Source organism: Malus sylvestris, chromosome 1 (genome assembly GCF_916048215.2).
Source record: "Malus sylvestris chromosome 1, drMalSylv7.2, whole genome shotgun sequence".
NCBI classification, from domain to species: Eukaryota; Viridiplantae; Streptophyta; class Magnoliopsida; order Rosales; family Rosaceae; genus Malus; species Malus sylvestris.
Genome location: NC_062260.1, coordinates 12,084,871 through 12,156,959, shown reverse-complemented (window position 1 = coordinate 12,156,959; position 72,089 = coordinate 12,084,871). Strand labels below are relative to the sequence as shown.

The 72,089-nt window shown below is 38.8% G+C and overlaps 5 protein-coding genes and 1 long non-coding RNA gene across 8 annotated transcripts in view; 3 read left to right on the top strand and 3 right to left on the bottom strand.

Moving 5' to 3' along the window:
• LOC126626240 (phosphoenolpyruvate carboxykinase (ATP) 1-like) overlaps window positions 1-5,012 on the bottom strand; it is a 5,830-nt gene extending 818 nt beyond the window's left edge. The window contains exons 1-11 of the mRNA XM_050295490.1: window positions 4,890-5,012; window positions 4,261-4,570; window positions 3,167-3,351; window positions 2,611-2,764; window positions 2,426-2,510; window positions 1,502-1,602; window positions 950-1,248; window positions 625-798; window positions 430-495; window positions 121-299; window positions 1-40 (exon numbers count right to left, since the gene is read on the bottom strand). The exon at window positions 1-40 is cut by the window's left edge and continues 130 nt beyond it. Coding sequence (XP_050151447.1) covers window positions 1-40; window positions 121-299; window positions 430-495; window positions 625-798; window positions 950-1,248; window positions 1,502-1,602; window positions 2,426-2,510; window positions 2,611-2,764; window positions 3,167-3,351; window positions 4,261-4,562 — 1,585 coding nt within the window. The 5' untranslated portion in view covers window positions 4,563-4,570; window positions 4,890-5,012. The remainder of the gene's footprint in view (window positions 41-120; window positions 300-429; window positions 496-624; window positions 799-949; window positions 1,249-1,501; window positions 1,603-2,425; window positions 2,511-2,610; window positions 2,765-3,166; window positions 3,352-4,260; window positions 4,571-4,889) is intronic.
• A 13,379-nt stretch (window positions 5,013-18,391) lies between these two features.
• Window positions 18,392-20,987, top strand: LOC126626356 (uncharacterized). The gene is made up of 3 exons (XR_007624666.1): window positions 18,392-18,582; window positions 20,067-20,194; window positions 20,664-20,987. It is a non-coding gene; the product is annotated as an uncharacterized LOC126626356 (long non-coding RNA).
• Window positions 20,988-30,666: 9,679 nt separating this feature from the next.
• LOC126626315 (protein RMD5 homolog) lies at window positions 30,667-34,191 on the top strand. Its single transcript, XM_050295607.1, has 2 exons — window positions 30,667-30,809; window positions 32,497-34,191. Exon 2 carries the CDS (start codon window positions 32,561-32,563, stop codon window positions 33,719-33,721), a length of 1,161 nt encoding a protein of 386 aa, XP_050151564.1. The 5' UTR covers window positions 30,667-30,809; window positions 32,497-32,560; the 3' UTR covers window positions 33,722-34,191.
• A 1,028-nt stretch (window positions 34,192-35,219) lies between these two features.
• Window positions 35,220-43,135, top strand: LOC126626301 (protein RMD5 homolog). 3 transcript variants are annotated; one of them, XM_050295596.1, is made up of 3 exons: window positions 35,233-35,365; window positions 40,685-40,784; window positions 41,444-43,135. In XM_050295596.1, exon 3 carries the CDS (start codon window positions 41,508-41,510, stop codon window positions 42,666-42,668), a length of 1,161 nt encoding a protein of 386 aa, XP_050151553.1. In that variant the 5' UTR covers window positions 35,233-35,365; window positions 40,685-40,784; window positions 41,444-41,507; the 3' UTR covers window positions 42,669-43,135. The 3 variants fall into 3 exon arrangements, with proteins under 3 accessions (XP_050151534.1, XP_050151553.1, XP_050151544.1); XM_050295587.1 differs by having other exon boundaries at window positions 40,685-40,903; XM_050295577.1 differs by lacking the exon at window positions 40,685-40,784 and having other exon boundaries at window positions 35,220-35,365.
• Window positions 43,136-46,031: 2,896 nt separating this feature from the next.
• On the bottom strand, window positions 46,032-48,876 carry LOC126602133 (probable E3 ubiquitin-protein ligase EDA40). The gene is made up of 2 exons (XM_050269266.1): window positions 48,019-48,876; window positions 46,032-47,894 (listed from the first exon to the last, which is right to left on the bottom strand). The coding sequence occupies exons 1-2, from the start codon at window positions 48,436-48,438 to the stop codon at window positions 46,128-46,130; spliced, it is 2,187 nt and encodes a 728-aa protein (XP_050125223.1). The 5' UTR covers window positions 48,439-48,876; the 3' UTR covers window positions 46,032-46,127.
• Window positions 48,877-55,747: 6,871 nt separating this feature from the next.
• On the bottom strand, window positions 55,748-56,410 carry LOC126610654 (uncharacterized; the record flags this gene model as incomplete). Its single annotated transcript, XM_050278787.1, has 1 exon — window positions 55,748-56,410. A coding segment is annotated over one exon (663 nt), but the record flags the coding sequence as incomplete, so codon positions are not given.
• Between the last annotated feature and the right edge of the window lie 15,679 nt (window positions 56,411-72,089).

Sequence of the window (72,089 nt, the reverse complement as noted above, 5' to 3'; positions counted from 1 at the left end):
TTGCTGTTGGCTCCTTGATACCATCTTCAGTTCCAGCAACCTATAAATTTATCAACAATTAGTTAATATAGTAACCGAAATTTATGTGTTCACGAGTACAAATAGAGAAGTTGAATTTACCAGAGCAGTGTAGCCACTGATGAAGTGGTACATGGTCTGAGCAAGGTTTAACTTGCTCACAGGAGGGAGCACACCAAATGCATCGCATGCCAAAAGTATGACATTCTTTGGATGTGGACCAACGCATGGTATCTTTGCATTGGGAATGTATTCGATGGGATAAGCTGCACGAGTGTTCTCTGCAACCAGAAGAAAAACAGCTCAATATATTATATGGTCCATCAGAATTATGTATAAGCATAATCAATCACCGTATGAGATTCAAACTCAAATTGTGTGAATTTTAGGATGAAAACAATTGATATTTACCTGTAACAGATTTGTCAGAATAGTCCACCTCTCGTGTATACTCATCAAACACGATGTTTTCCAACACTGCCAATAAAGAAAAAATCGATAAATTCAAGTCGAATTCAAAAGACCAAACAAATTAAACACTATTACTTCTTCATCATCTTGATTCTATCATATCCACATATCCAAGAAATCAAGGTGATATATTACCAGCGCCAAACTTGATGGCGTTCCAAATATCAGGTTCTTTCTCCCTTGACAGGTCAATGCACTTGGCGTAGCAACCACCTTCGATATTTGACACACCGTTCTCAGTCCAGCAGTGTTCATCATCTCCAATCAAGTACCTATTGTGATCCGTAGACAGAGTCGTCTTTCCAGTACCTAAATAGTAAAATGAAAAGAAAAGGCAAATAGCATCCATAAGAAACAATTAAACTGTCATAGCTAACATAGAGCGAGAGAGAGTAAGTGGGCACATATCATATGGCTGCGAGAGCAAGACGACAACCGTGATCTAATGATGATACTATACCTGACAATCCAAAGAAAAGGGCAACATCTCCATCTTTCCCCATATTGCAGCCAGAATGCAGGGATAGGATTTGTCGCTTAGGCATGAGATAATGCATGACACTGAAAAGACCTTTCTTCATTTCCCCAGCGTACATGGTGCCGAGGATGACCATTTCCCTCCTAGCAAGATTAAGGTCTATGCTAGTAGAGGATGTCATGTAGTGGGTGTAACGATTACATGGGAACTGGCCGGCATTGTATATAGTGAAGTCCGGAGTACCAAAATTCTCCAGCTCTTCAGGAGTGGGTCGGATACACCTGCGACCCATCGAGTTATAGAATTGTACGCACACTAAGCTAATATCACACATGTTTTCACCTACCTAGACGGAAACCTACGTGCTTAGGGACGATACATAGGTAATACTCGGAAAAGATTACATGTCAAAACTCATACGCAACGTTAAGAGGACTTATCTGGCAGGCTTACCCAAAGGAGGAAGGAACGTATACAGAAATATACACTGCAGAGGAAGCAAATTGTTCATAAAAACTCCTAAGCTTTACTTACATGTTGTGCATAAACAATGAGTGATAAGCCCTGGCAGACACGACCCGAACTTTGATTCTGTTTTCTGGATCCCAATTCAAAAATTGATCATTTACAAAGACCTGTAAATATCAAAATGTCAATCACCCTTACTCCCCGCCACTCGCTTCTTAATCAACAAGGTACGAAAAAGAATATAGCTATACACAAATTATCTATCCGTACTCAACAACTAATTTCTTCCCCCAAACATTTTTCCCATCTTATAAACAAAGACATTTTTTCAGCTACTTTCTTAGTTCATTAAGCTATTTTACATATTTGTAAACATCATAACAGTATGGACTGTAGGGAACAGTCTGACTGGTATTAAATTATCAATGCATCATAACGTGTTGTAATATATCTATGCGGTGTTTCAGTGCCAAACAATAATTTCTCAACAAAGTGAACAGTTGACTGGTATTAATGCATGTTCTTTATGAATAATTCCTTCTTTCCCAGTGAAGTAGTGACGAGGTCGAGTACAACACAGCAAGCATATGATAAAATACAGAGCACCGCTCAAACATGTATGAGTAAATTATGCGGATAATTGTAACCGATAATATCGATAACATTGCTACTCCCAATGAAATCTTGGCCAAGTTGTGGAAAAGGACAAGGGAGATGCCACCACCCACGCATCACTATCTCCTAAAAGCAATATATTCCAAGGATACGAACATGCATGCATTTTTCCACCACCAATCTTTTTCCTCAACATGTAAATATTCTAAACCAGGCAACTCTTTTTACCTGTTTTATAAAATACAAGTAAATCTAGTTTCTAATATAATGACGTGGTATTGAATAAACACGAGTCAAATTTTGAAACTTATTACCTATAAATTCGTCGTTTCTTAGCAGGAAAAAAAAGAAAAAAAAAAGAGAAAAAGTAAAGACCTTGTCCAAAGAATTCAAGTAATCCACAGCTCTTTCTCTGTTGACCATGAACGTATGCTCGTCCATTTCAATGTTAGGTGAGCCGCTACAGATGAAAATAACCACCGCGTCTATGTATAATTACACACAGTAACAAAAGGTAAAAGTGAAAAATGCGGGCGGCAGTAATTATAATTAGTTATTACCTTCCCCACCAAAGGTCGTCCCGGGTGGTGTCATCCTTGACGACGCGTTTGTCTCTTGGAGAGCGACCAGTCTTGGCTCCAGAAAGAGTTGCTAGCGCGCCGGTTGACGTAACGAACGACCCTTTCTCATACTTTATTGCCTGCTCATATAACTCTGCACCGCATACCACCCAAAACCAAACATCAATAAAAAAACCCCTAATGTTCAGGGTCCTACCTCAATCAGTTTAGCATATAAATTGAGAGTAACGATTTTCACAGTCTCAATTTAGAGTTTGGCACTCTCATTTACAGAGTAATCACTTCGAAATCTCATAGGTTAAATTAGATGTCAAAATCGTGACCCTAACCCTAGACAAACTTTGCATGCATCTGTTTCCGTTATTTGATAAAGAGAAATGTGTTCTTATGCTAGACTGTATAGCAACGTAAGTATCGACAACATATTCTATATAAATAGATGTCTGACACGACGTAAGTCTAGCAAAACAACGTTATCCTATCCTATCCATTGATGCAAATTGTGAAGGATGGTCATATATAGTGGTGGTATTACCAGCTGGAGAAAGGTTGTAGAGGACATGTGTGAACTTCAAGGCGCTGTCACTGACGCTAATGGTGGGCGTGAAGTGGTGGTGGTGCGACACGTGCGACGAAACCTTGGGGGTATCGGACTGCTTGGCCGGGTCTCCTCGAACAACCTTTGGTCCCGTCTCTCTCGTCAGCGATGCCAAAGATGCACTACCACCCACAGATTCAGCACAAACAGATCAAAAACCACAAGGCGAGGAAATCAAGCCAAGGTATGCGAATTTTCAAGGTCGTGACATCAAGTCCATTTTCCCGGAATATGACTTTCCGGGAAAATTCGAGGTCTGTTTGTTTGTCAAAATTAAACCAAGCAGGAAATTACGGGCCTGTCCCACTATTTGGAGATTATTTTTTCTTTGAAAAACACCATAAAAACCCAATTTCATTTGATCTTGAGGGAGGGCCCACATAATCCTGGGTCGTACTGCGGGTCCATCTATGGAATTTATGAGAAAAACTTCATTTGAAAACAACAAAAATTCATCTCAACAAAATGAACAAAAATGTACTTTTTAAATTTAGAGAAACTATTCACTTGTTAAATGTTAAAAAATAATAAATTTAACCTTGAGAAAGGAAAAAAAAAAAGAGAAGGTTGTTTTGAAAAATCAGGGAGTTAGGCATAGATTGTTAATAATAAAATATTTAACGTTTGTTAAAGTAGACTGTTATTGAAGATGAATGGATAAAATGAATAGTTAAAACATTTATTTTGATACTGTCACTTGCTAATTTAATAAAAATTTAAAGTTTCTCTCATAGATGTTACAACTAGAGCGCAACAATAATGATATATCAAGGCAATCAAGTAATATTATATATAAAAAAAATCAATATACACAATAATTTGTAATAAAATTTAATTTCAGATACCGTTATTATAGCATCTCAAGTGCATGTAAATTCCAATTAAATCACAATACGGCGTGCTATGAAATTTTTGGGGTGTGGTTCTAAAATATTTTCCACAAAATAACTTGAAATAAGATAAAAGTTCTAAAAATTTATTTGGACTTGAAAGGGTGACGAGGGTGCATGGGTGTGGCGACAAGTGCATACCTGATGGACTGGAGCTGCTGCTTTTGTCGCTCCTCCTCAGAGAGGGTGACGGCAAAGGCACCACCCTGAGTGCCCTTGATTGGGGTGGTGGGTGCCGACTTCTTCTTCTGCAGCGAGTGGAGCTCGTCGATCGTCTGCGCCTTCACAGGTGGCGTACTGTCGTCGTGACACACTCCATTGTCCTTCTTCTGCGTCTGGATCTTCGCCAGCCCGTTCCTCGCCGTTCCGTTACCGTTTGCCGCCGTTGCCACCGTTCCGTTTCCGCTCGCAAAGCTGAACTCTCCGTTCCCATTCGACGCCATCTTCTTCCCTGCCACAAAATAATCATCATAATTCAGTTTCATGTCAGATTTACGTGTAATAAAATTGTAGTTAGTATAGAGCCTTAATTAGATTTTGCGTTCATCTGTTTTATCACGCGATAAGAAAAGTAACAAATGACAATTAGAACGGTTTTTTATTCTCTTTTACGTGTCTACTTCTTTTTTCATATCACATATTTATGTGATCAGAAATAGATACATAAAACTAATAACGCCACGCCATGATACAAAAACTTTTTCTGAGTTAATCTCATGATTAGAGAAAAATACAAACGCGAAAATAACAAAATTATAGGGGGAAGTTACCAGAAATTGAGAGGTGGAGGAAAAAAAATGAAGAGGAGACTAATGGAAAATGAAAAATAATGAGGGAGTGAGAGAGAGCATCAAAGTTGAGGGTAATGAGTAATTGGTGAGAAGCAAATGGTGAGGCAAAAAAGGGGTGAGGGGGTGTCTTTATATAGGGTTGAGGGAGAACTCTGGTTACAATCTAACCATGGTTAAATCCTATCTCTCCGAGTACTTAGCTCACCTAAAAGGTTAGGATAAAGACCAGCAGCAATTCCATGCTGCCATCACCATTCTGTTTCTAACCAATTGTTAAGAGGCAGTTTCCTCATTTGTCCTTTTTTGATTAATTGGTTGGAAACATATGTTTTTGTGGAGTTTTCTCATTTTAAGCGCTAATATGTAGCGTATTCTATCTTGCCGCAAGAATAATGTTTGGTGATGTGGAACCAGTCGCTGGTTGGTTCAATTTCATCCGTCGATTCCTTTTCAGTCGCTCCTATTAGTTGTTGGTCAGCAGCTTTATCCTCACGAGTGGACTGAGTAGCACTCTGACATGAGTAAAATTAGGCAACTGAAGTACACTTGGTCTTTAATCATATCCATAATCCAACTAGTAATTTGCTAAAAAGAAAAAAGAAAAAAATGGTAAAAAATATGGTCGGTAACTGAGAGAGAAAAATGGATATGGTTTTGACTCCTTAAATTTAGATATGGTTTTGTCTCCGTAATTGTAACTGCTTAAACTTCGATAATCTGTGGATAAGATTAAATAAAACTTAATATGTTTCCACCATAATTTGCAGACAGAAAATTGCTCTTTAATTGACAAAAACAAGAGAGTGGAAAAACAGAAAGGGATATGGAGGATAGCAGTATATGTCACACTGGTACTAATTGAGACAGAACATGATCACTGATATAGTGCTCCGTTCTAAAGACAATGAAATATATTGAATTGTAACGTTTCAAAACGCTGAATTTGTGTATATAAACTGTTCTCATAATAGAAAGATTTTTTTATTATGATCGGTACACGGGATAGTACATACAAATGATGAGATATGTGTTAAAAAGTTAATAACTTAAAAAATAAAATTTCTCATCATTTATATACAAACACGTAATGTACTATCCGTGTTCTGATAACAATTAAAATTTTCTCCCCATAATAATTCTCCCACACAGTCCAATGCCATTTGCCATTCATGGCGCATCAATAACGAAGAATCATGGACACAGTTGATTTTGACACAAGATGAGATAAGGATTAAAATTACTCCATTCAAATATATTACTAAATATTCTTGCTTTTATTACTGGCATGTGCTAGCTTTAAACTTTTTGTGGATAATATGCAAGGTGCATGGATTTACCTTTACTCAACTATGCAATGTAAGTGCAATTAATAAAGTATTTTCCTTTCCAAAAAGAAATTAATAATCTGACTTGGCAAGTGATCGATTGCTCTGTGATTAGGATATTATTTTATAACTCATTGTATTTTGAGTTTAAATTTTTTTATTGTTAAAAAAATAAATCAATTAAAGAGAAATTCTCTAATAGAATTTTCTCATTCTCTCTCAAACCATTTTCATGTACAACAATTATATATTTATCACCCGCATGCTGATAGGTAATCACAAGTTCTCTCATATATAGGATGAGTAATATTGGGCTTGCTGTCTTTCAAAAATTGGTAACAAATTGTTATATTAATTATTGGCCGCTAGGGCTGTTTAATTATCACGTCGACTGTTGTTTTTTTATGTGACACTCCTTGGATTTATTTTGTGCTTGCATGGATTCTACATTGGGAGAATGACACATATGACATTTATGCAGAGAATTGTGGCCAATAGCGGAGCCAGAAAATTTTTCTTGGGTGGGCTAACTAAAATTATTAGCATATAATCTTATGAAATTTTTTTTTTTGCCTACATAAAATTATATAGTAATCTACATAAAAGTAAGAACATGAAGTACTAATCCAAACAAGTTTATAAATTACTTTCCAACTAATTTTTACACAAATAAAACATGCATACAAAAAAGCAATAGAAAGAGAACAAATATTATCACTTTTGTTGATAACAAGTACCCAAAAGAAAAAAAGGTTAGGGGATACCAATTCAAGTCGTGCCGTAGATATATGAAATGAAATTGAAATCTTTTGTTATTATTAGAATCGATATTGTTGTTGAGCCCTTTTTATTAGTTACAAATACAAAAAACCATGAAACATGGACTATTCCCATAATCTTTAACCCTAATAGACAAATTCAAGGACTAAAAAAAGTTAACCTAACAATTGAATCAAGAAATAGGTTAAATGAAGACATGAAGAGCATACCTAGTGTTGAATTTCATTAGAAAATAATTTGATGGTGATTCATAGTTTTTCTTTTCTTAGGGTAGAGGGTTTAATTTTTTTGTTTTGAACGAATAGGTAAAAAGCATGGGGAATATGAGAAACCTAATTATGTATTAATTTACCATTTTTACTTTTAGCCTAAAAATAATAAAATAATATAAGGTAATAAAAGTATTATTTATAAATTAAGAAACACATTAACTAATAATTTTGGCAGGATTTAGGTGGACTATTATATATACAATAAGCAACAACAAACTCATATATAAACTATTATACCAGCAGTTTGTTAAAATCCTCCCTAGGCTACAGCCCACTGTAGCCGTGGGTGTAGCTCCGCCAGTGATTGTGGCATCCAATGCCAATGATATAGGATCATGGGTAAGTCTTTATCCACATGGCATTAGATCATTGACACTGAAACCACGATGGTGGTGTAATAATGCTATGGAAGTTGCTCTCCTACATTGCACCTTGGTAACAAGTGTACTCTCGAATGCCATACGAACAATAATCAAATCACAATATAAGAAGGATTACAAGCATAAATCCTTGTAGAACTAAAATATGGAATTCACCAGTTGTTTGAAAGAAATCCCAAAAAAGTTTTTTTATTAAAGATTGAATTGATGATTACAATGGGAAACAACCACAACTTAAAAAGTTGTATACAACACATTGGGACAACTCAAAAGCCTTAAGAAATTAAAACGAAAATAATAGACATTAAGCGGAAGACAATTGAAAAGTCTAAAATTTATTACAAACTTAATTTTGTGGTTCTGGAAGTCTAAGCGATTGTTTTTTTTTGCTTAAACAAGACGGGCTCATGGTAAATCATGAGTCCTGATTTGCTCACGATTTTCTTCAGAATCAACATATTATATGTCCAATTCTGACATTAGAATATTTCTTGCTGCATTTTCTGTAGCTATATTGATTGAATCTAATATTTTTAAACTTTAATTATTCTTTTTTAGAATTTGAACTATTTTATTTTCTTCATCTTTCTTCGTTAGAATTGATATGTATCTTGTCCTAAATCAAATAAATCAAAACTTTTTGTCAAAAAAAACCTAACCCCCTATGAAGCGATGAAAAAAAATACCCAAGCGTGGCTAGTCCAACATTCATATAAGCAAGAAACAGCTTTACTAGTTGTCAGGTCAAGTTGTAGTAGTAAATTAACTTGATAGTTTGACGACTAAGAATCAGATATTACAGCGAAACATTATGTAACTCTAAAAAATGTTGTTGTCAATTATTAAGAATCAGAGACCAAAGTGTTATGGTCCCAAACCAAGGTCCAAATTAAGTGTAGTTACCCTATATAATTAAGAGAAATTTAACGAAATGTTCTTGGTACTGTTTACTTTAAAAAAAATTATATTTTTACATTAAAAAGTTAATTCTGATACTATTTATTTTATCATTTATTTTATTCTTATAGTTAAAATTTAAAACTTTCAAGTATTTTTCATTAATTTTTCTTATAATTAATCGAGAAAGAAACGTCCTACTTTTCCAAAAGAAAGACAAGGTGTCGTTGTCAGCAGCTTATCGCTCGATCTGTTTAAAAAAGCAGGCACAGCAAATGAAGCACCACGTCATATCGTCGGTTGTCCTGTACTGAAAATTATCCGAGGTTTAAATTAGCATACAATCCCACCTGTCCTAGATACACCGACTCCGATTATATTATATCCCCATTTCTTTTACACCTGTCATTTTTTATTTGTTTTGAAAAATTTTATACTTTTTGTAGCTTAATTAATTGTAAACTCCGGCATGTGGTCCGCGAGCCATCATAATCCATGCATATGCATGCAGACTGCTTATAAGCAGTGCTCAGGAGTACGTAATAAGTGCGGGAGAAGGACCGGTAGTATTATTAAGGGGACTTTTAAGGGGTTAGGTTAGCAGAACTAGCCTTTGCTGCGGTTGAAACTCTTGGGTTTTTGGCAGAGGATCAGCATCAACTTGCTTGGACAATTGAATGAATACGTAATATTTGATTCGTTGTAGATAATAAATTCGATTATTAGATAATTCAAGGTTTGCCACAATCAGCAGTGTGATGATTTGTTTAACTGAAAGTAGGAGGTCATGGTGGAGAGAAAATCTGTACTAAACTGGTATATTGCATTTGTGTGTATAGCACTCACCACGTATTATATACATACAAGAGGATATATCCTCGACTGTGAGGCATCTATGGTAGATATTTCAATATTTACAGTAAGAGTTTAAATCTCATTCTCTTCACCATAATAATTTAGGAAAAGAAAAGAATGGACACATCAACTTTTGCATTATGTGATTAGCTAATATTGTGAGACCATATAACAATTTTTAACGCGTTAACTTCAGTGTAGGATTTTCAATTGAATTCTTGATACATTGATTATTGTCTTAGACTTACTCAAATATTACATATGAACAACCCACCCACCTTCGATTCCCCTTCCATTTTCACTCAATATATATCAGGAAAAATTATATCAGAATTGATTTGATGAATGGGGTTTCATGTTTATCTAGCTAGCTAGGCGTCTGTTTTTATTGAATGGTAAACTGGCAATGCGCCGCAACGACCAACGGTCAGGGACCAATTCTGACGATTCTGCAGTTGTCAAACCGATGCTCTTTTTCTAGTCCTAGGCTTTATTTAAGCACATGAGCACAAGTCCGTGGTTGGTCAGGCCTTAGATTTCTAGATCTTGTCTTCCAAATCCAAAATATTATGCTTTTGAAGAATAAAACTTTTTCAGATAATATATTATGCCACTTAGTACTAATATTACGTTTAACAGTATTTTTCTTCACTCATGAATGAGGCGTGCTGAGTTCAAATCTTATGAATTACTACTCTAAATGCAATTACTGCCCTCTAACAGTGGGAGCAATAGTGTCTTTTGACCCTAACAACGTTTAGTTGAAGAGTATATATTTACCTTCAACCCTATGTTAGAGTATGAACTTTGAACCCTCTCCTTTGTATTTCTTTTGCGTGTTACAAGAAGGGATGAGGTGTTCAATACTTATTCGTATAATAATAAGCCCTTTCATATAAATAAGAATTTTCCCATGAGTCTCAACTCTAATGACAAAAGATGAAATGAAAAACTGAAGGTATGAAAATAGGCGTTCATTTTACTTTGTAAACAAATAGATTACAAAAGCCACCATCCAAATTTCACTGTGTATAATCCATCAATACATGTATATAGAGGATTTTTTTTTTCTTTGAAAGCAGCGGCAATATTCATTAGAATAGAAATAGAAGATTGCAACATACAAAACAAGCTGGACACCAGCAAATTAAGGGTTACAATCAGAAAACAAAACATCAAGGAGGTTGTCTGGGGGTTCCTCAAAATAGGAGCGAACGCAGGAGGAGGAAATGGCATGGTGAGCGAGAGTAGCTTTTGTTAGCTTGGAGACGCGTGTGGGTAGTAGTAGCTCCCGTGATCCCGAGCAGCAGAGCGTTACAGTCCTCCATATATCATACAGGATCTTTAAGGAAAGAGATTTTTATTTTTATTTTTCAAAAATGAGGATAAGTTGTGGGATCCACACCATATCGAACTTCAACAATTTGAATCGTCTATGTGGAGCAAAAAATAATCAAGAAAACTATGGAGGCGACATGTGGACTTTTGGGTAAAAATGACAAAATTTCCCCCGAGGCACACCAGGATTCCCACGCACATGCAACAGACAATAACTGCTCAAATCAAAGAAGAGGCAAAGGTGATCAAAATGATATTTATTCAAATCCCTATCATCACTCTTCGTCAAATCCTCACTCAAAATGTAACTCTCAATTTTCCTATTCAATTTAGGATTAATTGACATAATATATTGCAATTATACTCATATTTCCATCATATATGGGCAGTCCCTATTCTCCAAATAGGGTCAGCCACTCCCCTATATATAGCTCTATTCTCCCACTAAAATGCTAAGCCATTCTCTACCCAAAAAATCTCGAACACATTCTCTTTCAAATTCTAACTTTGGCATAAGAGATTCTTTGGCCAAAGCACCCCCATTCATCATGGGCACGTGAGGCTTTTGGCCTTAATATTAGTTGTTATTATTGTGCAGGTGCATTTTCGTCAAATGAGAAGAAGGCAGAAATTTGCATCCACAAATTGGTGCTTTCATTGAGAGTTTGATTCACATGCTCGAAGAAGACTCTCGAATTCAAAGTTTTTAATTTCTCATTAATTTATAGATTTTTCATATGTTCTTATTCCTATAATTTTTTTTATAAAGTTCTTTGAATAAACGTACAATGACTAGAAATTTAGAAACCACAACGAACAGAACTTCCTACGTTCAAGGATTTGGACCACGACAATCCACAAGGCTCAACGCAACGACGAGTGGAGCGGCACCACCCCCACGAGGCACCACTGTGGCAGCCACCATGGCAACGACCCTTAGTGAAGCCCAAGCCCACGGTGAAGGCGTTACCTTGCAGTCGTAAGCCCAGGCCCGCGCCACCTTGCGACTGCGAGCCCAGACTCGCGCCACAAGGGAGCCTAGCATGGCCCAACTTGAGTAGGCCAAGAACCAAGCAACTGTGGCAGGAGAAGCGGTCCAACACTCGTGGGCCCAAGGCCAACGCGCTACCTAACCGAGCCCAGGCCCAGCACCCACGCGCACCGCTGACATGGGCTAGACCACATGCCAACCTGCTCCGGCCTACTCACATGGCCTTCTAAGTAATCTAAGACTAGCTCAACCATCCCGATTTCAGGTTTCTGGACCGATAATTGAACCAGGGGATTTTCTCTCAATTTCTCCGTAGATTTAACACATCCTAACTCAAATCTCATGCCCGAAGTCCATTACACTTCCACTACTCAAGGAGACGTATATCGTCCAAGCTCTTCTAACCCAAATGGCAAACAACACTTGTCCTGACAAGTCATAAAATTGACAAACGCCCTTGCGCAGCAGATGACCTTGGTGAATCAACTATTGCAACATACCGAGATGCAGCATGCCCCAGACGAGATGTCCCGAAGTAGGACAAGGGTAGACGACGAACCTCTTCAGCAACATCCCGGTAAGCAGCCATTCGACCAGCCACAGACCAAGCATTAGGGCAGTGTACACTCTCGATTGGGTCCTTGAGATAGTGTATACTCTCGTCTTAGCCTGCGAAGAAGCGTGCACTCTCAGTTAATCCCACGGACGAGCATACATTCATGGTTGGGGCCATACTTCGATAATCAACATGAGCAACCTTCCAGGCGAAATATTCATTAATGACTTGGCCCTTAAATAACATCATGTACCTTACATCGGAGTCGGTAGCATGATGGACAGAGAGAAACAGTCACTTAATTTGGCTTAAGTTCAACTGCCAGCCTACGAAGAACTTGCTTGCCTGCTAGAAATGTACCATATGCATTGCAGTCGTGGCATAGACGAGCTGAAATGTGGAAGAATAACCTAGACTAGTAGGTCACGACCGGGGGCAACTAAGAGCTCTGCCACCCCCAATAAAGATAAATTTAGAAAGAAGTAGAGAGGCCCCTGACTGAGCGATTGCACGATTTTCAACGCAATGAGGTCACTGACGAGGCACTACAACAAGACATGACCAACATAAGTAGGTTACCCTTCATGGACGAGATCAAGTAGGCAGAGCCTCAATGCAAATTCAGCATGCCACATTTCACATTTTTCAAAAGAGATAAAGACCTGGACAGACACCTAAAGCATTACTGAAGTGCAATGATCCTCTATCGGAACAACGACGCTCTCATGTGTAAGATATTCGCCACCACTCTACAAGGCGAGACGCAAGATTAGTTCCACACCTTGCCGCCACAGTTTATCTAAACTTTCGATAAGCTTTCTTTGGTTTTCACCAAGGAGTATTCACTCTATCGCTCGATCAAGAAGAAGTTTGATCACTTGTTCAACATGAAGAAGAACCTAAATGAGTCGCTTCGCGATTATGTGAAGAGGTTCAAAGTAGAGAAGGCAACGATAGTTGGATGCAACAACTCGATAGCTAGTGTAGCCTTCCAAAAAAGACTCACAACAGACCATCTGCTGTTCGGAGAATTGATCATGAAAGAAGATCTAACTTTAGCATACTCTTTCACTTTGGCAGAGAAACATGCACTTTGGGATGATGCTCGGCTAGCAAACAAGGCACCCGAACAACCTCGAAAAGAATAGGCAGTAGCTCAAAAGAATGAGGACAAGAAGCAGTACAACAACAAAAGCATGCAGAAGGCTAAGCGCATAGACCGATCCCCGACTAAAGGATGCCCGATACCTAAGAACTACTCTAAGTTCTCGATCCCAATCCACCAAATCTTCCACGACATCAAGAGAGAACCTTGGTTCAAGTTGCCGAAGCAATCAAATGGAGATACCTCCAAGTTAGACCATAACAAGTACTACACATTCCATCAAGATCCCGGTCACACAACTGACGACTACTACACTTGGAGGAACTACCTGAAAAAAACTGGTGAATAAAAGCAAGGTTGACATATACTTAGAACAAGCCAGCCGCGCAGCCTAGAAGGAACGTAAACACTGACGAAGAGCCATCAACCAATACAATTTGAATTAATGGCATCTTCGCCGAGTTCGAGCACTTGGGGACCAGCAACAACTCCAAGAAAAGAAAGATTCAGCAGGCTTTACTAGTCACACAAGTCCAAGCAGTTAACACCCAACCTGGCATTAACTTCACCGAGCAAAATACCGAGAGCGTCGATTTCCCACATGACGATGCAATAGTGGTATCTGTCCAACTAGCCCACGCTATAGTCAACAGAATGATGGTTGATAACGGAAGTGTGGTCAACTTACTTCAGCTCTCAATAATTCAGAAAATGGGTCTAGAAAACATAATTATACGCCAAGCGGAGGTATTCACCGGATTTAACGGACACACCTCAACTACCATCGGCAACATCACACTTGACGTGAGAACACTGCCAATTATTTAAAAGTAAATCTTCACGATTGTAAGACACCCATCTCCCTACGATGAGATTGTAGGGCGACCTTGGCTGATAAAGCTGGATGTCGTAACCCTAGTCAAGTATCAAAAGATTCGATTTCGCATCTCGAGATAAGGAGTCGGAGAAATCAAGTCTTACCAGGTCACATCTCGATGATGCACTGTGCAAGTTCTTAAGGAGTAAAGAAAGAAGACCTTTACCCCGTAGAGGTTACCGAGGTCCAAAGGGACGACGAAGCTACCAAATAGTAATTACAGCAAACATATCAAGAATATGGTGTCTAAATCAACGTGCCAATAGACGAGACGGGATGGAATGTCATGCCCCGATCCCGACATACGTCCAAGATCGACACGTGATGTCACTAAATGCCCGTAACGCAACATACCCTGCCTTTATCATATGTACCAAGTATAATTCAAGATCCAGATACATGATAATTTTTTGTACACTTTATGGCTGCATCTAACCTCCTCGTTAGACTGCCTACGTACCCTCATTAAGGATCAAGCCATTCATAGTTCGTCTTCTTCACTATAACTCGATATAAATCACAGTCCGCTTAAGCCGAAAGGCATAACATTTCTTAGTCAATCAGTAGAACTTGACAAACATGAAATTACTAGACTCAAGGTTACATAACAAACCCACCCGAAAATCATGATTTTCCTTCCATCTTTTATATAATTCATTATATAGCAACATGATACCGCAATTCACAACATATATCATATCAAGAACCGACGAAGCACAGTACCATTCTCTAGCCACATTAATTAAGTCATTTGACCAAAATAATAACAACCATAACCATATCTTCTAAATTCATACTTATGAAATCATAATTGAATCATAGAGTCACCCAGACGTCTAACAGCTTTTCTAATTCAATTCACAAGATTCTCGAAACCATGGCTCACAATTATATTAAAACTAAGGCTAGAGTGACATAGTTAAGCCAAGCCTACATTTCTGAAGCTGATATCAAATCCAAGAAACCAACAAGTCAAGTGATACGATTTCGGACCATCACTCAACGGAATCTAAACAAGGATACGATTCCAGACCATCACTCAACGGAATCCAAACAAGGATACGATTCTGGACCATTACTCAACGGAATCACGAAGTAGAAGGAATTCCGGACCATCACTCAATAGAATCCAAATAAGGATACGATTTCGGACCATCACTCAATGGAATCCATATGGATATGGTACCTTCCGAATGTACCAGGTATATCTAAACCTCATCACCTTTATAATCACAACGTAGTCACCTACCATATTCACTTCTCATGGCCACCAACTAATATGTTACACAAGCATATAAGTGCTACAACATACTTCTAATAGGATTCTAGGATCACATTGTCATAAAAGTAATCATACACAACATACTAATCATACAAAACAACCCATATTCCCAATATGCACGTCAATTCCCACATCATAAAACTACAACGATGGCTAAATATAAAAATTAAACATTTTATAGGAAACATAATCATAAACCATCTCATATCCACTCAGTACAATAATTATGAAAACAGGGAAATCACCTATATCACATATATTAAAGTCACTCACATTTTATCATATCATACCATTTATGCAAATCAACCAACTTTCAAATATGCAAGTCAAATCACATATCACAATCATCAACAGTACACGAGCCAAATCATGTTTAATAAACATTGGTCTATGGCTAAATATATAAAATCACATTTCAATAAAAATCATATTTATAAGACCAATTCATATTCACAAATGATACTAATATAAGAAATTAAGATAATAATCATATTTCATATATTCAAGTTGCTATCTAACCAATGTAGGCCCACTAGACTTCACTTAGTCCCCCGTAGCACTAATTTTAGTAATTAGGACGTTTCGAGACATGTTGATCAAAAGTCAACTTTCGATCAAGGTAGGGTCCACAATTCTACACAATTCAATCCGGAAGATCCACACTTTGGATTTTGGATCCGTAACTTTTCAAAGTCCACATTATGCTCAAATAACAACATACTAAAATCTCAACAAGATCCGACGGTCGGATCTCCGGCAATTTCAAAATTCAAGTGGCGGTCGACATTTAATTTTACAAACTTAGAAATCCAATTAGGGAAGATCCGTACATCGGATTCTCAATCCGTAAATTTCTATGATGCAAAAATATTATGTTCTATCATGCAGTAAGGTTTGGTGACTATCCAACGGTCGAATCATCGAATCATATTTTTGACCTAACCACGTATCGTAATGAAATTAGGTTCAAACAATCAAACATATCATAAGGATATCAATTATGAAATCATGGTATATAATTGAACTTAAAAGGACATCATCGGCCCACTGGCCAGGCCGCCGCTACACGCGTCGCAGCGGGTGGCGGTTGGCCGCTCCGACTTGCTGGAAAATTCAATTATTTTTAAAAATTACCAAAAATTACAGAAATGAAGATCTCAAAGATTAGAGCAAACTTTATACCTGTGGCCAAGTCCAATTTAGCCGGGAAATACTTCAATTTCACTCAAACTCGCCGAAACCCTAGAAAAATGTATGTTTTGATTCGGCTTCCAATCGAACTCCGACGCCTCCAACACTGCTTGGGCTTTGTTCTTGGGGTTGAGGGAAGTCTTTTGGTGGTGGTCATGGATGGTGAAACTTGCCGGAGCCACCGAAAAAAGGGATAAAACCGTCGGAACACCCGAGGGTTTGTGCCTTCGAACTGGAAAAATGGGAATGAGTTTGGGAAGTCTAACACTACAAAGATGTAGGGCTCATCAAGGGCTTTCCATGGGCACCAAGATCATCTAAAACGGAGTTCGGATGAAGGAGATATGGCCGGGTCAAATATGGAGGTTCGCGGGTCAAAAATGACTCAACCCGGGTCTTTCTCCTTTCCCCTCCTTGGTCTGTTTTCTAATTGGCTGCTCCTCCTTTCTCCCTCTCCTTCCTGTTGGCCAAGCCTCCCTCCTTTCTCTCCTCAAATTCCTCTTCCTTTCCTTTTCTTTTTCTTTCTCCATTCCCTTTTTTTTCAACCACCCCTCGTGGCTTTTTCTTTAATCTTTTTTTTTTCTTTTGTTTTTTTTCTCCTTAATTAATTAAGGGCAATTTTTTAATTGTAGCTTTTGCACCATGATATCTTTTGAATACACAATCTCAACACTCTACAATTAATACAAATCCCAAAATTTATATAATAACTCCTTAATACACATACGTAGTTTGCAATAGTGAAATTTAGGGACGGGATTTCACATGGAACCCCAAAGAGGACGCTGAGCACATCATTCTTGATCCTCAATAGCTGGAGAAAACTACTAGAATCGGCTAACGTCTAAGCCCGAAAGAAAAAGAGGAACTTACGACTTTCCTTGGGGAAAATCGTGACATCTTTGCATGGTTACCTTCTAACATGCTCGACATTGATCCTAAGATAACTTGCCACAAGCTGCACGTCGACCCCGTTGCCAAACCAGTGATCCAAAAGAGAATGCATTTCACACCTAAACGAGTGGCGATCATCGAATCGGAAATCGACAAGCTATTATAAGTCGGATTTATAGAAGAGGTAGTACACTCAACATGACTTGCCAACATCGTGCTAGTAATGAAGAAAGAGAAGGGCAAATGAAGGGTTTGTGTAAACTACACCGACCTTAACAACACATGCCTGAAAGATCCTTATCCAGTTCCCCGAGTCGATCTACTAGTAGTTTAACTTCCGGGAACCACTACAAGAAAACATGGATTAGGTGATTGAATTTTTTGTGGCGCGTGCAAATTCATCACATTTGGGTAAAATATGTGACGCTTTTTTGAAAATCGTCACATTAAGATTTTCATAGGACACCAAAATATTTTGCTTCACTTATACTTTTAGATTCGTCACAAATAAGTGAGCTGGAAAGTTTACCGCCCAATGAAATGTTAATATGTGACGAAATTTAACATTCATCACATAACAAAAGAGAAGGCCACCTGACCATTCCTCACATATAACATTAAATTAAAAAAATTAAAAAAATTAAAAAAATTAAAAAAATATTGAAAGTAATTATCAAAACCCCTAAATTGTAAAGCCTATTTCATTTTGTTCTCACCCATCCCATCTTTAGCACGCCTTCATTATACTCCATCGCCTTCACTCTGACAATTAGCCACTTGGTGATTGCCAGTGACGGCGACCACAACCTATCCTTCGTCTCCCTCCATCAACCACTCGTCTTACTGTCACTGTCGAAGTGCCCGGGCATTCAATATCTGAAATCCCCAATACAGGGGGCTTTTATGCATTTCGTTCTCCAAAACTTTGGGTATGTTCTCAATCTCTAGATCGTATCCATTTCCCTTTAGCTTTTTGTTTAGTCTCAACTTTATGGTGCTTTTCTTAGATTTGCTCTATCACTTTAAGTTATTTTTGGTAATGAATTTGGTTGAGAATCTTAGTTAGGTTTGTAATTTTTTTTCTTGGTTGATTGGGTTTGAGGATGATTAATCCACTTTCTGAATTTTAATTACTTTGAACTTTGATTTTTGGGAAACTGCAATTTCAAAAATCCAGACATGATTATATCTCCATAATTTCTATGACAGAATGTTCTAAAAAAGATTCACATGTACTGCCTGATTAGATTATTTACCCTGAATCATGAGGTACATCTATAAATGTGGACATTTTGCTTAGACGGAATAGCTTCCACCTCAATGCTTCAACCATGTATGGTGTCCTTAAATCCAAGAAAACTAACTAAACTAAAATAAACTCTCCCAGTCATTTAGCATGGGCGGTGAGATGAGGATCGGAGGAATTTTGGTCAGTTTCTGGTCCACCAATTTTAAAATAGCCACATAGCCCCAAGAAAATAGACAGCAAGTGGTTTCCAGCAAGCTGCCTTTTTCACATCCAAACTTGTTTTCCCACTTTACAAATATTCATTCAAACATTAATTTGCTATACTGAACCCCTCACGCATTTTGTTTGACTAGCCTAAAACTTAAGTCATAAGTTGCTAAATCCCATAAACATATAGCATTTCTAGCAGCTTTAGCTTTACCGCATCAGCACAGATCCCAAACTCTAAAGATGAAACAAACTAGTATTAGAATGTGCCTCTCATCATTTCTAGCCCATCATCATCACAAACGTTTAAACTAACTTGAATAGGGAAAATGGAAAACAGAAACACTTAAAAGATCTATACTATTGACAAAGGATATGAATATAGCCAAGGTCTTGGGAGAATATTCTTCTGAATTTAAAAGAATAAAGTAACCATGAACGTTCAAGCATTCTATCATAAAATTCTACGGGCTGACTACTAAGTGTGTACATACTATCCAACATAATAATACACATCTAAAACTCTAATGGAAACTGAGCACGTAGAGATCTGTCTTATGTTCTTAACATTCAATTGCAACATGATAACCCCTCGTTTTATAGACCAAAAATAAAGAATAATGGGTAGAAAGTAACATTAAGGGAGAGGAGGAAAAACAAATGGTAAGCACTACTAGTCAAAATTTAGTTGGCACAACTGACTCACTTCAAGTAACTTATAACTTTCAAGTGCTTGGTAATGGTGATTTTTTTTTAAAGTAAGTCATATATTATCCCTCTAGTTTGTGTTCGTATTCTTGTTTATGCTAAATGTAATATAAGGTTTTTAAATAATTGAGTTTGCAAATGTGGTATTTTTAATTTTTGAGTTGGCTTCAGTGGAGGCCATTTGGACTAAGTTGGGAATGCTCATTTTCTAGTTTCTGAATTCCTAAACAAGATCATCAATTTGAGCAGCTTTCCTTTTCTACTACATTGTGATGGCATGCTAAATTAGTGAAATCAAATACACAAAAGGAGAATAAAGATATGATAGCACAACTGAAGGGTTGCAAGCCAAGGGCATACCAATAGCATCTCCAAAGGTAGTGATATTAGTTTAGCCTTCATTAGTAGTGATATCAGTTTAGCCTTCATTAGTAGTGGTATCAAATTGATCTTTATAAAAGTTGAATGCTTTAAAATGACAGTGAATAAGTAGTTTACGGTATGAAACTAGATATATTTTTCTTGTTAATTAATGGAATTTTAATCTAGGATGTTTGCAAGCAAAATTCATATAATCGTAAGAAACAAATTAAAGTATTACCACAATGGGGCAAAGCCATTTCATCCAACATGCAAGGAAGGCTCATAAGGTAATGACATTAAAGCACATATAAAACTCATCATGTAATTTAGATAGGCTCGTCTGTTATGTTTCGTTCTTCTTACTGTAACTATTTCTTCAATTCTTATTTTCTTCTCTTTTGTTAATGTTATTCAAATTCTCAATGCACCTGCTATTGTCTAGACAAACATACACCAATGTTTTCTTCTCTTTTATTATGTAAGGTTAAGATGAAGAAAAAGAATGTAAGGATAAGATGAAGAAAAAGAAGGATGGAATTAAAGGAGAAAGTATTCAAGAAGCACTTGAGGTAGTGATGGTGATCTTTCAAATGACAATGATACTTGTGCTGAATTGAAGACCATGATATGGTTGATGACTTACGTATTTTGTTGTTGGTTTCAAACATGCACATGGTATACTTGTTTTATTACCAACTCAATGGCTTAGAATCTTGTTAACATCTCAATATGTCTAGAGGTTTTAGGATGCTTATGTTAGCTTTTGAGATGTACATTTGGTGTATGTATTGGACGTTACCTAACTTATTGATCAATGAAATGTGATTAACCTAAGTATTACCTCATATTTGTTATGAATGCTAATTCTAGATGACAAAGCAGGGTACAAATTGTTCCTAATAGGTATATGAAATGACACGTGACACAAATTGCGCCACATGCCAAAGGAATATGTGATGCTTTCAATCTCACTTATCCTCAGCCATAGCATTCTATGATTAGATTGCGTGATGATAAATTCCTCACTTATACATTTGTTATGTGACGAACTTATAGGTCACTAACTTTTGTGTTTTGTGAAGCTTATTTCGTCACACGTAGAGTTATTAAGTGACGAATGTGGCGTCACTAATACTAAAAACATGTGGCGAATGAAAAAATTCGTCACTAAACTATAGGTGACGCTGTATAGGTGACGTGCATAGTGACGCTGGATTTTCATCACATATAATCAAATGTGACGAATTTTCATGTTTATGTGACGAATGTTTGTTGCCACCTAAGCCATGTTTTCTTGTAGTGAACCAGTTGCTTAGTTTCTTGGACACATACTCCGACTACAATCAAATAGCCATGCATGACCCCGACAAGGAGAAAACCACATTCGTGACCGAGCATGGCACCTATTGCTACAAGGTCATGCCTTTTGGCCTTAAGAATGCGGGAGCCATTTATAATGACTAGTAAACATGATGTTCAAGAAACAAATTGGAGTAACCATGGAGGTCTACGTTGACGACATCATGGTGAAGGGCAGACAATGATTAGAACACATCGGTACCTTGGCGAAAACATTCAACATTCTTAGAAAGTACAAAATGAAGCTTAATCCTGACAAATGCACATTAGGAGTATCTTCAGGCAGATTCTTAGGGTACCTAGTAACCCAATGACGAATCAAAGCACATCCCAAGTAGATTCAAGCAATCATTGAGATGAAGTCTCCAACCACCTTGAAGGAGATCCAAAGCTTGACCGGACGAGCAGCAGTGCTCAACCATTTCCTTTCGTGGTCCACTGAACGATGCAAGCCTTTTTTCAAAGCAATCAAGAAGGCACAACGAGAAAAATGGGATGATGAGTGCGAAAGAGCTTTCCAAGACTTGAAGAAGTATCTCACATCACCTCCCTTACTATCCAAATAGGAAGTAGCGGATGACTTATACATCTAATTGGCAGTCTCAGAAGTAGCAGTGAGCTCTGCCCTTATATGAGAAGAGCTGGGGGCCCTACTGCCAGTATTCTACACTTCTAAAACTCTTCTCGATGCGGAAACCAGATATTCAAAGATTGAGAAATTAATTTTAGTGCTAGTTGTTACGGTTCAGAAACTCAGACCATATTTTCAAGCTCATATAGTCATCGTCATGACTCAGTATCCTCTATGATCAATCCGACATGGTCTGGATGCTTCTTAACAAGTAATGAAATGGGCGTTGGAACTTGGCCAATACGACTTAGTTTTTCAACCCCTCACAGCAATAAAGGCCCAAGCCTTGGCCGACTTCATAGCAAAATTCACGCCTAGCCTAGGCGACCCAACGACGCCCCAGAGGCAACTAAGCACGCCCTAGCCACGCATGCTTCACCCGATGGAGACTTCTGGCATTTGCACTTCGACGGTGTATCTAACTATAAGGGCTCGAGAGTAGGCATGATCCTTGTCACCCTAGACGGTTCGATGCTCGAGTAGGTAATCACTCTAAGCTTCAAAGCATCTTACAACGAAGCAGAGTACAAAGCCTTAGTAGTAGGCTTCCGAATGGCAAATGACTTCGCGGTGAAAAAGTTTGTAATTCATTTTGATTCTTAGCTAATCACCAACCAGACTACTGGGGAGTACACGGAAAAACATCTGAAGATGGAGCAATACCTAGTGAAGGTACGAAAGTAACTTAAGGCGCTTCAAACTTACACATCACTCAAGTTCCGTGAGCAGACAACGCCCACGTAGACACGCTAATAGGCCTAGGCTCTACCCTTGACCATCAATTTAAACGCTCTATTCCTGCAGAAAATCTAAACAAACTGAGCATAAAGGCGGAGCCAGCAGCTGAGGTGTCACAGGTTAATACAATTCCAAACTGGCAAGATTCCATTATAGACTACCTGCTCAATGACACACTCCCCATGGAAAGATTAGAGTCTAGAAAGCTCTTAACAAAGGCAGCACGTTACTATATGTGGAACGACATTCTCGTCCGAAAATCTTACACTGGACCACATCTCCACTGCCTAACGCCTTTCGAGGACCTAAAGGTTCTAAGTTCAATCCATGAAGGTGTTTATGGAAATCACTCCAAAGGTCGATCCTTAGCATAAAAGGATCTTAACGCAAGCTACTACTGACCTACTATGCATCAAGATGCTAAAGATTAGTACAAAAGTGCCACCGCTGCCAACGCTACAAGCCCGTACCAGCACTATCTGCTAGTGAACTACACTCGCAGACAGGTCATTGGCCGTTCATGCAGTGGGCAATCGACTTGGTAGGGCCAATGTTGCCTGCTACTGAGGGTAGAGGCATGATGATTGTGGCAACTGAGTACTTCACTAAGTGGGTAGAAGCATACCTATAACAACCACAACTCAGACTGACATAGAATGCTTCATATGGTGAACATCATTTGTCAATTTGGCATCCCTCAATCCATCATCACAAACAACGGCTCGCAATTCATAGGTAAAGATTTGGCGAAGTTTTTCTAGAAATATGGCATTAAGCATTACATGTCCACGCCGAGGTATCCCCAAGGCAATGGGTAGGTCGAAGAGTCCAATAAGACGATTCTTGACTGCCTTAAGAAATTCCTTTTTGACAAGAAGGGAAAATGGCCAGACGAACTTCTTGGATGTCTATGAACGTATCGCACAACCAAACGACGAGCAACCGGTGAGACTCATTTCTCTTTGGCATTTAGTTCAAAAGTAATCATTCTTCCTAATGTCATCGTGCTAAGTATTAGCACTTTACTGCCAAGCATCGAGCATAACAAAAATGAGATGGCCACAAATCTAGATCTGGCAGAGGAGGAAGGCAAGAATGTCATCACCCACATCGTAGCCCACCAGCAGCAACTTCTCTCCAGCTACAACAAAAGGGCCAAGATCTAGCAATTCCAACCCAGAGATCTAGTTTTAAGAAAAGCCTTCATCACTGCCCACATGGGAAGTCAGTATAAGATCAGCAAAGTAGGCGGCAAGGGTAGTTACACCCTCGCCACCATGAACGACAAAGAGATCGAAAAGCAGTGGAATGCCTACAATCTGAGGAAGTACAATGCTTGACCTCCTACTACGTCAAAGCCCAAAGACTCATGCAGCTCGACGGGTCTAAAGGTCAAAGGGTTGGGCATAAATAAAAAAACGAAGATGAAGAAAATCGAAGAGAGCAAGTTTATTAAATTTTCTAGGAAAATTGATAAACAAATAGCAAAAGCCGAAGGAATTCAAGCAAAGCAAAAGCAACAAGGAAAACAAAGAAAATCCTAAAGGCTATCTAGAATACTACCCCTTAGTAGCTTGGGCATTCCATGACATCTTGGCCGCTACACCATTAGCAGCTGTGACGCCCTCAGTAGCGAAATCATCTAGTGCTTCACCCCCGCTACCCTATTCTAGGCACCAACTTCTCCAACTACTTCACCAATGGAAGCCTCAAAAGTAAAGGCAAGAAAGTCTTCCAAAAAAATAAAAAAGGTCTCGAAGTCTTTCCCAGCAAACTCAAAGTCAGACGGCCTACTAAAGAGATGATCTACATAACCCATCTTGTATAAATCGACTTGACTCTGAACAAACGAAGCCTTGAGCCCAACCTTCTCACCATTCAATTGTTTATTCTCCTCGAGCAGACCAACATGGACGCGCTGTAGCTCATCCACTTTATTCTTTAAACTTTCGTTGATCTTCAGTGCACATTGGAGTTCCAACACTTAGGGTTCAAGCTTATCAACAAACTTCTTGAAGTGGATCACTTGATTATAAGCAGTAATCAACTTTTCATCCTTTGTGTAAGCAGCAAAACGAAGTTCAAAAACGGCAAGCTCAAGATCTTGAATTTGAGGTATGTAGCATCCAATCTCATTCTCTGCACTTTCATACTTAACTTGGATTACATCAAGCCTAGTCTTCAAGTCAAGGATCTCTTGACGAGTGGTCTCAAGCTACATAGAAGTAGGGGCAGAGATATTAGACCCTTCCAAAGCGACGAACTTAGACTTCAACCTCTTGATCCTCTCGGTAGAGGAATAAACTTCAATTGCCATAGTCTTTACTAACTCATTGGCAGCCTTGGTATCCTCTTGGTTAAGAAGCATAGACTCGACTACCAAAATCACCATTTTCTACATCATAGCAAGCAGAGCAGTCATTCTATATTCGGTCGTATGCTTCGCAAAGGAACTTAGGCAAACAACCCCTCTAACATCATCGACAAGCTTGGCATACGTGTCCATATCTTCAAACAGATATGGTTTCAAGAACGCACAAATCTCAACGGCCTTCTCAGAAGTAGGCTTGTTGGATTTCTCACAACTGCTAAAACGAGCAGTCTTATCTTTCTTAGCAGACGAATCGATCTCAGCAGCAAGGGGAATGGGCCTTGACGCCACTTTAACAACAAAGTCCACCTTATTGCTCTTTATAATAGTAAGCCTCTCCAAATAGGAACCAGGATAAGCTTCCAAATGACGTCTTGGCATAGATTTTGGCACTAAGGACACGATAGAACCTCAACGCTAAGCAATCATATCAGCAATCATACTAGCCACATTTGGCATAGCAAGTGTCACTGGCTCGGATCTAACAGCCCCATCTTTATTCCTTTTGGAAGAAGTCAAGTCAATCACAAGTTTATAGGCATCAGGCTCTTTGGCTTTTTCTCAGCCGACATCTCTTGAACAGGTGGGGAAGACTTCTTCTTTCCACCTTCATTCACAGCAAGCTTTATGACAGTGATCAGACGAGCTAACACCTCCGTCTTGATCCGCTTTATCTTTTATCTTGGGGGCAGCCCACATTTCTCCCTACGAAGAGAACTAAGCAGCCAACGCCATTTATGGTACTCAGTGAGGATACCTAAAGCAACATGCACCTTTTTCTTATATGGAGAAGTCTTGGGAGTTAAGTCCAACTCCAAATCTACATAAGCAGAGGAGAACAATCAAAAAATCAGAGAACAGCTCAGCAAAAGCACAAAGCAGCCTATAAACTAAGCAGTCTACTTACCGGTGATGAAAATTGTTAGAACACATAGCTCAAGGGAAGAATCAGACTCCCACTCTCCACTTATTTCCAGCCCAGTCATGATCTTTCTTGCTCGAATGATCAAAGAGCCTATGGGGGGATTGTAGCTACCCAACTCCCTCAATATGGCCTATGTCAAAGAAGTGCCAGAATTAGTTGACAGTTAGATCCAAGTCAAAGAATTGGCTTAGATTGAGGAATCTCACCATCACATGAACCGCATGTGGAGAACATTGAGCGGGGGAACACTTCATGGAGCAAAGCACTTCTTGGAAGAAACACAGCATAAGAAAAATAAATCCCAACACGAAGTAGTTGGGGTGAAACTTGATGGCTCCAAGCCCCACTACATGGCTCACGGTTGCTACCTTCCTTGACACGCTTCACATGCACCCTAATTAGAATGGCGTGCCTATATGCTTCAAGAAAATCTCCGAACAAGTCATTAGAGCTAATTTTGAAGTGAGCAGCCTTGAAGTAGCCCACACCATCATTACCTTTGTGGCTTGAAGAAGACATGCTCGAACAAATTTTCTACAAAGACGCAAGAAAGAATCGTTAGAAGACTACAGAAAAAAAAAAAAAAAAGGCAGCCTAGCCCGCATTGGATCCTATCTCTCCCTCTCAGCCCAACACGCCAGGTGGCCCAGCGCACAAGGAAGCCCAGCACGCCAAGCACTCTCTCAGCCCAAAGGTCTCACGACCCAATCCAAAAGGAAGGGGGCTGACGCCCCTGCGCTTCCCTTTCTCTCTCACATTTCTTTGCATACGGGCCTAAGCCCAACAAGGAAGGAGGTCCACGCCTCCTTAGACCGGTTTAGCACCTCATTAGCTCAACCTAAGCCGAGACGCACCTAGTAACCCACGGTAGCAACCATGCCGTTGTTCCCTAACCATTTTTTACACATCCTCTACCCCAGTCGAGCCAAATTTCAAGCCCTGAGGCTCAAAAAAAAAATTAAGAAGACAAGGAAAATTAATTTTTTCTTACCTTGGTGCAGCATGAAGACGAAGAAAACAACGAAAGACGGTCATTTGCACGGGCACGTGTAGAAGATTGCTAGGGGAGGTGGAACCAATATCCTTTAGCTTTCTCTCTCTTGTAGAGTAGAATAAATTGCTCTCCGAAGTTGATTTAACCATCTACTTAAGGTAGACTTAAATAGACTTTAAAAGTAATTTATTTCCCTTTCCTAGAAGGATCTAATTTCCAATTAATGTGGCAATCTACATCAAAATAGGAATATGTTTCCTAAAGCAAGGGAATATCTCTACAACTGCTGCCCTTTCCTATGTGCAGCCCAACAGGAGTGGGGGCATTTGTGGAGCCAAAAATAATCAAGAAAATTATGAAGGTGACACGTGGACTTTTGGATAAAAAGGACAAAATTACACTCGAGGCACACCAGGATTCCCACGCACATGTAACGGACATTAACGGCTTAAATCAAGGAAGAGTCAAAAGTGATCAAAATGATATTTATTCAAATCCATCTCATCACTCCTTATCAAATCCTCACTCACAATTTAACTCTCAATTTTCCTATTTAATTTAGGATTAATTGACAAATTAATTGCAAGATATTATTTCACATAATATCTTGCAATTATACTCATATTTCCACCATATATGGCCAGTCCCTATTCTCCAAATAAGGCCGGCCATTCCCCTATAAGTAGCTTTATTCTCCAACTAAAATGCTAAGCCATTCTCTACCCAAAAATTCCCAAACACATTCTCTTTCAAATTCTAACTTTGACATCAGAAATTCTTCGGCCAAAGCCTCCCTCCCCCCACCCCATTCATCATGGGCGCGTGAGGCTTTTGACCTTAATTTTAGGTGTTATTATTTTACAGGTGCATTTTCGTCAAATGAGAAGAAGGCGGAAATTTGCATCCACAATCTACTTTCAAGTTGCACGTCATGGACCATCCTTGCACAATATTAGTTAAATCGAAAATGTTTGAAACATCTAATTGAGTTCGAAGAAATTGACAAATATTATGTTTTAAGAAACATTGAATATCATCATGGCAATGAATTGAACAAATGGTTTCATATTTAATTAATTTTTTGCAAGAATATCTATGAACAGAGACTTAAAAAACATTGAAATTTGTATGGTGGCTTTTGTAATCTATTTGTTTGCAATGTAAAATGAACGCTTACTTTCTTACCTTCAATTAATTCCATCTTTTGTCGTTGAGTTGAGACTCATGGGCAAATTCTTATTCATTTGAAAAGGCTTAATATTTATACACATAAGTATCGAACACCTTGGATCCAAAAAAAAAAAAAAAAAAGGGTATCGAACACCTCATCCCTTCTTGTAACACGCAAAAGAAATATAAATGAGAGTTCAAAGTTCAAACTCTAACATAGGGTGTGAAGGAAAATATATACTCTTCAACTAAACGTTGTTAGGGTCAAAAGAGACTATTGGTCCCACTCTTATAGGACAGTAATTGTATTGCTCCCACTATCATAAGCCTTGTGGTTGTCGTTAAGATAAATATCATACATAATACATTTAAACTCTCTTTGCGTATTGCAATCATATGGACAAAGTAATGTGTAACAATTACAGATCCATTTATATCTTGATTAATTAACTTTAAATTGATCTGCATATCACACTTCACAATTCAAATAAACCATAATCTAACAATTATGGAGGGAAACTTTCAAGAATATGCTTCTTGAATTGATAAGGTGAGGTTTGACAGTGGCTTTAATTTAGAGGAGGAAAGAAAAGTAACCAACTGATAAGAGTGTTGGGTTTCTACCTATGTATTATGAGTTCGAAATTTTCTCTTTTGTCTAAATTAATGTAATATTTTGAACTCTCCCTCTCCTCTTAATAAAAATAAAATAAATAAAAATAAATAAATAAATAAAAACAACTGGGAAGGGACTATGATGTGTCAAACTAGAAGCAATTATATGTTTCTTGTGACATTGATGTGTCAAACTAGAGGAATGGAAGTATGAACATAATATGGTATGGCCAGCATTTGTCTGGTTTGGGGGGAGGTGGCTACTATATATTTCTATTTCTTGGAGAAAAACAAAACAGAAGATGGTAGGAGTTCCAAGCTTGGAGGAGATCAAATTCATATCCCTGAGTGGCCCCAAATTATATGTAATAATTGGCTACATGTCAATCGAGAGAGATGGGATATCAATACGTTTTATCAAATTCAAGTTTTCTTTTTCCTATCTTTTTTTTCTTTTGATATTCATTACCAACAACACAAATTACAATATAAAGACTCAAAGACCAACAAGCACAAACAAGCAAAAGTGGACCACCCAAACAAACCAATAAAAACCCAACCAAAAGTTGAGGCCCGAAACAAACAAAAAAAAAAAAAAAAAAAGCTAAAAAAACTGATATTTCCAGTGCGTCTCGACTAGCACAAATCCACCTCCCCAACCAAGCATCTCCTTGCCGATCTCATCATCCAACCCCAATCATCTATCCGAGCACAACCACGAAGTTAAGAGAACCAACGATCAGTGACCATGAGCAACACTGTCAATAAAGGCAGACGACAAAAAGAAGGTGATGGTATTAGGAACACCCGAGCCAATGAAAGCACTGAAGCTCTACTAGTATACACTTATATATATTAAAAAGGGTAAACCTACTAGTATACCAAAAACTTAATTGAATTTATACATAAGCATATACCAAATATTAAGAAAATACAACAAACGGCAAGTATGAGAAAGTCCAAATATATTAAAAAATATAAATGATCTGAATTTTCAAAATTTTTAGAACGACTCCGATTCTTAAAATTCTGAATATTTGAATATAAAAATTGTAATATAATCCAATTCGATTTCAAAATTTAAAACGAAATTGAAAAGTTATTTCCGGTTCGATCGGTCCAAAAACACCCCTAGGCCTATATCCTTTGATTTATTTACAAGAAGCCAAGATCAGATAAATAATAATTTTTTTTAACAAACAGAAAGCAGAAAAAGATTAAACAAATGCTCCTCCTTGAAATATTTCGTGACTAATTCATGAAACTTTGTGTCCATAATCGGGATCGTTAATATTATAAATTATTACGTAAAGTTTTTTTCTACAAAAAATCAATAAAATAAAAATCTAGCCAATGAACCATATAAAAACAATAGATAAATTTGGTAAAAGCATTACAAACTGTCAATCTATTTATTACAAGTTATCACTAAACAACCTTAACTTTACTTTTTTTTTTTTTTACAGAGATGAGTTTTTTTAACACAATAATATATAATACGGATTGTTTTGGATTATAAACACGAAATTATGTAAATTGACCATGGAGGGTTTAGAGTATGAACCCTTCCCCAACCCTGATGAGCTAACCATTATTCAAAGAAAAATATTACTCTGAGAAAAATAAAAATAAAACAGAGTTTTGGTACCCTTTTACCCTTTATAATCATTGTTCTTACAAAATCGACCCCTAAGAATTTTAACTGACAAAACCTAAATCACACATATCCGCCATCTCTGACGCTGGTCTGCAACTCTCTTTCGCCGTATCTCCGGCTGATGTGCAGAAACCCTTCGGTACTCTCCCAACTTCGAATGCATCTCACGGTACTCTCTCTCTCTCTCTCTCTCTCTCTCTCTCTCTCTCTCTCTCACGCACACACACACAGAGGACACACGGCACAGAAATATGAAATTTCTTTCAATTGTGCAAGTTAAAAAAGATGAAAGATTTAACGTAATAGCAGATGTGATTGTTCAATGAATATTTAGTTTCCGTTAATCAATTTAATTCATATGCATCACTTGAAATCTCAAAGAGAAAGAATTATCGATCGCTTGATTTCTGAAACAAAAAGAAAAAATGCTTCAAACTTGTATTGGACTTCTCTGTATAGCACTGTTGCTGTTGGTGTTCAATCATCGTATTTTATACTTAGTATTATTTTAATTACCCTAAAAAATTGACCCAACATGTCGAATTAGGTTCTTTTTGTATGTCAAGGCTTTCCCTTTTCATACCATATTGCTGATTTCCGCTGCGGATTAGGCTAGTTGGACAGTACAGTGTGCTCCCTCCATTGAATCCGAGTTCAAATCTCTCTCCCTGTAGATTAGAGTAGTTTAAAACATAGCCGTACAAAATGTTAAAAGAAAAAAAAAATGGTTGACCCTTGAACCAGTCTGTAATCTGGGGAGGATTTCATAGAATTCCCGTGCCATAATATGCCTGTAAATGATTTACAATTTCCTAGTAACAACCAAGAAGAAGCTTAAATAAGTGCAAGTGATTATTCAAAATCTTTTATTTGACTTAGATTTTTAACCCTTTTAAGCTCTGATTTTTACCTTGCTAACTCGAAAGGCGATTAGTGTAGGGAATTAACTCTCTCGTTATATTTTACAGAAATCCCATAGTTCTTTCACTTTATGTACACTGCATATCCAAATTATTGTATTTTAAGGTGGCTGTATGTTTTTGGGGGCAATAGACAACTGTGGAAAGAATTTGGAAATACACTGTCAGTCTTTGTTTGTTCTAGCGTGTAAGATGACTTATGCCATTGCCCTTGCCGTATGGGTCCAATGCCTAACTAGCTCCGAACTCATATGGTTGATGTGTATCCCCGTTGGGAGGAAACAAAGCATAGGGAGACTAAAGCCACTTATAAATCACATGGTATCCAAAATATGTGAGAAATACGATTTTCCATATTATTTGAATAAGTCAAGGGACTCTTCTACATTTTAATAAATTTGTGACACCTGATTACCTGTGTTCGCCGAAGATTTTCCTTGTAAGAAATTTTCGTTTGCTTTAAGCCATCAATATGAACTTTGACGACCATTATATTCCCATATTGTTATTTTGTAAATTAGAAAAACACCTCAATTGGAGAAAAAAAAATAAAAACCCTTGTCTATCCACTTGTCCTGTTCTAAATGATTCTTATTTGTGAAATTTCTAGGGAATTACGAAGTAAGTTAAGTTGTTCTGTGAAGTATTGAGTTTAACTGTTTTTCTGTTAAGTGTGATGTTATCAAGGGCTTAAATGTGAAAAGCCCTATCCTTGTTTTTTGGGGTGTATTTCTCTTTTAGTATTTTGAGAATAAACTATTTCATGTGAAGTTTAGTTAACCTTATTTATGTTGTTTTTTAATGTGTGTGTATAGGAACATATTTGGCAGTTTCCAATCAGGCCTTTGATTTCTCGTGTGCTTTTTTATCAGGTACAGTTGTACGCTATGCTTTAACATTTTAAGCTTATAGGAATTCTTTCCTCTTTTTTTGTAGATCCTTTCTTCTTCATTTCTCATCCCAAACTACTGCTGATACCGATACAGTAGTATAAATAAAAATGGAGCTGACCACCATTAAAGATGCATTTGATCGTGTTACAAAGAAGCAAAAGCTGTCAAGCTCTAAAGCTCAAGAAGTGTTCGATCTGATCGACAAAGAAATCAAGCAGACATTACAGAAGCTACAATCATCTAATGATCGTGAATCTCAGATTGATTGTAAGTCTTCTCTTGCTGAACTTAAAGCCAAGTTAAAAGATATAGCTCCACTCAGTCAGTTGGAAAGCACGCAGAAGGAACTGAACCTAGCACTTAGCAAGTATCCAAAGATTCTGGAGAAATCCTGCATTCCTGATATATCCAAGGCTTATAGAAACATTGACTTTGATACCGACACAGTTAATGAGATAATTGGCAGCCATTTATATCGGCAGGGCCTATTCGAAGTTGGTGACTGTTTCATAAATGAGACTGAGGAATCTGAATCTGCAGCTGCTATGAAATCTCAGTTTCAGGAATTGTTTCAGATAGTTGAAGCAATGAAACATCGGAATCTAGAGCCAGCACTGAACTGGGCCGTGACTAACTCTGATAAACTCAAACCAAATGGATCAGACCTATTACTGAAACTTCACAGTCTGCAATTTGTCGAAATAGTGCAAAAGGGAAATAGAGATGGGGCTCTCCAGTATTCAAAAACTTGTCTTGCTCCTTTTGCTTCCGACCATATGGCTGAAATACAAAAGCTCATGGGGGGTCTTCTGTGGACTGGAAGGCTTGAGCACTCCCCATACTCTCACTTATTATCACCAGCCAATTGGGACAAAGTGATGGGGGAGCTAACCAGGCAGTTCTGCAATATTCTGGGTCAGTCTTACAAGAGCCCGTTAAGTGTGACAATGGAGGCAGGGATTCAGGGTTTGCCACCTCTTCTCAAGTTTATGAATGTAATGGCAGGAAAGAGACAGGAATGGCAGTCTATGAAGCAGTTACCTGTACCAGTGGAGTTAGACCGTGAGTTTCATTTCCATTCTATATTTGTGTGTCCAGTATCAAGGGAACAATCAACAGAAGAAAATCCGCCTATGTTGATGTCATGTGGACATGTGCTCTGCAAGCAGTCTATTATGAAGATGTCAAAGAACGGTACAAAATCTTTCAAGTGTCCATACTGTCCTTCAGACGTCAATTCCGCACAGTGTAGGCCGCTTGTTTTCTGATGCATCTGCGAAAGGAACTAGTTGCAACCGTGTTTCTCCCCACCCTTACAAACTAGTCATGCTGTGTTGTGTAGTTACGATATGTGGTTATGGTGCCGTGTCAAAAGTGTCAAAAGCCGGTCTGTTTGGTTTGTTGAAGCATTTGTTGTAAACAGAAAATTCCTTTTACTGGCCGGCGGTTAAAGAAATCCACTTCCCCTGGGGCTAATTTGAATGCATCATGATCTGGACCCCAAGACAAGGGCATGCTGCCTCATCCTTCTGAGTAAGTTATACTTCTCTATCTGTCTCCTGCTGGGTCATGTAAACTCTAATGTGCTCATCAGGCTTCGGGGCTCAATTGTTGACCCGATATTACAAAGCTGCGTCGTTTGGGTCATGTAAACTATAACCAGGAATATTATCAGATCGTAGTACTGAGTGACATATTTATCTCTACTAATTAATAAAATCATCTTTGTCAACCAAAAGAGGGTAAAAAGACAAATTAGTCTTCTATCCCTAAAAAAAAATGATGGGTAATAATGTAATTTCATAGGTTCAAATTTTACCTTTTTTTTATTAAGGTCTCATCTACAAATGATGTTAAAATACTTCTAATATTTAAAAAAAAAAGAAAAAAAAACCTCACTCCCCCCACATTCTCTTTCTCTCCCCCTCTCCTTCCTATTTTCTAAAAAAATATGTTTATACATACAAAGTGTGTAGGCAAATATTACTATATATTAAAAAAAGGATAAACCTACTAGTATACCAAAACGTTAATTGAATTTATACATTAAGTATGCACTAAATATTAAGGAAATACAACAAATTGCATGTATGAGAAAGTCCAAAGAAATATCAAAAAATATAAATGATGTGAATTTTTAAAATTATTAGAATTACTCCGATTCTGAAAATCCGATCCCGTTCCAAAATTTTGAAACGAGAATTGAAAGTGTTATTTCCGGTTCGATCCGTCCAAAAACACCCCTAGGCTTATATCCTTTGATTTATTTACAAGTTACCAAGATCAAACAAATATTTTTTTTAACAAACAAAAAGCAGAAAAAGGGTAAACAAAAGAAAAAGGAATTAACTTGGCGTTCCTCCTTGAAATACTTCGTGAGTAAATTACAAAACTTTGTGTCTATTATCGGAACTGTTAATATTATAAAGCACTATGTAAAGTTTTTATTATCAATAAAATCTTAAAAATTTAGTCATCGAACTATATAAAAACAATTGGACGGATTCAGTAAAAGCATTATAAAACGTCTATTTATTTGTTACAGGTTATTGACTAAACGACTTTAGTTTTATTTGATTTTTTTTTCTTTTCTTTTTGCAAAGATGATTTTTTTTGAAAAAATAATATATAATATGCATAATTTTGATTATAAACACGAAATTCTATTAATCGATTACGGAATTACGGAATGTTAAGAGTAGAAAAATAAAAATAAAACAGAGTTTTGGTAGCGTGTTACCCTTTATAATCATTGTTCTTACAAAATCGAGCCCTAGAACTTTAACTGACAAAACCTAAATCACACATGTTCGCCATCTCTTTCGCCGATCTGCAACTCTCTTTCGCCACATCTCCGGCTGATGTGCAGAAACCCTTCGCTACTACTCTCCCAACTTCGAACTCATCTCAAGGTATCTCTCTCTCTCCCTCACGGCACAGAAATATAAAATTTCTTTCAATTGTGCAGGTTAGAAAAGATGAAAGATTGAAGGTAATAGCGGATGTAATTGTTCAATGAATCTTTAGTTTGCGTTGATCAGTTTAATTCATATGCATCACTTGAAATCTCAAAGAGAGGGAATTATCGATCGCTTGATTTCTGAAGCAAAAAGAAAAAAAAAAAAAGCTTCAAGCTTGTATTGGACTTCTCTATATAGCAGTGTAGCTGTTCAATCATCGTAATACTTAGTGTTATGTTAATTACCCAAAAAAAATTTGACCCAGCATGTCGAATTTTTCGGTTCTTTTAGTATGTCAAGGCTTCCCTTTTAATACCAGATTGCTGATTTCCGCTGCGAATTAGGCTAGTTGGCCAGTATGCTCCCTCCATTGAATCTGAGTTCAAATCTCTCTCCCTGTAGATTGGAGTAGTTTAAAACATAACTGTATAAAATATTAAAATAAAAAAAATGGTTGACCCTTGAACCAGTTTGTAATCTGGGGAGGATATCTAGTATTCCCTTGCCATAATACGTCTGTAAATGATTTACAATTTCCCAGTAACAACCAAGAAGAAGCTTGATTAAGTGCAAGTGTTTAATTCTAGTCTTGTAACTGACTTAGATTTTTCACCCGTTTTAAGCTCTCTGATTTTTATTCATATAGCCGATCCCACTCAGTGACTTGGATTTTCCAAGTCTCCAACCGAGAAGTTTTCCTCATTCGGGAAATTAAGGGAACACTACCTCAACCTATATGCTCCACTCACAAAGCTTCAACGTACAAGCTTCAACAAAAGAAAATTCAAAGAACTTAGCGAAGAAGGCTTTGGTGTATTTAACACAATACGTTGAAATGAAGGAAAGCTTATTTATTGATATCCCCGATAAGTTACAAATATGTACATATACTTGAGTCAAAATAAACAAACAAGAGGGAGCCTTCACAAAGGTTGCTTAGGAGAAGTCTCAGCAGTCGGTAGAGCCCCAGAAAGAGAAGGCACCGGAGGGGGATCATTCGGAGCCTCAGTACTGGACAAAACCCTAGAAGGAGGAGGCATCAGAGATTGATCATTTGGAGCTTCATTACGCGGTACAGCCCCAGAAGACGAAGGCAATAAATGCCTTTGGAACAAACCCACAAATCTCTGATGATCAAGTAAAACCTGACCATCAGATTCCTTCATCTGGTCAAGCTTCCTCTTCATGTTTGTAGCATAGTCATGGGCGAGCCGGTGCAACTGTTTATTCTCATGCTTGAGCCCTCTAATCTCCTGTTTGAGACTCATCACTTCAGCCGCCAATGATTCAACTTGGCGGGTTCGAGCAAATAGGCGTTGGGCCATATTAGACACAGAACCTGCACACTGAACACTGAGAGCCAGAGAATCCTTAACAGACAACTCATCAGACCGTTTGGAAAGTAGTCTGTTATCTTTGGGAGTGAGAAGGTTCCTGGCCACTACCGCAGCGGTCATATCATTCTTCATCACGGAATCCCCAACGGTAAGAGGACCAGTAGGGGAGACGAAGGATGGGCGCCATATGTTGTCTGGAGAAGGCGGGGCTGCCTCTTCAACAAGGTTCAAGTCAAAACGACGGTCGGAGGGGCCAGACATTTTCAAAGGTGTTGAAGAGAGAAGAGGTCGGACAAATCAAGATCTTAGAAGTGCAAGAATGGAGCTTCTACTGGTGGATATTCAAGTGTGCTTTGGAACTTAATGTCAGCCCCTATAAAAATCTGCACTCGACGAAGCTTCAGAAATCGAAGAGGCGTTTGCTTTCTCAAAAGCTGGGCTGCTCAGTGACCACGAGGGTCGATCTCAGAAATCGAAGAGGTGTTTGCTTTCTCAAAAGCTGGGCTGCTCAAAGACCACAAAGGCCGATCTCAGAAATCGAAGAGGCTTGCTTTCTCAAAAGCTGGGCTGCTCAGAGACCACGAGGGCCGATTTCAGAAATCGAAGAGGCACCTACTTTTCCAGCCTTGTCAGCACCTGTCACACGCACACTCAGCTTTGCGGAAATTATGTGCATTCTGTCGAAGATTTCTGGCGAAGTAGAAAGCACATGAATCGTACTGTTCAATCACCCACTTCCCACAAGCAACAGTAGCTCATGGGTACCACAGATAACTTTGCCAAAGTTCTCTGACAAAGTTGAGACACGTGAAGCTTGCAGCTCCCACTACATCGCTCTGACCAAGAAGGGTAAAAGAATTGCAAAGAAACAACACTAACAAAGTTTAGACACATAAATTTTGAAGGTCTAGCTACCATATTATTACCCACAAGGGTAAAGGAACAGTACCACTGCTGGATAATTGGAAAGTCCCGGTGTGTCAACCTCTGTGCTTCGTGGCAAGGTAGACTAGCAAACATGCCCAACCTTTACTCACATTCGAGAAAACACTCCTAACAAGATTGCTTGCTCCAAAATCGAAGAGGCACCGCCCTCTGAATCTCGAGAGCCAGACTCCCAACATGATTACTTTCTCAAAAATCGAAGAGAGGGTAAAGGAACAGTACCACTGCTGGATAATTGGAAAGTCCCTGTGTGTCAACCTTTGTGCTTCGTGGCAAGGTAGACTAGCAAACATGCCCAACCTTTACTCACATTCGAGAAAACACTCCCAACAAGATTGCTTGCTCCAAAATCGAAGAGGCACCGCCCTCCGAATCTCGAGAGCCAGACTTCCAACATGATTACTTTCTCAAAATCGAAGAGAGGGTAAAGGAACAGTACCACTGCTGGATAATTGGAAAGTCCCTGTGTGTCAACCTCTGTGCTTCGTGGCAAGGTAGACTAGCAAACATGCCCAACCTTTACTCACATTCGAGAAAACACTCCCAACAAGATTGCTTGCTCCAAAATCGAAGAGGCATGGCCCTCCGAATCTCGAGAGCCAGACTCCCAACATGATTACTTTCTCAAAAATCGAAGAGACACCGCTCTCCGAATCTCGAGAGCCAGACCCCCAGCAGGATTGCTTTCTCAAAAATCGAAGAGGCATCGTTCTCCGAATCTCGAGAGCCAGACCCCCGACAGGTCTGTAATCTTCACACGCAACATCAGCTTTCCAGATACCACAAACCACTTTTTCAAAGTGCTCTGACAGAGTTAAAACATGTGAAGCTGGCAGCTCCCACTACCGTGCTATAACCAAGCAGGGTAAAGGAATAGCATTATTACTTGATGTTAGGGAGACTCCTATATATGTCGACTTCCATCCCTAACGGACAGGCAGACCTGCAAAAATGCTCAACCCTTTCTCTTATCTGAGAGGGCACTCCCAACAAAGCCTTTCGAAATATTCAGCTTTCTTTCCCCCCGATAATACCTCTGTAAACAAGCTATACTAGAGCAAGATTATCTCATATCATCAGGGTTAAAAGCAAGAGTATCCCATATCATGCTTTTTCCCTGTCTTTTCCTTTGGCCTTGTTCTTACCTGCAAGACAAGGAGAAAGAGAGCAATCAGTCAGCACTTGGAATCAAGCTTCCAGCCAGGAACTGACTGCCTGGAACCCCTTACCTGATTACTTACCTGGCATTGCTCTCGAGTACTCATCTTCAACATCTTATGCTTCCAGGGAAGATACCGCATCTGCCTGAGGAACAGATAGGGCAAGTGAGAAGGATACAAGGAAGCATGTGGAGACAAGCGTAACAGCACACGTGCCGATACATCCACTACTCTATCAAAAGCAAAAGTATCCCATATCAGCAGGGTCGAACGTACTCTAGATTTGATGGGCTTGTTTTGACCCTCAAATTCTTCAGTCGGCCTTATACTCTGGAGGAAACCAGATAACCCTCCAGCCCAGTTCAAGAATAAGCCTGTGGAAAGTTACTTCTTCAAAAGCAAAAGTATCCCATATCATCTCTCCTCATTTTTCTTCTCTTTATCCTTCATGCTGCCTGCAAGATAGGGAGAATGTGAACAATCAGCCGGAGCTCTGATTGCTTACCTTGTCTGTCACCTCTTTCAGCAGATCCCCCAGCTCGGCGACTTGGGGGACTCCTACTACATGGTTTGTATCTCGCTTGACCAAGCATGAAACTACAAGTAAGCTTCAAGTGAAATTGATACATTACCTTGTGCATCTCCACCAGTTACAGATACCACCCCTGGATGGAGGAAGAGTACCTCCAGAGAAGATGCCACATCTACCTATGAGACAGATAAGGCAAGTCAAGACGATACCACACTCCGGTACTTAGAAGTTTCGTGGCTACGAGATCATTCTCCCACAATATTTCCTAATGTCATTTGTACTAAATCATTCACTTGTACCCACTAAAGGAGAGCTTGAACCTATGTACTTGTGTAAACCCTTCACAATTAATGAGAACTCCTCTATTCCGTGGACGTAGCCAATCTGGGTGAACCACGTACATCTTGTGTTTGCTTTCCTATCTCTATCCATTTATATACTTATCCACACTAATGACCGGAGCAATCTAGCGAAGATCACAAAAAGTGACCGTTTTCGCTACCTAGGATCTATCTTGCAAGAGAACGGAGAATTAGATGGAGATCTCAACCATAGAATACAAGCTGGATGGATGAAGTGTAAGAGTGCATCCGGCGTGTTGTGTGACCGTCATAGGCCACTGAAGCTCAAGGGAAAATTTTATAGGACGGCAATAAGGCCAGCGATGTTGTATGGCACAGAATGTTGGGCGGTGAAGCATCAACGTACACAAAATGGGTGTAGCGGAGATGAGGATGCTTCGTGGGATGTATGGGCACACGAGAAAGGATAAGATTGGGAATTAGGATATCCGAGGTAAAGTAGGAGTAGCCAAAATTGAAGGAAATATAAGAGAAAATCGGTTCCGGTGGTTTGGACATGTGCAAAGAAGGCCTACTGACGCTCCGGTTCGAAAATGTGACTACGGGACAGAGGTTCAGGGCCGAAGGAGTAGAGGAAGACCTAGGAAAACTTTGGAAGAGACCCTAAGAAAACTTTGGACATGACACAAATGAGCGCAATGGCGTTCTAGGATTCATATAGCCGACCCCACTTAGTGGGAAAAGGCTTTGTTGTTGTTGTTGTTGTTGTAACGCGAAAGGCGATTAGTGTAGGGAATTTACTCTCACATTATATTTTGCACAAATACCATACTTCTTTCACTTTATGTACACTGCATATCCAAATTATTGTATGTTAAGGTGGCTGTATGTTTTTGGGGGCAACAGACAAATGTGGAAAGAATTTGGAAATACACTGTCAATCTTTGTTTGTTCTAGTGTGTAAGATGACTTATGCCATAGCTCTTGCTGCACAGGTCCAATGCCTAACTAGCTCCGAACTCATATGGTTGATCTGTATCTCCCGTTGGGAGGAAATAATGCATAGGGAGGCTAAAGCCACTTATAAATCACATGGTATCCAAAATATGTGAGAAATACAATTTTCCATATCATTTGAATGAGTCAAGGGACTCTTCTACATTTTGGGTAAATTTGTGACACCTGATTAGCTGTGTTCGCCGAAGATTTTCGTTGTAAGAATATTTCGTTTGCTTTAAGCCATCAATATGAACTTTCACACCCATTATTCTTCCATATCGTTATTTTGTAAATTAGAAAAACACCCCAACTATAAGGTTTTTTTATTTTATTTTATAGAAAAACACTTGAAGAGCTCAATTGGTGAAGGAAAATAAAAACCCTCATCCATCCACTTGTCATGTTCTAAATGATTCTTAGTTGTGAAATTCATATGGTGTTACGAAGTAAGTTAAGTTTTTCTCTAAAGTATTGAGTTTTAACTGTTTTTCTGTAATCAAGGGCTTAAATGTGAAAAGCCCTATCCTTTTTTATTTTTGGGGGTGTATTTCTCTATTCGTGTTTTGAGAATAAACTATTTCATGTGAAGTTAAGCAAACCTTATTTATGTTGCTTCTTAATGTCTGTGTATAGGAATGTATTTGGCAGTTTCCAATCAGGCCTTTGATTTCTCATGTGCATTTTCATAAAATACAGTTGTACACTATGCTTTAACGTTTTAAGCTTACAAAAACTCTTTCCTCTTTTTTGTGTAGATCCTTTCATCTTCATTTCTCATCACAAACTACTGTTGATACCGATACAGTAGTATAAATAAAAATGGAGCTGACAGCCATTAAAGATGCATTTGATCGTGTTACAAAGAAACAAAAGCTGTCAAACTCTAAAGTTCAAGAAGTGTTCGATCTGATCGACAAAGAAATCAAGCAGACATTACAGAAGCTACAATCATCTAATGATCGTGAATCTCGGATTGATTGTAAGTCTGTTCTTGCTGATCTTAAAGCCAAGTTAAAAGGTATAGCTCCACTCAGTCAGTTGGAAAGCACGCAGAAGGAACTGAACCTAGCACTTAGCAAGTATCCAAAGATTGTGGAGAAATCCTTTGTTCCTGATATATCCAAGGCTTATAGAAACATTGACTTTGATACCCACACAGTCAATGAGATAATTGGCAGCCATTTGTATCGGCAGGGCCTATTCGAAGTTGGTGATTGTTTTACAAGTGAGACTGGGGAATCAGAATCTGCATTGGCTATGAAATCTCAGTTTCAGGAATTGTTTGGGATAGTTGATGCAATGAAACATCGGAATCTAGAGCCAGCACTGAACTGGGCCATGTTTAACTCTGATAAACTCAAACCAAATGGATCAGACCTATTACTGAAACTTCACAGACTGCAATTTGTTGAAATAGTGCAAAAGGGAAATAGAGATAGAGCTCTCCAGTATTCAAAAGCTTGTCTTGCTCCTTTTGCTTCCAACCATATGGTTGAAATACAAAAGCTTATGGGGGCTCTTCTGTGGACTGGAAGGCTTGAGCACTCCCCATACTCTCACTTATTATTACCAGCCAATTGGGACACAGTGACGGGGGAGCTAACCAGGCAGTTCTGCAATATTCTGGGCCAGTCTTACAAGAGCCCGTTAAGTGTGACCATGGAGGCAGGGATTCGTGGTTTGCCACCTCTTCTCAAGTTTATGAACGTAATGGCAGGAAAGAGATTGGAATGGCAGTCTATGAAGCAGTTACCTGTACCAGTGGAGTTAGACCGTGAGTTTCATTTCCATTCTATATTTGTGTGTCCAGTATCAAAGGAACAATCAACAGAAGAAAATCCGCCTATGTTGATGTCATGTGGACATGTGCTCTGCAAGCAGTCTATTACGAAGATGTCAAAGAACGGTACAAAATCTTTCAAGTGTCCATACTGTCCTTCCGATGTCAATTCAGCACAGTGTAGGCCGCTTGTTTTCTGATGTATCTGCAAAAGGAACTCGTTGCAACCGTGTTTCTTCCACACTGGGTAAAGCTTGTGGAGACTAGTCATGCTGTGTTGTGTAGTTAGGATGTGTGTTTATGGTGCCTTGTCAAAAGCCAGTTTGTTTGGTTTGTTGTGGCATTTGTTGTAAATAGTAAATTCTTTTTACTGGCGAGCGGTCAAAGAAATCCACTTCCCTGGGGCTAATTTGAATGCATCATGATCTGGATCCCAAGACAAGGACATGCAGCCTCATCCTTCTGAGTAAGTTATACTTGCCCTGCTATCTCCTGCTGGGTCATGTAAACTGTAATGGGCTCCTCAGGCTTCGGCCTTAAGTGTTGACCCGATACTACAAAGGCTGTTGAATAATTTCTCACTTTTCTCTTATATGTTTCTGTTTACCAACACAGCACAGACAGTAAATTTGTACTTATAGTAATTCAATCAAGTCAGCTTTGTCCATTTCTTGTCTTAGCAAACAAATTTTAGATAGATCTTTGGATTCTTATCTTGTTTGGCTTCTTTCCTCTTTTCTTGTTGCCTCCATGATCTGAGAAAAGTTTCATTCATTTTGGACATTTCATATGATTACGAGGGTTCTTCACAAATAAGCCCTCCAACTCCTTTCATATGTAAACGAATTAAGTAATCTTATGAATCCCTGATTCATGTCACACATTGTGGGAACTAGGATACCCCCACAGTTCCACACGCACATGTAATCATATCATGGTGGTGAATTATGTAGGCAGAGTTTTAGTGTTAAGCTTATATGGATATGCCTTTTGGGATATAAATTATATTGGTGGTGCTTTTGAGATAAGCACATTTGAAAAGCAGCAGCAGCAGCAATAAAAAAAGCAGCCACTCATGGAAAAAGTGCTTCCAAAGTGTGCGAAATTTAAGGAAATGATGAGTTTCCCCCTAAAAAGTGCTTCCAGTGGCCACAAGAGAACCATGGAAAGAAAGAAGAGTGTGATTCAGAAGAAATCAAAGCCCCTTTTGCAAGCTTAAGTTACTGTCAACTCCCTCCCCTTTATGTAAAGATTTAGCCTTGTAAAGTGTTTGAGAACCTTTTATTATTTTTACCTTTTTAACTTTTTACTAACGTGCAACTCAAGTCATGGTATTAGGAGTAAATATGATGGGAATGTAAATGGTTCATGAATATAAGCCTGTGATTAGTTACTTCCATGGGAGGGGAAGATTATTTCTTAATTATACAAAGCATGTGATTATTTCCTAGTTAAGGGTGGAGATTTGGACATCTTGATATATTTACAAGTTTTGTTTTGTGAGTCTCGTTCTCTTGGTCGCATGGTGACCAAGAATTAGATTGAATATTATGAGTGGAGAATAAATGAATGTGCTTTCACTTGATGACCGGAGAACATTTTTGTTTGTTTTGGTAAATCAGGTTGCTCACAAGCTTTCGATGTACACAATTCATACTATTCTTTTGTCGTTCTTCACTCATTTTGTAAAATATAGATGTTCGATTACAGAATGACATTCTCGGAGCATGAATATCTGCAAACAAGTTATTTGAGTGAGTTTTAAATATCAAGTTGTAGCCACTTAGTACTATGGTCTAGTGATATTCCTCTTCACTGGTAAGTGAGAAGTCTTAAGTTCGATTCTCTCCAAAAACGAATTTGAACCACATTATTATTAGCCTATTATAAGGCTAAGCTTGCCCCTCTCCCTCTCATTGTAGATCATATCGTTTATTCAAAAAATAATAATAATATATATCAAGCTATAGGACCTTGCCAATAATAGTTGCATCACACAGATTCACACAAACCAACATATGTTAAATGAAGGAGGGAAGATGGCATGTCAATTCAGAAACTTAAATGTGGTTGTGGTGATATATATATATATATATATATATATATATATATATATACACATACATAAACATACTTATATATAATTTGTATTAAAGTAACGTGCATGCATGCTATCCAAACAAGTTCTCATGACCCCCATTTCATTTGTGACAATCGTGGGATCTCCATTGATTGGGAATGACCCTCCTCTCCTAACATTATGATGGATAAAGGGAACATGTGCACATCTCTCTCTTTCCTTTCCTCCTTTTGTTTGTATATTTTATGCATATTTTATTTTTGTGATACAAGTGAGAGAGGCGAATCCAAGTACAAGACATCAGGTGAATGGTTAGACATCTTATCTACTTGAGCTTGAGCTACATGTAATAATTTCAAGAGGTTCAAAATAATAAACTAACACATGAATTGGGATTTACAAAATAGGAAGTGATTTTCGCACTTTCTTTTTAATCTTTTGCACTCTTTGGTTAATTATATTTACGGATTATCTTTTGATTAATTCAATTTAATAGCTAGAGCAAGGTGGGAACGTAGAAATCACTACCCTTACAAAATAGGATAATAAATCTCAGAAGTGCGCCACACATGATAAGCAAAAAAAAAAAAAAGAATAAAGGCAGTCAAATTTGAACACATGCAATGTACCATCCATATCTAGTGCTAAATTTCCCTTTAATTAAATCAATCACTTGGTGTCCATTAAAAAAATCCAATTTGTTCATAGAAATCGGACACTGATTAGGCCTAATCAAATCCCCTCAACTCTAAAATTCTTAAGCGAAAGTATCATATACTCCGAAACAGTATAGAATTATTGGAAAGAAAAAAAACAATCTATATTCAAACTGTTTTGGCCCTTGGCATCACCTGCAAAAGCATGATTGTTTGTCATGGAGTCAGTCATTTGGTGGCCAATTTGTCTTTAAACCCACCAAAAACCACACCAACATCACACCAGCTCACACTAACTTACAAAACCCTAACCCATACAGTATCACCTGCAACTCTTTATTGATTAGACCCATCCACCATTTCCAAAAATAACCATAAACAAAAACATGCATCATCATATAAAAAATCCAAAACCCATCCCCTTCTGCTCCTTTACATAATATATATATATATATATATGGATTAGTTAAATAAATATCACATTATCGGGGTTTGAAGTATCAGAAATGCTAGCTTCAGTCGCATGTAAATGCCGATATAGCCGTTGATGATGGTCGATGCTACTTTAGCTCTCGTCTTCATCAACGGCTAAGACGCCATGCCACTAATAAAGCACAACTCCATGGGTTTTTGGTGGGGAATATACTGATTGATAGAGACAAAACCGAAAGAGTCACCCCCAACATATAAATTTTTTCTTGTGGGGTTTTGTTCAATGTTTTTTCCTTTTTTCTCTCTTTCGCTCGACTATCACTATCACCATCCACTCCCTTCCAAAAGGGCCACGCCGTCCGTTACCGCTTGTCGCCATTATGGGCCTGGGCCCATTATTTGAAATATTTTTTCTCATCATCATTTAATTTTTAATATCATCATATTCCTTTTTGTATTACACTTACAAAATATATCAAAAATAAATTAAACTAAAATCTCGCATTTTCGAAGCCGTGTAAGTCGCTTACTCTGTTCATCGACTTCCTCATCGTAGCCACCTTAGCCAATTTCTCAGCCGCGCGCCAAGCCGACGTCGGCGTTAGCGGCTCTTGCTTCTCCTCCGCCTGCCCATTACTGCATCCCTTCTTGCTTTGCTTCGCCTCAACCTCCGCTAGCAGCTGAATCTGCCGCCGCCGCTGAAGCTCCGCCATCTCCCCCTCCAAGCCGCGGAGGAACTCCTCCGCCGATGCCGAGCTCGACTGCACGAGCAACGTTCGCGCCGACGACAGCAGGTGGTACGCGCCCGAGAAGTCGCTGCTCCTCTCCACGAACCTCCGCGACTCCGCCACGGCTCTTGCCGCCACGTGGAGGTTCCTTAGCCGCTCGATGTTTGGGTTCGACGATGACGATCGGACGGTCTGTGATCGAGGTACGAGGAGGACCCGCTCTTTTGAATACACAAGCTCATTGGACGACGGGTCCCTGTGTGTGGACCTCACGGACATCACGTTCTGGGATGAGTGGGGCCCGCCGGTGGCGGAAACCGCTACTTTCAGTTCGACTAACAACTCTCGCTCCTCTCCGGCGTAGAGATCTCCGAGTCGGATCGACCCGGATCCTAGAGCAGCGGGCCGACCCGTGAGTGAATACACAGCGGCGATCTCGGCCGGGCTTGAACCCGAAACGACACCAAGTTGGAGACTGAGATCCTGGACCACGACGCTTAGTAAGCCTCCGACGCACTTCGCTAACGCGTCGTCGCAACCATCCCCGAGTGCGACGGTGTGGACGGGGATATCGAGGTGAGGGAGGCGCGTGGAGGACACGACGGGGGAAGATCGCTTCTGATTGGCTTCTGGTTGTACGGCATCCGATAGAAGCATGATACTCGCGACGGCATTTTTCTCGCGCCGGTCTTGGACCACCTTCGCGGCCTTCTTGAGCGCGTCGTTAACACACATCCCCTGGCCGACGCCACAGAGCGCGTCCACAATCCGACGCGCCGAACGACGACCAGCAGAGGTCATTCGCCGTAGCGGTAGCAGCCTCTTCGAAGTGGAGGAATACGCGACGATTGAGAGACGGTCAGTGTCGCGGAGCGACGAAACGACAAGTCGCATCGCACGCTTCATCATCTGAATCTTCACATTGCTCGCACTTACGCTCACGTCCACCACCGTCACCAAGTCAATCGGAGCTCGACGCTCTAAAGACGCCGTCTTCGACTCATTGGTTTGCGGTGCCTTGAGCTTCAGAACCACCGCGTGTGTCTCATAACTCCTCCCGACCGCCACAACCGCCGATTCCGGCAACAGACTGACCTCCACATTCTTAACATTCCGGTCAGCCGAGGCAAAACGCGATTGAGGCTTGGAACTCGTATTCACAAAGAACCCCTGGAATTCAACGGCGTCGTTTTCGTCGTCGTTCTCTTCTGGTATTGGGTTGAAGCGGGAACCGGAGGTTGGGGACGAAAGCGGCTCATCGTCATTGTAAACTCTCAGAGGCTTAGTCTTGACGTCTCTGGGCTTCTTGGGCGATGAAATTGGTGGCGGTTTGTGTTGGGTTTGTGGTTTGTGGACGGAGATTAACGGCAGCTCCTTCCAGGCGGTACTGCAGACGGGGCACAGGAGGAGGCTGTTCTTCTTGACGTGGGCGGAGATGCAGGCGAAGTGGAAGGAATGGGAGCACTCCGCTGTAAAAATGGCGGTGCCCTGACCGCTTTTCACACTCTGTAAGCAGATTCCGCATCTACTCTGCAAAAAGAAGGAGTCGTCACTATAATGTTTTTGGTACTAAAAGTTGAATTTGTTTTTTCTCTGTTTTTTTTTTTTTTTAAAAGGAAATTATGAAAAGGGAATTGTGGAAAAAGATGCTTACTTTGGAGAGGCGTAGGGTGGACTTGAGGAGGGAGAAGCTGGAGGGGGATTTTGGGGACGATGGGTTGGAGCGCTGGAAGTGAAAAAGCAGTCTAGGGCTGTAGCTGCTGGCTTTTTGGGGGGTTGTGGCGGCGGAGGAGACGTTGCATTGGAGTTTTGGGGAGTTGGGAAGTGAGGAAGTGGGGGTGTTGGTGGCGGTGGTTCGGCAGCGGAGGCCGGGGCTGGAGACTACAGATTGAGCTTGGGATTGAGATTGGAGGCGTGTGGTTGAAGGGTTGGAAAAGAATCCAAATTTGGAGTTGATTCTGGGGCTCTGCTGATTGCCGTTGTTGTGATGTTGCTGCTGCTTCTCAATAAGCACTTTTGAGTCTCTGTCTTTGGTGATGGATGTGCAGAAGGCCCTTCGCCAGCCAGTCACCATTTTCGAGCCTCTCTCGAAATCTGCTTCTGGAATAAGCACTTGTGGAGGAAGAAAAAGAGGGGTTTGATTTGGAAAAGAGTGGGATTTAGGAAGAAGCAGATGGGGTTGTCACCTTGGTCTTTCGCATGTTTCCATTTCCCATGGTACTCTGCAGCCTCTGAGTAAGAAGTAGTTCTGCTTCTGCTTTTCTTATTGCATCAATTGCTCTGCGTTCTCCTCTGTGCTTTCTCTTTCTTTCAGAATTCAGAACACAACACAGCAATTGGAAAGTCTTCGCTGCTCTTGCCAAAATTCAATGCTCTCTCTCTCTCTCCAATGTTTCTCTCTCTACAACTCTTTCTCTCTCTGGGCCTCTACGGCTCTACCTATAGGATGATAGATGTATGATATAATGCCAATATACAACAGAGGCTTCCTTTCCCTTCCCTTCCCTTCCATTATTATCAACATTTATTTATGATATTTATACTTTAATTGGGGAAAACAAATTAGAAGATTGATGCCATTGGGATTAACATTTTTAATTAGGTGACCGGCAAGTGGAGGTTGTTTTTAATTTTACCTATCCAAACAGTAACAAGTCAACCGGACCCGCTCTTGGAATTGAGGCATCACTGCCCCCATTTCCATGTTTGGACGGGACACCGACCTCTGCTGCACGCACGACTCCTTTATCTAATATGACATAACTCGCAAATTTAAAATTTCTTACTTACAGATAAAAAAAAATATTACATATTGAATGTTTCTACAATGTCTTTACGAAATGACTTCTTAATTTTTTTGTATGCTCTAATTTTGGCGAGACTCTTTTGTCTGGCACTTGGAATACGGCTAAATAGACGAGGGTGAGACCAAACGGTGGGAGTTTGGTGAGCTTGAAAAATCAAGAGATGGGCAAGTGTTGTTTTTTGTGTATGTGCCATAACGATGAAGTAGGCCAAGTTTTGAACCGAATAGTAACCTTGGTATACCGTGTAAATCAGGGTTTTCAGCCGTTAAATCTTTTATACTTTGGCTTTGTTAATACACTGAAAATTTTAGTCTTTAAATCATTAACCAAACGTCTAACTATCAAGATGTAATGACTAATAAGTTACGATCTTGAAAATACACCGAAACATAGTACAATTTCGGACCTCTCACGGTACCATATTATTGTACTTTTGGGTAGGGAGGAGATCTTGGAATGAAATGGATAGGTTGGAGGGTGGCTATCTTTTTTCTTACTCTTGTACACCCTTTTACCTTTACTTGACAAAGCAAAATACAAAATTTCCAAATTGGTTTATAACTCAACACAGTGAGGTTGGTGTTACTGCAGTGCGCAGAGAGTCACAGACTAGGAGGATGACCCCCAAAACTTTGATCCCTCTCTCTCCCTGCTCCTATCCATTCCAGTGTGGGGTCCATTCCGTTGGAGAAAAATAATGCCCATACTGAATGGGAAAGAGATTCATTCTAGATGTTTGTATTTAAAGTTTACGAGGAGATCTGAATTGTTCAAGTTTTATAATTTTTATCAAGTGGGGCAATGTAATAAGCTAATAAGAATTGTATGATTGAAATTGAATCGTCTAAATTTCTTTTAATTTTTATCAAGTGGGGCAATGCAATTAAGCTAATAAGAATTGTATGATTAAAATTGAATCGTCTGAATTTCTTAGTCCACGATTTTTTAGTACAAAGATCTGAAGTTGATCTTTATACTATTGAATTGTTGGAATCATTGACGGGAGGGCTTTAATGGTCATTTCACCGACTGATTTGTGATTGTGGATTATTATTGCTGCATCGATCCCTAGGAATCCAAAATCCCAGAGAAGCTACAGACAGAGAATCAAGCAAATCCTAGCCCCATGAAATTTCAATGGCACTGTTGCTTATATTATTTGACTCCATTATTTGTCTTATTTTTAGGTTTTACAAGAGCCTTCTATAGTGGATTGGAAAATTAATCTTCAATTTAACTCGGCTTCATCAAACTCGCACTAGAGTTATAGAAATCGAACTCATACCGGATTGTGTTAAAAAAATCAAACTCACTCAAGTTAATGTGAATGACAGTAGCATCCTATATAGGCGACAATTTTGTTTAAAATCTCTGAAGCGTAAATCGTTAGCAAAGAAAATATGTTAATTAGGATGAAATGGTCATATTTGGGATGTTAATGAGCTTACTAAATTGCCTATAAGTTTTGATAGGTTGACCATAGCATAACCAAAACCTAAATCATTAAATAAATTTGATTTAATTGAACATGTATTTAAGTATGGCAACCTAGTTTTTCATTGGCCATAACAATTTAGCAAGCAAGCTAGGTGCCTACTTTTGCCAAAATAATTATCTAATTATTGAGAAAGCTATGAACTAACTTTGTTTATGAAAAACTTAGGCACACCATTAATGCGATAAAGATTTCTGAACCATATAAATTATATGCAAGCAGCAGCTTTTTTTGAATCTGGTGGCAAACCTATCATCCATAGATTTTTGGAATGGCCTTAAAATATGAAGGTCAACCCAAATTCTTTCGTGAAATCAATAATTAGTTTATGTAGAAAATATGAATCTCTCATGTTTTGGTGCTCGTTTGGACGTGCTTTTAAAATGACTGACAGCGTTTTTAGAAAAAAAAAATGTTTTTAAGTTCTAAAAGCACTTTAAGCAATTTCTACAAGAAGCATTGTAAGACAGATACTTAACACAGACCATAGATCATAGATATGCTATTAAATCACGAAGCACAAGAACAATATTGCAATGCAAGGACAAGACGAAAACATACCTGCAGAATTCGATGCAGAAGAATAAGCCATGACTGCTAGGGTATCAAGGAGGAACTGGATTCAAGAATACAGCAGGACACGTAAAGCACCAAGCCGTGGCACTGCGTGTACAATCCGACTTCTCCATCTTCTTTAACTGTCACATGGACGCATACCAAGACACCCTTTACACACAACCTTCTCCTCTCTGCAAAACTCAATGCTCTCCAAGTTATAGGTAATTAGAACAATAAAAGCGTGTTTTTATGAGAGCAGGGGCTTGTGGTTTTTATACTACAAAATCTAGATTACCCTATAATAATCCTACAAGGAATACAAGACCAAATCCTTGTACAAGTATGAGTTCTATTCTCAAGCCAACAGTAGAGTTTCAATCCAAACCAAAGTTGAATTAACTCTTATAAACACATTAAGACCTCTTTATACCAATCTGAAATAACAATGATTATTACTAAACTGTGAGAATCACACTCATACTCTAACATTCTCCCACTTCAGTATGATTCACAACAGTAAATAATCATCTCAAATTCAATATAAAGGTGATCACATAAGTCATTAATCAACACACTAGTACATAGATACAACCAGCTTACATAAACCAAAACAATGAATTTATAATTGCCTATGCAACACAAAATACATTTTTAACATATAAATCACAATGTCCAGTTCATGTTCATAGCAATGTATCTAAGGTCAAGAGTAAACCAAGACGTCTACTCCCACTCATATAGCCCAAAATAAAAAATATCAAACATTCTTGACAGTAAGCTCTTAAAATTATTCATGATTGTATGAATAGCACAATTATATCAATCAACAACTTTATCATATCACCAAATCTTTTGGATAACAAAAGCTTAACCTCACATACAACTTACCTATGCATTTTAAAGTATTGAACTTAAGAATCTTTTCTGTTACATCGCAGAATTAACTCAAAAGTTACAACAGACTTAATTTGTACTTTGTAATTATGTGAACCATTATAGCAAAACCAAACCAATTTGCTCCCACTTATCTAGGCCATACTCAACACAACCAAGTTAAGTACAAGTTAATAGCAACTGTATTAACTAAAAATCATTCCAATACAATGAATGACTAATCAGAATCCATATGGAAACCAAATTCGTTTCCTTTTGAATGCTAACATAATAGGATCCTTCCCATTACTTAAACAAATTAAGTAACACAAATAATTCAACCAATTGCTTCAATAAAACCATAAACTGGTTTTTAAGCATCCATATGAATTATAATGGCCGGCCTAAATACTCTTAGCCTTATGCTTACATTCGAACATATGATTCTCCCACTTAAGCATAAGCAGAATATACTGCACAGCTGATAAAGAAACCAAAGATATGAACCAATTGGTTCCCGATTCCTTACCTATTGCATAATCACAATTTAGTCATATACACCTAAACCATTATGCAAAACAGTCTATGTATCAAAAGATAGTCACAATCCATTCAGAAAAACTTATCTCACATAAACCCAAAATCACCAGTTTCAACAATGATCAAAATCAGAATAGCAAGCACAATATTTTTGCATTCAATTTGATCCTAACTAGTTCAATATATAGTTCAATATCCATCGAGCAAGATCAACCAAATTTTGATAATGTCTGGATATATATCACAACAATATGTCTTGATTAAAATGAGATAATCAAGACCACTATTTCTTCTGGAGAACTCAAAGTTCATCTTCCTCCCTATTTGTGATTTCAACCAAAACATAATGGCGAAAGCATGCATCATAAATGAAATCAAAAATATTCATATACAATATAAGCATGCATCTTAAACTCCATGATTTTCACAATACAATAAGCACAGGCTTCCTTATGAATTCATAAATATAGACAACATCTCGCATAAGCTAATTTGTTTATCATCCTTGTATATGAATGACACAAGCTAATTCTCAAAATTTATAGCTTGACCTATATAATCATACAAGTAAATTTTTAAGGCTATGATCAATATATATCGCCACAAAATCTAATTTGGGTCAACTAATGAAAATAAGATCATTACAAAATAAAACCCAAATTACACCAATGTATACAGATTCGCCATAAATGGACAATAACAATTCTACCCAAAACATATTTCACATATATATGTTCATATATTTTCTTGTATGCATGCATCAATATGCAACGTCTATGCACGAATGCTATCTCCATATACATGTTCAATTAGCAAGAAATTCCCCACATGATACTTGAACCAAAAATTGATGCATTTAGTAAGGATTTTTTTCCAAAAATATTTTCACCAAAAGCGTTTTTAATCATTTTAAAAGTACATCCAAACGAGCTTTTGGTTTTTTGGTTAATGATTTCTCAAATTTTCGATCTTAAAGTACAAGTAAAAGAGTTGATTTGTACGAACAGGACATCATAACTTATACTTTGGAGATGCTATCAACCTTCTTATTTGGGTGTTGTACGATAATCAAAATCTTCTATATTTAAGCACTGTTTAAGTTTATTGTTTAAAGAGGAAGAAAGTGAGGGTTTCACCATAAATACAATTAGCAATATGGAAAGTAGCCAACCTTCTTTTAAGGGGAACTTTAACGAAAAGCTCATGGTACTGTTCACTTTAATGAAAAATCACATTTTTACACTAAAAAATCAATTCTGGTACTATTAACTTTATCCTTTATTTTGTCCTTATCGTTAAAACTCAAAGTTTTCAAATCATTTTCATTAGTTTTCCTTTTTTAAAACTCTTGCATGATTTGGTCCTTCGTCATGTGTGGCGAATTCTCAATGCTAACACGTAGGCAACACAGATTAAGTGAATTTTCAATCGTAACAAGTGAGTAACACAAATTAGGTGACGTGAAGCATGTGTGAATTTTCGATCAACATTGTTAAAGTTTTTGTGCTAATTGACTATCATGGTTTGTCTATTTATTTAGTAATATTAAAAATGAGTATTTCAAATTAATTTATTTTTTATAAAATTGATTGCTAATGAGTAACTTTAATTAATTTATTTTTCTGTATTGTCAACTGATCTTGTACAACATTATATAATAAATAAGAGAATGGAGAAAGTCAACAGAAAGATTGCTAGAATTCCCCCACTGGAAATTACTCATCTAGATCACCATTTTAATTGAAGATTTCACGGATAAAAAAAATTAATTCAAGAAGTTCATAAATATGTTTAGGTAAAAATGTTCATGAAATTGTACTATGGTCTTATAGTATTCCTCTTCACTTATAAGTGAGAGATCTTAGGTTGAATTTCATGGATAACGAATTCGATATCAAATTTGATTGCCCATGTGACTTAGCCAAACTCTTCATCTCCTGAGTCTAAAATATATCGTTATACTAAAAAAAAAATTATAACATTAAATTATGATAGTCTACATAATGTTTTTTAGAAGTTACATTAACAAAAATAATTATATTAAATTTATTATTTAATAATCTCGAACTAAAAATTTAATCCAAAAAAATTAGAACATAAAAACTTTTTTTGAGTCAAAATTTAAATTTTCTTTGTTAAAATTTTTAAATATGAATTCAAGAGTGGGAGAGGATCTTACAGTAACTTTATGAAACAATTCAACCCTTTTTCAGCTGAGCTGAAGGACAGGTGAAGTACCCTTCTCAAAAAGAGCAACTCCGCAGGGGCATTGATTTTGACTAATCACAGCGTGTTTTACAGACGACTGACATTCACGTGCCCTATCCAAGCACAAACGCCGTTATCTACTCGTTAACCCTCTCCCGATTAGGAAATCGGGTCAGCTGGACGGTGTTAGTCAACTGCCTCACAAGTCACAAATCCACATTTTGGTCCTCTCTAATTTTACCTCGGAAGTTGGAAATCGCTCAGTCATCATTAACGTCACCGTTAAAACTTGTGCACCGGCTCGACGACGTACTTAACAACAAATAATTGGGAGTTAACAATTGTTTAACTTTAACCTCCTCGTTAATTGGTGCAAACCTAAAAGTCACTTTATCTCGCGGTTCACGCTGTTTTTTTTTCTTCCTTTTATCCTATATTTGTAGTCAGTGCTTCATAAATTTTACCGGCCACCGGCTACAGTAGACGGTTGAGTAAGTTACAAATTTTCTTTTTTTTTAAATATATTTTTTGGGGGCAAGAACGAGAAGAAGGGATTTATATATGTGCCATGTGGCACGTGATTCCTCCCTACGAACAAGCCTAGGCTTTGGTTACCTGTCAGGGGTGACTAGCGATTCTGGTCTCACTTCTCAAGGTTGAAGAAGCATAACTTTTACTTATATAATAATTAAACCAAGAATCCTAGTTTTTTTTTTTTTTTTTTTTTTTTGAGAGTTGCTAAACCTGCATCATTATCTTATATTTTCTTTTTTTTTTTTGATAAAAAAAAAATGCATTGAAGAGAAGAACCCCTTACATAGCCATAGGCACTACAATTGAAAAGAAAAGCCAAATTTGCTTCCATTGGGAGACTAGCATCTCAAATACAAAGCTTATTTCTCTTAAAACCCAACAGAAGCTCTGGCATCCCCAACAAAGTTTGCTTCCCTAAAAATATGCCTCCACTTGATATCCTGGAAATTTGTAGCCCACCACCTGATGTCTTCAATGATGGATCTTAAGTTCCAAGGCACATCAGAAGCACCACGAACTGCATCAATGACAAGCTTTGAGTCACGTTCCATAAACATGTATTTCAAGTTCCTCCTCCTAGCCCAGATCAACGCTTCACGTAAAGCTAGAGCATCGACAACATTGATGGTCACAGAGCCTAGGTTCATCGCTCCAGCGAGGATAGGTTTGTTATCCCAATTTCTAATAACGAAGCCTCCGACTACCACATAGTTTGAAATCGAACCTTCAAAGTTAATTTTAATGTAAGGGGACATTGGGCATTGCCACTTAATCAAGTTTTCTTCTGCAACTGCTTCTGCTTCCTCTAAGTGACCAGAATTATCCTTGAAATAATCATTAACCGTAGTCATGGCTCGAGTAAAAGATATGTAATGAAAGGGATTTTCATTCTTGAAAATACTAGCATTTCTATCATTCCAAATTTGCCAGCAAATTACAAGAGCTTTACTTAAACTACTCACTGTATTCTTATCCAGGTGTGTCAAGCCACCCAACCATTCACTCACCTTGAGGTTACCGTCAAAATTTGATTATAAACTATCATTTAAGCATTTCCAGACCTGTTTAGCATATGAGCAATGGAGAAAAGGGTGATCCTGATCCTCCTCATGGCTATTACACAACGAACATTGGGTACTTATATTTGCTATAAAATTGCTAAGTCTTTTTCTAGTTTATAATTTACCCTTAACAAGACTTCAGGCGAACAACTTAATCTTTGGTGGTACTACTTGCTTCCATATCTTGTTCAAAAGCTTTTCTGTTGAAGAGGAACTCGCTGATTTAACCGAGAATTTGCCATTGTTACTTGGGCCCCAAACAATAATGTCCATCGAGGCAGCGAGAGGGAGAGGGATGTCACATATTTTGTTCACAATGTCACTATCCAATACATGGCTTAGTTTGTTTCTATCCCACTGACCGTCAATTATAAACTCAGCAACCTTGATATCCCATTAGATACGATGCGTTTGGTTTTTTGATATGAGGTGAAAAAGGGGGTAAGGAAAAACCCAGTTGTGGGTCCAGAACAAAATGTCTCTGCCATCACCAATTACCCACCTCATAACCTTTGAGATAATATCCCTGGAGCCTAGAATGCCTTTCCAAGCAGTCGAATGGTTTTGCTTTGTTCTAGTCTCCATAAAAGAATCACTTCTAAGATATTTCCTTCTAACTATATTAGCCCACCAATTATCCTTATCAAACATTACTTTCCATCCCAACTTTTGCAAGACAAGCCTTATTGAAATGTTCAATGTTTTTGATACCTAAACCCCCAGCCTGTTTAGGTCTACCAACATTCTTCCAACTCACTGGATTACATTTACGAGCATTATCCCAAAAAAACTGTATGCAGTCTTTATTCAATTAACTGGTTAGTTTATGAAGACACTTGAAGCAAGACATTATGTGATTAGGCATACCTGTAAGGTTTGATTAGATCAGAGTGAGTCTCCCAGCCTTAGACAAAGTATTTGCTTTCCAACCTGTCGGTTTTTGCTTAACCCTCATGATCAGCTCACTTCCATTCATAGGGTCTTTCCAAAACACGATTTATGAATGCTAAGGTATTTACCAATAGTAGTTTTATGCTAGATTTAGAGAATAGTAACTAAATCAATTTTAACCTAGTTATTTGTATTAGAAGAGAAGTATAGGGAAGATTTGTTGAAATTTATTTGTTGTTATGAAGCATTTGCAAGCTTATTTAAGACCTCAAGAACTTTCCTAGCGCCCTTAGTAGTTGATTTTGCAAAAATAAGACAGTCATCTGCAAAGATTAAATTTAAGACTTTATAGCCAAAAAGGGAGGTGTGCAAACCAATATGGAACTTTGGGGTAATTGCTAAATCATTTAAGCTTCTAATTAAAGGTTCCATGCAAAGAATGAAAATATAGGGAGATAGAGGGTCACCTTGTCTAATACCCCTACTTGCATTAAAATATCCATGGGAATATTAACTGAGAACGAAGTAAAAGTAATGCATTCCATAATTAAGCCGATCCACCTTTGACAAAAACCAAACCTTTCTAAAACACACTTGATATAATCCCAATTAAGCAGATCATAAGCCTTTTCCAAGTTGAGTTTAATGGCTAGATCTCCCATCCTACCCTTCTTCCTGTTAAAACTTGTAAACAATTCATGAGCGATGAGTATATTATCCTATATAGATCTCCCCGGCACAAAAGCTCCCTGGTTATGTGAGATGCATAAATGAAGAAGGGATTTCAATCTGGTAATCATAACTTTTGTGATAATTTTGTAGCTAACATTGCAAAGACATTGGGCGATAATTATTGACCATTTCTGGGTTCTCCACCTTCGAGATTAAAGCAATGTTTGTATGGTTAATTAGCTTAAGGCTAGTATTATTTGCAAAAAAAATAATCTTTTACCATGTTGCACACTGAGGGTTCAACCAACTCCCAACACTCCTAATAAAAGCTAGTAGGGATACCACCTGGTCCCGGGGCTTTAAGAGCACCAATACTCTTGACAACATTCCAGATCTCATCATTTGAAGGAATAGCAGTTAACATGATATTTTGATCATTTGATATATACAGATCAATAACTTGAGAGACCAAACTAAGCTGGTCATTGGTAGCATTGTGATCTTTAGTGAACTGCATTTTAAACTCATGCACAAACATTTGTTCCATCCCCTCTCTTCTAGCCCACCAAAGGCCATTACCATCCCTAATCCTGTTGATTTCATTACGCTTCTTCCTTATCGTGGCACTCAGTTGGAAAATTTTTGTATTTTTATCTCCATATTTTAGCATGTTGGCTATAGCTTTTTGAGCCCACATTACCTCTTCCTCCTTAAGAACTTGAGTAAGTTGCTCATTTATATGAGCCTCTAATTGGATTTTATCAAAAAGAGTATTTGTAACATTTGAATTGTCATTAAAAGACATAATTTCCTGCTGAACTTGATCAAGATCATTTAAAATCTTTTATTTTCTTTCTTTGACCGAACCAAAAATCACATGGTTCCAATTTTTAACAAGGAATGAGAACTTGCCTAAGCAGCCCCTAAAATGATCTATTGGAGACATCCCCTCACTGCAACTCCAAGCACCCTTCACAAAACTTTTAAAGTCCGATGTAAGTTCCACATGGCCTCAAACTTGATAGCCATCCTTCATTGCCTAATTTAAGAGTCAACAGTGTCTAATAAAAGAGGACTATAATCTGAACCCAGGATAGGATGATTATGGAGGGAGTAGTTGGGGTGCATTTCAAGGCAGTAGGAATTAGCAACCACTTTATCCAATCTCTCAAAAATAAGTGTTTCATCCTTGTGTTTATTTGTCCAAGTAAAAGGAACATCGGAAGCTTGTAAGGAAATAAGGCCATCATTGTTTAAGAAATTCACAAACTTTGTCATATAAATATTTCGACTCTGATTTCCACCCCATTTTTCCTGAATACTAGTAATACAATTAAAATCACCTAGACCCGTCCAGGGTTTATTAACGGGGTTAAGACCTAATAACTCATCCCACATATTCTCTTAAAGAGACTTCTGGGGATAGACATAAACAAAAGTAGCAAAAAATTCAATGTTCAAGCACACATCCTTGACTAAAGCGTGAATAAATGTAGTAGGGACAAAAAGCACATTAACATTCATCATGCTAGAGTTCCAACAAAGATAGACCTATCCAGGGTTTATTAACGGGGTTAAGACCTAATAACTTAGCCCACATATTCTCTTAAAGAGACTTCTAGGGATAGACATAAACAAAAGTAGCAAAAAATTAAATGTTCAAGCACACATCCTTGACTAAAGCATGAATAAATCTAGTAGAGACAGAAAGCACAGTAACATTCATCATGCCAGAGTTCCAACAAAGATAGACTCCCCTGGATCTCCCTTCGGGGTTACAACAAAAAAATTGATCAAAACACCTACTAAAACAACTAACATAGGCCTTTTCTACATCAGATTTAGTTTCAACAAAACAAAAGAAATCTAATTTAGCCAAACTACAAAGATAACTAAAATTAAGCTTGAACTCTGGTCTTCCCATACCCCTGCAGTTCCACATAATTCCCTTCATCAGTCTAGTTTGTTAAGGTACACAGATGGTCCAACCTCATCGGCATTCTCATCTCGGACGCGTTTCGTCGGACTCAGTATTCCTACAGTTGGCCTACCACTTGCTGAAGTTGCTTCAGCCGCAAGCATCGCAACAACAAAACCCTCAGAGTTCTCCCTAGCCTCAATATCACCACTTCCCACATTTGACATCACAACATCCTGATTTTGTTCCAAAATAAACATGGCATCAAAGAAATTTATTTTGCCTAAGCTAAGATCACTAGCATAATAAGACTCAAACATGAGATTTAAATCAGATAGATCATCAAACACAGCATTATCAGGCAAGACCCAATCATTAAAGAAATTAACAACTAGTCGAAATTTGAATCTATCAATGCCCCGATAATCTAAAAACCCTACACTTACCTGCTGATCACATTCCTTTGCTTTCCTACGTTTCCTCAAATCCTGCACCAAGTCCGCCTTAGCCACCCACTTTGGCTTCGGGCTGGCAAACACCTCCTTATACGATCTATCTTCCCTTGAACTATCACCCGATTTTCTATTATCCCCTTTTCTCCTCCACCTTGGAATCACTGTAGTCCATCCCTCCTCATCCGAGCCTCCTTCCTCCACTCGCTGTCCAGATTCCTCATACTCAGTAAAATCCTTCTCCACAATTGTAGCATTGGGAAAGCAAAGCATCACATCCTTATGTAAGCAGGCTTTGACATCCTCATCCACAATCACATCATTCGGGTAGATAGATGACTCATCCTCAAAAACTTTATCAATCATAAAGCAACCATCATCCGCTTCCACTTCCGGACACACATGTCATTCAATCCTTCTTATTCTTCCGTAATATAAACAAACCTCAAAAAACAAATCATAGCTAATCAAGATTGGATAATCCTCCTCATGGTTGACAATGAACACGTGTTTAAGGGGAAAACGTAAATCCATCTTTAACAGAACTTTTACAAATATGCCATTCAATCCTAGCGTCACTTCATCCACTTTAATCACTCGTCCAATAGGTTGAGTAATATCTTTGATAATCTTTTCCTCTTTATATTAGACCGGGAGCCTAGGTAAACGCGCCCACATAACCAACTTGTTAATGACATAAGTATCCTTAAAGCTTGTTGTCCACCTTTCAAGATGGAAAATTTGGCCACGCACGTACCACGGCCTATTCTTGTAACATCCCACATCACCTAGGGGAGTGATCCTTAAATGTATATTCACATCCCTACCTAGCTACAGAGGCCAGAGCACTTCTAGGATGGGTGACCCACTGGGAAGTTGCTCGTGAGTTCCCAACAACAAAGGCGTGAAGGAATGGTAAGCCCAAAGCGGACAATATCGTGCTACGGTGGTGGAGCAGGCCCGGGAAGTGGTCCACCCCGGGCTAGGATGTGTCAATTCTTGATGACAAATTTTAGATCATCTTCATCAGCAAACTCGAGAGTAAACCATTTTCTGCCGAAGTGATCTAAATAAAAAGTACTATTCACCTCATTCTTCCATAAGAGTCCCAGCTTCCACTTGATCAAGCGAGCATCAAGTGGTTAACCAAACACCTTCCCCATAAATACCCTAGAAAGTATATGCTCAACATTGATGGATGAGCAAAGGTGGGTATTAACCCTAGTCACACCACGCTTCATAGTGAAAGTGCTCATAGCTTTTTTGACAACCACTGGGTCCTGCCCAGGCTGAGGAACAGAAAAAAGGGTTCTCCCAACTTGGGATATAACCATTCGAGCAAATTCTAGGCCTACAAGCATTGTTGGAAGGGGAAGCAGCAAGCTGGGAGTTTGTCATTGTGAAAGCACTAGGAAATGAGAAGATCAAAACCAATGAGTTTTGTGGGGAGAATGCCCCAAAGGTTGAAATATATAAAGCCACTTAGGGGGAAACCAACCGTTAAACCCTATTAACACAATGAAACTTGTTTGTACCATACTTGACCAATCCCGAAACTACTGAGCACCGGTCAACATTATATCGTCAATGATCCATAAGAGTTTCCCTCTAACCAAGAGGCCAATCACAGCGCGACACATGTCGACATCAAAAGCCAATCACAACACGACATGTGTCAATGTCAGAATGAAACTAGAAACTCTATTCTATAAATAGAGATCATTCTCTCACAATATTTCCTAAGGTCATTCGTACTAAATCATTCATTAGTACTTACTAAAGGAGAGCTTGAACCTATGTACTTGTGTAAACCTTTTCACAATTAATGAGAACTCCTCTACTCCGTGGACGTAGCTAATCTGGGTGAACCACGTACATCTTGTGTTTGCTTCCCTATCTCTATCTATTTACATACTTGTCCACATTAGCGAATGTCACAAACTTAACACTTTCTGTTGTACCAAAGTCCTCACTGATTTTGTGCATCAACATTTGGCGCCGTCTGTGGGAACGACACTTATTCCCACTCTCTTCAGCTTTGCCAAGCTGGTTTCCACCATTCGTACACTCTCTTTTGACCAGACATCATTCTCCAACATAGGGAGCGAAGAAAGCCACAGCACACAAAATGACACCCCTCTTGCACCTAGTGCGAAGCAACGAAAGAATGAAAGAAAGAGGGTTGCTCTTCAAGCTAAAGTCGATGAGCTAGAAGCTCAGAACAACAAGATAGCAATGAAGAATGAGGTCCTCTAGGAGCAGTATGAGAAGCTCTTTGAGACGCTCCACGAAACTAGGCGTACTCAAAAACGCGAGCTCGTTGCCCATGTGGACATCAACCATCATCTGGGTGCCCCCTAACACGGAAGGTCACCTCCCTTCGACATGGGTATCCTTAATGATGAGCGAGCTAATCATCAAAACATTGATCAACATGAGACTTCTCTCAACCCAGATGCTTCGACCCAAAGTAGAAGAAGTGAAGGAAGACACCTCCTTGCAGAAGGGTTGGAAGAATCGAAAGCCATTTATCGTGACTGCCGAGACTTCCTAAAGCAACGTCGAGATAATCCCCTCCACATATGCTCGAAGATCAATGACCCAAGGGTTTCTGAAAGACTCGGTCCCCTCCCACGACCCAGGCCAACTGCCAATCTAGGGAAAAAACGACAGGTCCCAGATGAACATAAAGGTACGGAGGACTCTGAGGTATTCCGACATACTCACCCTAGAAGTCAGTACGGCGAGTCCAAGAAAAAACCACATGCCCATGCTCAAACTTTCCTACTTTCAAAATGCGATAAAGACTTACGAAATAAAATTCCAGTGGTACATAACTCCATTCATGACCCCCTTGTCCTGCAGCTCCTTGAGGAAGTAAACAAGTTAAAGGTCGAACGTCAGGCCGAGATACCTAACTGGAACCAACCAAGGCATGGCCCTCTCACAAGAAGGATTCTTAACACCCCTTTCAAGCGAAGACAAAAGAAAAGCTTGGTTTACAACTCTATACTGGAAGAGAGGGCCCAATTGAACACCTTAACCTCTTTGAGTCCACCATGGCATATCGGATGCACACCGATAAAGAGCGATGTCTTCTCTTCCCCTCCACCCTCTCTAGCAGAGCTCTAAACTGGTATTGTCGTCTTTCACTAGAGACAGTAGACTCATTTGAGGAATTGAGGAAACTGTTTGTCTCTCAACATATCTTCCAGACTGATCACTTGCATTCTGCAGATGACTTGTACACTATTCTCCAGAAGTCGGACGAGTCACTACGAGAGTATGTCGGTCGCTTCAGCCATGAGTATTCTCGCTGCGTTGAGGCAGATGACAAGACCACCATCAAGGCCATCACAGCAGGCTTATGTGATTGTTTCTTCAAGTACATGATTAATGCCAACACTTGGAAGACTTATTCTGAGGTGATGGCATAAGCTTAAAACCACGCCTCTGCCGAAGCAATGACATACCAAGGGAACCCCCATATGGTTAACCCCTATCAACAAATGGGAAGTGAAAGTCAAGTTCTACCAAGTGAGGAGATATTGGCCATTCAGACACCCATTGCATCATCTCCTGCCTCATTTAGCTACTCGCTAAGTCACCAAATGTATCTATCTCTCGGTAAGAGGATGGATTTTTACTCTCAGCAAGCCCATTACAACAAAAGGGATAAAAGTTCGTATCAAGACAACCAGGGGTGAACATACCGTCGACTATTATGACTATGGGGCCAAGCCTCACTCTTTTAAAGTGGAGAACTAGGTACTGAATGAAATGTTATTATAAGAAGGAATACACATTACAAATGTTTTGACTCTCAACCGCTTGAGATCTTTTGTCACACATGCCATTCGACAAATATTTAAAGAATAAGGAATTCAGACAACTTCTTCTGAGTCTTTTGCGTTCCTAGCACTGGAACACTTGGTCTATGCTGACCTACCCTTATACTCCAACTCAGAGCTTCAACATGAGTACTTTAACACAAAGTATGTGATACTAAGTGTTACAACCAACATGGTTTACATATCAAAACATTCATAAGCATCACTCATATCAATCAACATAAACATTATACATTCCAACACATTCATACATAAACATCATACATTCTAACACATTCATAAATAAACATCATACATTCCAACACATCCATACATAAGCCAACTGTGCTTCGAAAGGGTTCAACATACTTTGTGTCTTGGACACTTACTACAATGTACCTCGACACCTTGTCTTTATTCTCACCAACCAGGTGATGAAATGTACAACTCGTACTCTCCTTCATGCCACCAACCAGGTGATGGAATGTACAACTCGTACTCTAATATCATTTGGCAACTTGCCACTCATGCTACCAACTAGGTGAAAAAGGAACTCATCTTCATGCCACCAACCAGGTGATGAAATGTACAACTCATACTCTCCTTTATGCCACCAACCAGGTGAAGAAGGAACTTATCTTCGTGCCACCAATCAGGTGATGAAATGTACAACCCGTACTCTTCTTCATGTTACCAACCAGGTGATGAAATGTATAACCAGTACTCTAATATCATTTGGCAACTTGCTACTCATGCCACCAACCAGGTGAAAAGGGAACTCATTTTCATGCCACCAACCAGGTGATGAAATGTACAACCTGTACTCTCCTTCATGCCACCAATTAGGTGATAAAATGTACAACTCGTACTCTAATATCATTTGGCAACTTGCCATTCATGCCACCAACCAGGTGAAGAAGGAACTTATCCTCGTGCCACCAACCAGGTAATGAAATGTGATGAAAGGTGATGAAGGAACTTACCTTCGTACCACCAACCAAGTGATGAAAGCAACTCACCATTCATTCCACGTACCAGAAAATAAGTGGTACAACTTGTACATGTGAACTCCTAGCATTCACAAATAATCAAAAACCCTCAAGCTTGACAACTCAACTAGGGGAGCACTTATGCCCAACAAGAGTTATAGTCACCAACAAAGTTTTATTGCAAGCCAACAATAACTTCAGTGCATGGCATACGAAGATCAAGCTATTCAACCCTCTTGCATCTGCTTCGGACATTTCCCCTTTGTAACAATGCAAATACTACAACTCGTAGAAAGCTTCACATTCTTGATCAAGACAGTGTGAAGCAAAACCAATTTATGGTGCCAACAAGAGCTTCATCAAAGGAGTTCAACCACAATTCTTAAAAGCTTCACACACTTTTGATCAAGACAGTGTGAAGCAAAACCAATTTATGGTGCCAACAAAAGCTTCATCAATGGAGGGCAGCCACAATTCTCAAAAGCTTCACACACTCTTGATCAAGACAGTGTGAAGCAAAACCAATTTATGGTGCCAAAAAAAGCTTCATCAAAGGAGTTCAACCACAATTCTCAAAAGCTTCACACACTCTTTATCAAGTAAGTGTGAAGCAAAACCAATTTATGTTGCCAACAAGAGCTTCATCAATGGAGGGCAACCACAATTCTCAAAAGCTTCACACACTCTTGATCAAGACAGTGTGAAGCAAAACCAATTTATGGTGCCAACAAAAGCTTCATCAAAGGAGTTCAACCACAATTCTCAAAAGCTTCACACACTCTTGATCAAGATAGTGTGAAGCAAAACCAATTTATGGTGCCAACAAGAACTTCATCAATGGAGGGCAACCACAATTCTCAAAAGCTTCACACACTCTTGATCAAGACATTGTGAAGCAAAACCAATTTATGGTGCCAACAAAAGCTTCATCAATGGAGGACAACTACAATTCTCAAACCTTCGAGGCAAATTCAAGAATGTTCGAAGCAAATTCAATTTATATGGTTCATCCAAACCTTCGACTACTACAAGGTGTGGCTTGCATCACAATCTCTTGCTCAACAGTGTGGAAGCAAAATTTGTATATGTTGTCTCTCCCATATTTTCAAATTTCTAGTTTCCCCAAAAAAAAAAAAAGGAAATTAAACAAAGCTTCATCAATGGAGGACAACTACAAATTCTTAAAAACTTCACACTATCTTAATCAAGATAGTGTGAAGCAAAATCAATTCATGGTACCCAACAAAAGCTTCAACTCCAAAGCTTCACCTACAAAAGCTTCACCCACAATACTAGCTTCACCTATAAAAGCTTCACCCATAAAAGCTTCACCCATAAAAGCTTCACCCACCACAAAAGCTTCACCTACAAAAGCTTCACCCACAATAGCTTCACCCATAAAAACTTCACCCACCACAAAAGCTTCACCTACAAAAGCTTAACTCACAATAGCTTCACCTATAAAAGCTTCACCAACAAAAGCTTCACCCACCACAAAAGCTTCACCTACAAAAGCTTCACCTATAAAAGCTTCACCAACAAAAGCTTCACCCATCATAAAAGCTTCAGCTACAAAAGCTTCACCCATAAAAGCTTCACCAACAAAAGCTTCACCCACAAAAGCCTCCCCCACCACAAAAGCTTCCCCCACCACAAAAGCTTCCCCCACCACAAAAGCTTCACCAACAAAAGCTTGACCCACCACAAAAGCTTCACCTACAAAAGCTTCACCTACACAGCTTCAACACAAAAGCTTCATCTACAAAAGCTTCATCTACAAAAGCTTCACACTATCTTGATCAAGACAGTGTGAAGCAAAATCAATTCATGGTACCCAACAAAGCTTCAACCTCAAAGCTTCACCTACAAATCTTCACGCATAAAGCTTAAAAATATATTTTTTTTTTCAAAAATTCGAAAATTGAAAATTTCAAAAATTCAAAAATTAAAAAAACAAATTGCCTATGCCTCATCTTCTTTGGGCCTAACAACTTTCATAACAAATATATATGAATTAGAACTTTAGTGCTACCACTTAGAAAGGAAATTGTGAAGTTTTGTTACTCTGGAAACTTGGCTACTAGTAAGACACCTCCTTCGTCAACTCCCTCGACCGGAGACTTAGGGGACTCCTACCATATGCTACTGCACCTTGATACTTGAAAGTCTCACGACCACTCAGTGACTTGGATTTTTTCAAGTCTCCAACCGAGAAGTTTTCCTCACTCGGAAAATTAAGGGAGCACTACCTCAACCTACATGCTTCACTCACAAAGCTTCAACATACAAGATTCAACAAAAGGAAAAATTCAAAGAACTTAGTGAAGAAGGCCTTGGTGTATTTAACACAATACGTTGAAATAAAGCAAAGCTTGTTTATTGATATCTCCGATAAGTTACAAATATGTACATATACATGAATCAAAATAAACAAACAAGAGGGAGCCTTCACAAATGTTGCTCAGGAGAAGTCTCAGCAGTTGGCAGAGCCCCAGAAAGAGGAGGCATCAAAGGGTGATTATTCAAAGCCTCAGTACTAGGCAGAACCCCAAAAGGAGGAGGCACCGAAGGTTGATCATTTGGAGCTTCATTACACGGTACAGCCCTAGAAGACGAAGGCAATAAATGCCTTTGGAACAAACCCATAAACCTCTGATGATCAAGTAAAATCTGACCATTAGATTCCTACAGCCGGTCGAGTTTCCTCTTCATGTTTGTAGCATAGTCATGTGCGAGCCTGTGCAACTGTTTATTCACATGTTTGAGCCTTCTGATCTCCTGTTTGAGACTTATTACTTCAGCTGCAAATGATTCAACTTGGCGGGTTCGAGCAATTAGGCGTTAGACCATATTAGACATAAAATATGCACACTGAACACTGAGAGCCAGAGAATCCTTAACAAGAAAGCATGTTGAAAAAAGATACCACATCTGCCTGAGGAACAGATAGGGCAAGTGAGAATGATACAAGAAAGCATGTGGAGACAATTGTAACAGAACAGTGCCGATACATCCATTACTTTGTCAACAGCAAAAGTATCCCATATCATCAGGGTCGAACGTACTCTAGATTTGATAGACTTGTTTTGACCCTCAAATTCTTGAGTCGGCTTTATACTCTGGAGGAAACCAGAAAACCCTCCAGTCCAGTTCAAGAATAAGCCAGTGGAAAGTTACTTTTTCAAAAGCAAAAGTATCTCATATCATCTATTCTCTATTTGCTTATCCTTATCCTTGTTGCTGTTTACGACACAAGGAGAAGGAGAACAATCAACCGGAAGCCGAAGTCGAACCTCCGATCCAGGTTGCTTGCTTGGAAGTCTGATTGCTTACCTTGTCTGATACCTCATTCGGCAAATCTCTTAGCTCGACGACTTGGGGGACTCCTACTATAGGGTTTGTATCGTACTTGAATAAGCCCGAAACTACAAGTAAGTTTCAAGTGAAATTGATACATTACCTTGTGCATCTTCATCAGTTAAAGATACCACCCCTGGTGGAGGAAAAGTACTTCCAGAGAAGATGCCACATCTACATATGAGACAGATAAGGCAAGTGAAAATGATACCACACTTCGGTACTTAAAAGTTTCGTGATTACTCAATAGCTTGGATATTGCAAGTCCCCAACCGAGGAGCTTCCCTCACTCGGAAACTTAGGGGAGCACTGTTTGTACCATACTTGACCAATCCCGAAACTACTGAGCACCGGTCAACATTATACCGTCAAGGATCCAAAAGAGTTTCCCTCCAACCAAGATGCCAATCACAGCGCGACACGTGTCGACATCAGAAGCCAATCACAACACGACACGTGTCAATGTCAAAATGAAACTAGAAACTCTCTTCTATAAATAGAGATCATTCTCTCACAATATTTCCTACGGTCATTTGTACTAAATCATTCACTAGTACTCACTAAAGGAGAGCTTGAACCTATGTACTTGTGTAAACCCTTCACAATTAATGAGAACTCTTCTACTCCATGGACGTAGCTAATCTGGGTGAACCATGTACATCTTGTGTTTGCTTCCCTGTCTCTATCCATTTACATACTTATCCACACTAGCGAAGGTCACAAACTTAACACTTTCTGTTGTACCAAAGTCCTCACTGATTTTGTGCATCAACAAAACTAAACAAGCAAAATAAAGCTAAAATACCTACGACATAGGTCATAATTATGAAAAACCACCAAAACCTAGGAAAGAAATCCACGTGCAAGACGCCATGACCAAGACACTCCAAGGTAATCAGTCTAGCTCCAGTCAAAATAAATGAGTCTGAGCTTGGAAAGATCAACTGTCTCCATGGAGAACAAACCCCAAGGGAAGTTAAACCATCCCAACACCCTAAGTAAATCCAGTAATGATTTAAGAAACACTCAAACAATTCAAGCGCGGGGCAACAAGTTCTCCATAGCATAGCACACAAAGAGTCACCAAAAAGCACAAGCCAAAAAAGCAAAAACACAACCAATCACACAAACCAATCAAAAAGTAGAAAACACAGCAAGTAATACTTAACCAAGTTAAGAAGCTTAAAAACCCTAACAAATCATACCACTTCACCAAACACCACCAAACCCTTCTAACCCTTGGGAAACGAGAATACATCAGTTCAAAGGTTTCCTCGAGGTTCTTTCCCCACTTCACTAATACCCAATTATCAATCCATCCTACCCTATTCAAGCTCATGATTAACTTTTTCCTAATTATCAAGCATCCAATTAGGTTTTCTAGGAACTCACCCAATACATAATCATCAAATCTCAGTTTACACCAAAACCACTCAACTTCCTTCCAGTTGACCCCGACCGACGGTGTATCCTGGATATCAACACGATAGCACCGCACCCGGAAACCCTAAAGCCCCCATTCTTTTTTTTTCTTTCATATTATAATCTCATCTACTATAAAAAAAAAATTGATATTTATCCATTGTTGTGATTCCAAAAATAACCTCAAACTAGTCTCGTTCTTCTGCAACACCTCCCTTACTTTTCTTCGATTGAAAATTTGTTACCTAATTTCTAATTGCAAATTTGTTCTATGGTATGAGACTTTAAATCAATGCAGCACCAAATTTTTCTACTTCAAATTCCCTATCAAAGTGTAAAAAACCCAAAAATCACAACACCCAATAGAAGACTCGGAGAACATCGTCATTAGCAAGAAGGCACCCAACACTGACATTAAGAAGGATGAGAAAGCCGTAAAAAATCATGTTGACAAAAAAAAAAGTCAACCTATGTTCAAGAACCGGACCAAACCGCTCTATCGGTTCCGATTTCAGATTTCATCTTGGCAAAACCGCAGTAACCAGACCAAACCTTCTATTTATTTTTTAAAATATCTAATTCACTTAGTCAATTTTATATATAGACCCAAATGTAATTTAATTAACCCCAAGCCTAAAAGCCGTAACTAAACCCTAATGTTTAAAGCTGGCATTATTGTTTTTTTTCCTCATCTCTTCCTCCCTTCTTCTTTTGCACCGCACCACTTTCCCAATTTTTTTTTCAGTTCTTCTCTTCTTCATTTTTTTTTCTTCAATTTTTCTCCTCAACCATTGTCACAACACGTAGGCTCCATCTTATAATACCCTAAACAAAGTTTTTTTTATCCAATAAGTTGTGCTTGATGTTTTCTAATGGTTTACCAATATTAGAATTTATTTTATTTTATTTAAGAGTGTTGCATGATGTAGTATTGTTAGTCATTAGTTGAATATATACTTCTTGCTGGCACATATTTGTGTATGTATGGCATGCTTTAGCTCGATATTAGGGTAAAGTAAAACTAGCTAGGGCAGGCAATATAGGACTACTGCAACTTGTCAACAATAAAGTTGATCTTCAACAAGTATCCCATACATGTTCCATAGTAGGAGGGTCTTTCTACATGGGCCTCTCCACTCCTTGGGTGGTTATAGCCTCAAGAGTTTCGTTGCTCACTCCCGAAGTGGCGTTAGTGGTGTCGGGGGTAGGTTGCTACCGACATATGCAAAAAAGACATATGTAGATGGGCCACCATCAGGTGCTTGGCAAGGCTAGCATTGACAGATCTTTCTTTGGCGTTCATCGTTCAGGGGTAGAGTGATCTAGTCGAGAGGTTCTTGAATTCAACTTTCAATAAAAGCAACAATTGTTGGAACCAAATTCGCGCAGCACCATGAGTGACAGAGATGCTTGAATCTATTTACCTGTAAAAGAACGCACAACCGTTGGTACATGTGGGTAGGGTGTGCCGGTCAAAGTTAGTAAGTAATATTAAAACTCAAGTAGTGGACGAGAGGATAATGTGTAGAGTTTGCGTTACTAGAGATGAACCCTATAATGATATATTTATACCAACCGAGGAGATGAATTTTTAGGATAGTAGAATCCTTACTCAACCAAAAAAATTCATGAGGATATCTAAGAAGTAGATAATGCATCCTCTCAAGAGTGTGATTACTTGTGACGCACCTCAACCTTATGATTGTAAGGCCGCCAAGATTAAAGGAAACTTGTTGATTCCATACTAGATTGGATTACTGAATGTTGCATAACAAGAATGGTCTATCTCAACGAAGCGATGAAATTTGTCCACTGATTCCGGAACAGGATGATGGTGGCATCGTTAATCTGTTTAGTTAGCTCTATTATGAAGGCTGTGAAGTCTATGACCGGTCTTCTGAGGTAGGTGTACTCCGATCCATCTTACTCCAGCCTTAGGAAATCATGGTCCCACAACCTTGATTTGTCCTCTAACCCACGATGGACACACAGTCAGCATACACCCACAGTAAGTTGCACCAATCTCCAACTCCTAAATTTGGAGACCGATGAAATTTCGAGCCGAGCGTCCAAGGCCTCGACCTTCATAGCCCTCACTCTCAGAATACTACACAAATT

What these genes read in the sequence shown, in the direction of transcription:
- LOC126626315 (XM_050295607.1), top strand. Translation starts at nt 32,561, where the DNA reads ATGGAGCTGACCACCATTAAAGATGCATTTGATCGTGTTACAAAGAAG.
- LOC126626301 (XM_050295577.1), top strand. Translation starts at nt 41,508, where the DNA reads ATGGAGCTGACAGCCATTAAAGATGCATTTGATCGTGTTACAAAGAAA.
- LOC126602133 (XM_050269266.1), bottom strand. Translation starts at nt 48,438, where the DNA reads ATGGTGACTGGCTGGCGAAGGGCCTTCTGCACATCCATCACCAAAGAC. An exon ending in CCACCCTACGCCTCTCCAAA is followed by an intron (nt 47,895 to 48,018) that starts GTAAGCATCTTT and finishes TTCTTTTTGCAG; the next exon opens with AGTAGATGCGGAATCTGCTT.